Below are 72,089 nucleotides of genomic sequence, written 5' to 3' on the forward strand. Positions count from 1 at the left end.
GGAGGTTGAGTGCTACCGACTAGATATGGTCGGCCTCACCTCCACACATAGCGTCGGCTCAGGAACCCAAGTCCTTGAGGGTGGTTGGACACTCTTCTACGCTGGAGTTGCTCAGGGTGAGAGACGGAGAGCGGGGGTGGGCTTTTTGCTTGCCCCCAGACTCTCTAGTTCGACGTTGGGGTTCTCGCAGTCGAGCGAAAGGGTTGCTTCCCTGCGCCTTCGGGTCGGGGAACGGGTTCTGACGGTTGTTTTTGCGTATGCACCAAACAATAGTTCAGAGTACCCGCCCTTTTTGGAGGATCTAGGACGGATGCTGGACAGATGGCGGAAGATCTCGTCGCTGCTTTTTGCGGATGACGTGGTTCTTCTGGCGCCATCGAACAGGGACCTCCAACAAATGCTGGGACGGTTCGCGACCGACTGTGAAGCGGATCAGCACCTCCAAGTCAGAGTCCATGGTCCTCGCTCGGAAAAAGGTAGAGTGCCTTCTCCGGGTTGGGGAGGAGGTCCTGCCCCAGGTGGGGGAGTTTAAGTATCTCGGGATCTTGTTCACGAGTGAGGGTAGGATGAAACGTGAGATCGACAGGCGGATCGGAGCGGCATCAGCAGTGGTGCGGGCGCTTAACCGATCCGCCGTGGTGAAGAGAGAGCTGAGCCAGAAGGCAAGGCTTTACCGGTCGATCTACGTCCCAGTCCTCACCTATGGCCATCAACGTTGGGTGATGACCGAAAGAACGATACAAGCAGCTGAAATGAGTTTCCTCCGCAGGGTGGCCGGGCTCAGCCTTAGAGATAGGGTGACTAGCTCGGACATCCGGGAGGAGCTCAGAGCTGCTTCTCTACATCGAGAGGAGTCAGCTGGGGTGGCTCGGGCATCTGGCTAGGATGCCTTCTGGACGCCTCCCTTTAGAGGTGTTCCGGACATGTCCCACCGGGAGGCGGCCCCGTGGCCGGCCCAGGACTAGGTCGAGAGACTATATCTCTCGCCTGGCTTGGGAGCGGCTCGGGGTCCCCCTGGAGGAGCTGATGGAAGTGGCTGGGGAGAGGGCTGTCTGGGCATCCCTCCTGAAGCTGCTGCCCCCGCGACCCGGATCCGGATAAGCGGGAGAAAACGGAACGGAACGGTAACATTGTGTCTTGAATGGCACGTCTGAGGTTTTACCACCATTTTATGCTGTCCTTTAAAAAAAACCAATACTCACTTGTTTACTTTTCTGAAGTGAAGCTAGTTAAAGTTTTGAAAGTGTGCCTCTCATCCAGGCTCATCTTCAGATATCTGAAGAACCGCATTAAATCATCACTGCAGAGAGAAAACTATTTGAAAAAAACCCTTCCAATCCACTCCTCCAATGTTGGAGGAGTGGATTGGAAGGGTTTTTTTTTAGGAGGAGTGTGGAGTGGCCTTGGAGCGCTTTGTGTCCACGCCATTGCCCGAGACGTTGAGCAAGCGGGCAAAACGCGCTCCAACAAATTTCTGCTCTGATCGAGCAGTTTGATCGAGCACTTTTGGAAAATCTTCCTCGATATTGGCCAAAGATCAGCCTCCAATCTGAAGGTTCTCCAGCGCCACGTTCAAGTGCTCACGCTCCTCTTTCTGTGAGGACAGCCCTCAGGCATATTCTCAGATCTTGACAACCATAAATACTCATGCTCATTCGAACCAGACATGATGGACAGCAATAAGTTCTTCCTTCTGGTGGATCACCAGGTTGCCCAGAAGATGAATGAAGAACAAATCCAATCAAATAATGTGCGACAAGTGATTGGAGCAGGCGCTGACTGGAGAATATGACTATCTCGCCCCCTTCAAATGGGAGCGGATTGCGGCAGATATGGCGCGGAACCTCTGGGAGGACGTTACTGTAGATGAGATCACCATCTTCCCCTTGTGTCCGACTGCAGCTCGTCTCATGTCTCACCAGGCTGGGGAGGATGCGGGGTCAGTGATTTGAGGGCTGTTTTAATATGACTCATGTGCTACTGCTCGGAAAGATGAGCAGAAGACGGCACGGGAATAATGCAACAAAAACATCATTGTGTTTTCTTTGTTTTTCAGCCCAGACAATAGCGCTGAAATCCTCTAATCTCAAATAATTTAGCATTACGAGCCAATACAAATACAAGTGCTGTTCAACATGATTAAATATGTACAGTCATCAATGCATCCTTTCAAAGAATTATTAATCCATCGGATAATGAGGGGATCTTGAGATTTATGACATCTATAGTATGCTGCATAGGTTTCCATTGTCAGTGTTTCATCCCTGCAATGCTGTTGTGTGGTGTTCAAGAGTGTGTGTGTTTGTGTGTGTGTGTGTTAAAGGTCAACACATCAGCAAATGTAGATCATTTAGTTTCACAAAGCTAATGTGACTCCACAAAACTCTAAAAAAAAGAAAAAATGCTTCATTTTTATTGTATCCCAGATACATGACTGATGTTTTCTATTGAGACATTAATTAAAGCTGTCAAAGGATCAAAGACTATGAATTAATTACATCCATCTGTTAATTATTCTAATTTAATCACATTTAATGACACTATAATTTTAGTTAATAAGCTTTTAAAATAACAACAGCAAATGTCAGTAAATCAATGGAATGTTGCCAACTGTGCAGACTGTAATATTCTTCGCCTTTTAGCCCCCCCCCCCATTTTTCATGTTAAACACTAAACACTCCAACGTACCATTCAAATGAATAATAACACAAAGAACCTTGCTACTCAGTTTGTCATTTTAATTTTAATTATGGTCAAAACATTTAACAGGATTCCTGTCAATGCTTCAAGTTTTGACTCATTCGTAGAACTCATCTTTTTCACTCTTGAAGGTTTTCTTAACTTAAAAGGTGTGACACTCTGTAGGCGACGTTTCCTTGCCAAAATGTATGTGAGTCCTGCTTTTTCAGTTTTTAATTCCAAGAGTAATCTGATTACATGGTGTATTTAGATTACTAGTTGCGACAATACAATACAAAAACAATTTTGAATCAATAAGCCATCAGACCAACCCCACCGTCAGTCCTCATAACAGGTGTATAGCTTTATTCTATCTATCGATCAATCGACCGACCGACCTACCTACCGACCGACCCACCCACCCACCCACCCATCTATGTGGAACAAGATTTAACAGATACTTTGGTAAGTGCAGGTTCATGAGTTGACCATACAATTCTTCATTACATGCTTCAAGGCCTCTCACCCTTTTCAAATTACCCCATGGGGCGTCTGATTTTCTCTCTCTTGTTCAGTTGCAGGAATCGGAGGCCCTCAGGATATTGATTATGCTCAGCTTAATTCTGTCAGACTGACAGGAGACATGTGATTCATAGGCGAGAGCTTGGCCTTGGTACACTCAGCCTCTAACCACAGACCCACACACACACACACACACACATACACAGGGTAGTACATGCATTCACATTCACTAGCTATGCGAGCAACAAAAATACATACCCATCATGGGTGCAGACATCATGCACTCATGCACAAAGGCAAATATGTGTAAGCACACTTAAATGGAAACCATACACATGCATCGGAGTGCACACTGACTCACATACACCCTGGGGAGCCCCTCCTGACACCCTCAATCTGTCACCGCAAAAACCCAGAGGACCTCTTCTCCAAGTCAGGGAGTCCAGCAAAGTTCATGGCAGAATTTGAGCTACCGGTAATCAAGGCTGGCAATGACGGTGTGCCTAAAATGCCACTATTTTATTCTTGCATATTTAGATATTTCACATACGTGGATCTGTGGTTTCTGTGGTTGGAGGCTTTAAAAGAATAAGGATATCTGCCTGGAAAATAGGCCTTGTCTTTAATCAGCCACTGTGGGATCGTGCAGGGAGGAGACACCTTATTATCCCAGCAGGTCTATAATGTGAGCTCCACAATATACGTGAAGTCATGAACTTGCATGACAGTGTGCACAATTTGTCATTGGAAATTAGCCTTCTTACATCTCTGAGTGGTTTTTAGGTTAATTTTTTCTGATATATATATATATTTTTTTTAGATGTAGGAATTGTGGCTGCCATTTCAGCCTAAATTTGCACTGGGAAGCTGGAAAAGTATCATAAAGCCGGACTTGCAAGAAGCTGCTGTGTTGGACCGCAAAGGAGAGTGTACATCTCCCCTCACCTGTCTTAACTTTTGAACAGTTCCTGCTTTTATGACTGAAAATTCAAATTTAAACTGAACATTTGAAGCTGGATGTAGGAGTAGAAAAGTGTGGTAAAATAAGGTATAAGGCCTGCAGCAAGTCTAAATGAGGAAAGCAGACAATCACATTTTGATGTTGCAAGTCATTTGCGACCGGCGCCGGTATCAGAATGAAAATGACGACGTGGAAACTGTCTTTTGCCTGTTTGAACGGGTCGCTGATTCAAGAGCCCTGGCCCGATGGAGATGGAACTTTAATGTTACAGTGCGTCTTCAAAAGTGAAAGCAGGAAACTTCCTCTGCTTTGTCATCAGGAGCCGGCGAAGATTATGATTTGGTGAAATCAGCAGTCTTGGAGGCTTACAGGGTAGTTCTTTAAGCTTATCGGTAATGTTGCAGAAGCTGGAGAAAGACGGGTAAACAAACGCACGGGGAGTTCGTATGTGAGTTGGCAGCACATTTGAATTGATGGCGTGTCTCCTCAGGGGTTAATGCCTTTGAGGAGCCATGCGTGGAACAGAATGAACACTTTTTCCAAGAGCGCATAGCAACATATATCATTGATGCTGCTGTGTTAGCTGAGCCATGCGTCAAAGCGTGAGTACTTTTTCCTGAATGCTGGAAGAACAAATTTTAGAAAACAAAATGGGCTGATGGAATGTCACTTCACTGAAAAAGGCAAGAAAAATTTAATATAGCTGTAATCAGAAATGCTCGTTATGTTCCAGGAACCATTAGAGCTACAGCAGTTTCTTTTGGCCATGTCAAGGCAGCTTCTTTGTATCTGACACCTACAGAGAGTCAAGGGATTGGTTTCTGCATCTGGAAGCCCCCAAACAACCCAGAATGATGGAGAATGCTCTAACATTACAAACTTTACATCTGTCAGGAGCTTCACGATCAGCAAAGCAGGGCTTCCGACTGTCACGACTAAAGCCAGGGTGCATTTAAATGCTTTCATCAGCACATCACTATTACATAATGTGTTAGTCCATGGTCTGTTATCTGTAGTACAGGATCAGTGGAAATCATTTGAAACCCCTAAGAACTTGGGTTGTTATGTTAACGGGTTTAGGAAGAGACTCTACAAGGCAGAAGTTACAACTCTGTGAGAGAAAAATGAATATACAGGTTGGTTCATGTTGTTTTAAAAAAGAATACATATGGTAATTTACAAGGGCATTGCAGATTCTTCTTCTCTTCCTGTCCTCTCGCTGCTCAGTCACACCTTCTCTTCCTCCTTTTCCCAGCCAGCCAGCCGGCCAGTTGGAGGGTTCTACTGAAGGTTTCTTCCAGTGAAAGGGTAGTTTTTCCTTGCCACCGTTGCTTTTAGGAGGTCAAAGGCTTTGGGTTCCTTTAAAGCCACCAAGAGACATTTGTGGTTGGAAGAGGCCCTAAAGATAAACTGAATTGAATCCTGATCCTCTCCACAGGCACCACAGCATGAGCTAACATCTGAGCTAAACACTAAAGACAGTGATAATGGGAGGAGAACCAGAAACAGTCTGAATGGTAGTGTAGTCTAGGTGTGCAAATCTGTGGCAAAAACAGCGCAGGTGCTGTATCCTAAAACCAGAAAATGCATAGGGGTTAAACCTCACCCCCCCCGGCAGAATTATGATTACATTGTCAGTCAAATTAAAGATGGGACAGCCCCTCAGCCACCTGGAGGCTTTCCTGGTTCCTGTTTTAAAGTGTTTGGGGGCATGGAGCAATGCTTTCACCTGTCCAGTGTGACAGTCTAGTCCATACTGTCTAAAGAACTGGACTTGGGTTTAGGTTAATTTTTTGTTTTTCTTCAATTTACACGACCAAACATCATTAAGTTCATTTTAAACATAGAGTGCGTTGATCCTTTGAGTCAGGTCATGACAAGATTAACACAAACAATATCAGAACTAAATAGATTATAATAATGTGTTGATTGTTATTTGAGTTCTTTCATGGAATCTGTGGAACACTTCAAGTGTTGCCAGCATTGTACTTGTCTGCTTGGGCCATTGGAAACTGCAGGTGAGCTCCAGTGTGTCTCCAGTGCTAATTAGTACTTCATTATACACCTATTGTGTTTCACTTCACAGTACCCGACTGAATTGGGAGGAGGACAGACTGTGCTACTGCTTGTCGCTAATGAAGCCTTGAGGACTTTTCAGCCCGTTACACCTCCCTCTTGTTGCTTTACAGTCGTCTTTTTTTACATAATAGAATCACTTGCCAGCATCTGGATGTTATTTTTGTGTGAGCATCGGAGGCCCTCTGTTACGTCCGGAGCCTCCAAATGTTCAAGTAAACAACAGTGATTCCTCAGCAGCAGGCCAGTTAATTGTGTGCATGGGATCAGTGAGACAGATGTGGCAGGAAGCAATCATGTGATGAATTGACCCCCGTGTTAAATGGTGCCACTCAACCCTTTAAAATCCGATAAACAAGTCAGCAGGTGTGTGCGTGGATCCATACCCTCATCACGGAGAATTTCCTGCTGCGTAAAGAGGTCAATGGCCAAATGCAACCCTGGACTTTTTGTAAGGGTATTCGGAGGCAATGAAGCCTGCACAGGCACCCCTACAGCATCACTTTTATAGGGACTTTTCCTTAAATTACCAAGGCAGATGTGGGCTAGCCTGTGCAGTTAGGGTTACAGCTTAGCTTGAAGCACTAAAACTTAATTTAAACATCAGAGTTGTGTTGAGTAAATCAAGAAATGGACTGGATTGTGTGATGCTACAGGAGGGCCATTGAGGAGTTCAGTCTTTGGCCTTTAATGCAAACTTCCAACAAGTATATAAGCAGTATCTCTCTCTTTACTTTTGTAGCAGCACTTGTTTAATCCTCACTTTCTAAAATGCACGAAAAAAAAAAAAGCCCACATCATTTAACAGGCTGAAGCTGGCAGCCACTGAGCTGCCTGTTAAAGACAACCTGACAGCTACTGAAATGAGTCATTGTAGTTGGCTGGAGTTCAATATAAGCATAGTTATGATAAAAACACATGACACAATCACATATGCACACAGTCTTTCTATTCACAACTCTCAGTCAAACGGCATTTTACTGCACCACAAACACAACACCGTAAGAGGTATTGGTTCTCAAATTTTGATTAAAACGTTTTCCCAAAGCAATATTTGTAGTTGTCTTCAAAGATTTGTTGACTGACTCATGGAAGGAATAAATAATGAATATGTATGTGTTCCTTTGTCTTTCATCTACCCATTGGCTAGTTTTTTTTTCTTGTTTTCCCCCAATAACCCCTATAGCTTTTGTTAACTAATATAATATAATATAATATAATATAATATAATATAATATAATATAATATAATATAATATAATATAATATAATATAATATAATATAAGGAGGTAGCTCCATTTGTTGGGGAATGGGCTGAGAAGTAGAGGGTTTTTGGTTTAAATCATGGAAGGTGTTCTGGTAGGGGAATGTGCCAGAACCCCTTTGGAGTAATACCGAGGTACCCTTGAGCAAGGTACTGAACTACACAACTGGAATAGACTCCAGCACCCCGCCGTGACCCCAAAAAGGATAAAGTGCTCAAGAAAATGAAACAATATCAATATAAGATAATATAATAAAAAAATAACCACACACTACATGCACCTCATGCCCTGACTATGAGATCAGTTTAGAATGAGGGAAAAATAGATTTACACTTCTATCAGAATGTGGTGCTGGTTGATTGGCTGTGTGCCAATCCATGCATGAAGTCACTGTGCATGTGTTGCAGATAGAATTACAGCATCACCACAGACACCCCGAGGTGGTAATGCAAACAGGATCAGAGTTTGCTAGTTCGGAGGTGTGCTGTGCATTCCTGAGCAGAACGGTGCAGCTTGGCGGGAAAGCAGTTTCAACGTGTTTATTCTAATGTGTTTTAATGACTTCACAGGTCTTTGGTATGGATCCAAAGTACAAGTCACCTGGCAACAAGTTTCTTTCTCCTCCAGTTGAATTTTAATGGCCTGAGTCGATAAGTAACGCCAATTTAGTCTTTCCATCATGTTTGTCTGATGAAAAAAGAAGTGCAGAGTCAAACATTTAGTAGGAATTTTTCTAATGTAGATTATTATGAGTACTCAAAGGATGATCTTCAAAATATGGCGTTAAAAGGAGAGGTATCTGGATATAAAGGTAGCTTTTATACCACCATGGATGCCTCAACAATTCCTTTTTCATGAATTTCATTATAATTAGATTAGACTGCCTCCCAACAAGGATGACCTCGTACCTCACTTACAAGCAGCTCATGGTGTCCTAAAAGCTGAATTTGGAGACTTCATAATCTCTCTTCCTAGACAACAGCTACATTTACATCTCATTTCTTGTATAGCATAATGTCATGTGCGCTCCAGATGTGTGAAACTTGCTCTATAAAACTGGAACACTGGAAACATGATGACCTCAGTCAGGGGAGAAACCATCTCCTTGGTCATATCAGAACATCTACCTTTTACTACTTTATCGGTTTAACGGAGTTGCGAGCATGCTGCCCAATATCCCAGCTACCATCAGGTGGGGGACACCATGGCTGGTAGCTGACCAAACATATTTAGACAAGTTGAGAGTGGTTGCCCCCAGGAAGCTGGACCACCTGCAGAGACAAATGGAGAACAAGCATAGTCCACACAGACTCTACCCCTGGCCCCAGGCAGGTTTGAACCCAGAATCTTCTTGCTTTGGTTCGACCGGGGTGGACATTTTGGATTAAGGATACTGTAGTGTAGTCTAAACAATATCTCTGCCCAATAACACAATAAGGTCAAAACTGGACTAACAATCACTCTTGATCACCTTACCTGGACAATGAACACTGTTCTACCTGTAGCTTCTCATCTTACTTCTTTGGTTCTACTGCACAGAACTGACAAAAATTCTCTAACTGGGTCGGTCCTGCTGTGAGCATTTAGTTTCTCTCCTGGATTAATAAAGTTGTGTATCTATCTGTCTTGGATATCATAATGGTACTATGTACTTTTTTCTTTGAAAAAAGGTCTGAAAAACGGATGTTATGTGGTGGTTCTACTCAAATATCTGAGAATGATATGACAACCTTTGATGTAATAAAAGTGATAGATAGATAGATAGATAGATAGATAGATAGATAGATAGATAGATAGATAGATAGATAGATAGATAGATAGATAGATAGATAGATAGATAGATAGATAGATAGATAGATAGATAGATAGATAGATAGATAGATAGATAGATAGATAGATAGATAGATAGATAGATAGATAGATAGATAGATAGATAGATAGATAGATAGATAGATAGATAGATAGATAGATAGATAGATAGATAGATAGATAGATAGATAGATAGATAGATAGATAGATAGATAGATAAATAGATAGATAGATAGATACATTTGGCTCCCTCCACTTGACTCCCTAAACGAGCCAAGTGAAAGATGCTGCACTCTTTTGCATAAACGCTCCCAGCGAAATAGGGTTTATTAGGACCATAAAAAACAACATTAAAATTCACAGCTAAAGGAGCGTTTGCCTGACCCCTGGAGAATGATGAATTAGACCATGATGCTTTGGCAAAAACGACATTTTAAACTTTCATCTGAAGTCCCCCTTCCTTCCTGGTAGGACCAGTACGACCTAGGGGGCGATTCCTGGATAGTGACAGAACATCCGCTCTGCCTGCTTCCAGCCTTCACAGGAAATCACTCACCAGTGGTGAATGGCATTTCATTTAGCGTCATATTTGCATTTCATATTCACTGGTGTCAAGTGGTTATGGCATGATGTGACGGCACTCACGGCTTCACGTAAACGGGTCTGATATGTCTGTTAGAATAATGGAAACTGGGAGCCTTATAGTCAGCCGTCTATGATGGAATTCTTGCTCTAACTTACAGTTTTTATCTGCATCCAGGCTCTAACCTGCTTATCTAAGACAGGCAGCGACGTCTTTGTTGCAGACAGCAGCCCCCAAACCAAACACGCAGGTGTCTGGGGAGCACCTCCAAGCTTTACATATGAAGCTGTTGCTGTTGTCTATTCAAGTGTCATATTGCAACCAAAAGGTCCCTTGCAAATCATGACAGTAGCATTATGCTAAGCTAAAGGATAAAATAATGAATTTTTATGTGGGCATAAATGTTACCCAGCGCATGTTTTTTGTGGTGTTATTGTGGGCTGGGGATCTATCGTGGGTGTGTACAGTATAGTCACTGATAGAGCTATCCCAGGCTTTAAGGTTTTATTGTGAACTACAGGCACAAATGGAAAATCAAGAGCAAGTGTCTTATCAAGTTTGTGCGATCTTAGGTTGCATTCCATTTGCTGCCATCCCGGCTCAACACTCAGGGCATTTGATCACCATTTGAACCCTAAAAAACTGCAAAGTGAAACCTCTACAGCTCCCGCGTGGAGTCTGATCCCAGCAAAGAACAATCCCTCAGAATGTGCGGGACAGTTTACTTCTTCCCTGATATTTGTGAACGCACAGAAGATAATGCGCATGGTCGCGTTAATTATATTCATAATCATTGTTATTTACTGCAACAGCAGCTCCCGCTGGGACGGAGACTCAAAGCAAATTTGCAATTTGTTCACAAGCGCAAACCAAAGGACAAATAAATACAGCCAGAAATCCAAGTTCGGGATCAGGTGGGAATTGGCACAGAGTATAAACATTTTCACATTTCAGAACACTACTGCCCTGGAAAACACGTGCACATACACACACACTGAGGCCACAAAGAGAAAAAACTCTATATTTTTTAAATGCATACATTACATTAACTTGGAGATGTAGAGGATTTTTTTTTTAGTAGAAACAATTGAGAAAAAAAACAGCATATAGACACATTAACAGGAACAGCTGTACAATATAATTCTATATATTTCAATCACCCCATAATATTCTGTTCTCTTCCAGGATTTAAATTGTTTTCAACATCATATCTTTAAATATTTACAGATGTTCATGTTATTGTGTCTGCTTCTTCCACCTGTGTAACATCCATGTGCCCCCTGCTCTTTATTTTCTGCTGGAATGAAGCACAGAGAACATAAAATACATTAATTGAATATATTTATATATGTATATATACACATGCACGCACAAACGCGCGTACACAACAAATCAGTTCAAATATAGCAGTTATTCATCGGCAAATAACACTTCTGCTGGCCAAAACAATTCTCTCAAAATATAGTGTGTGTAACCAGTTTGATAAATCTCACTTTTGTGAAATCTACAGACAGTAAATAAAGACGGACCAACCTGCTGACATTGAGGCTACAGTTCAGAGGAAACAAATCTTTTTTTTTGCCCGTTACAAGCGGTCAGGATCTGGCTGCGTATCCTGACGGGAGGTAACGGTCACGATTGGGCCACGTCAGTGTTCCAAACCACAGCTGGTCTGATCTGATTGGGTCCCAATAATATTGAATGATGACTTATTTCACAGTGTTACTCTGAATATGTAGGCGCGTACACACACACACTCTTTCCGTCCTTTACACTCACAAATGAACAACCATCATTATAAGCCAGGCGGTCCTCATCAGCTAAATGCTCCTGGTGATCTTTACAACACATGTGAGGCTCACTGATAGACAAAAACTACTCTTCTAGTCTAGGCTGGCACCACGTAAAAGAACATAAATTAACAGCGTCCCCCTTCACGGCCTTCACCTCTTCTCGGTCGTCCTGTCTGCCACGTTCTCATTTCCCTCTCTCCCCCACAGTCTGCTCTGTGTCCTAGAGAATTCAGGGGCTTTACAGCCTTGTAAAGTTTCACCCAATTTAATGAGAAAGACCGACAAAAAAAAAAAAAAACATCCAATGTGGCCTTGCTCGCAATGATGAATCTTTAGCAGCGAGCTGTCATTAAAGAGACTTGACTGGAGAATAGCCCTGGACAGGCTTTAGAGCGGAGACAGTAAAGAAGATTATGGGAGCGACTTCTGAAACACCCGGCCAAATGTCTACATAAATGCCACAAAGGTGTGTGTGTGTGTGTGTGTGGGGGGGGGGGGTTCCTCAAGGATCTGTCAGACAATCCCTCGTTTGTTGGAGACTGTATGAAATGAAAAAGGACTTGAATGAATATTCCACTGGCCGTTTGATATCTGGCCTGCGCAGGGAGTTTCTTCTATGATGAGTCCATGAATTTGGCATGCTGCTTAAACGACACGTCCCCAAAGTTCACAGTGACTTTCACAGAGGGGATGGGGGAGTTGATTCACTTCTATTTTTTTTTTTTTTTGACTGAAAGTCAATCCTGGTGAAGAAAAAGAACCTCAGTGTGGAATGGACGCACTGTTGTGGTGTGGTGAAAATCCTCAGGTTGTTTTGTAGCGCGGTGCCAACAAACCTGCAAAGGGACGAAAGACAGAAAAAGATTAAAGGACTGGTTCAAACACACACACACACACACGCAAACACACACAGACATTTTCACCTCAAGGTCATAGCAAGGTTACCTATCTAATATTCTGCCAGGACGTAATGGTTCTGACATGAGTCACTTTCTATTGCAGCACACAGTCCTCTCTTCTTTGTGCACCATATCTGTACAGGAAAGGCAACTGGGGGGGGTTTACCGTAGTTCCACCCAGGCCTGGCTTTAAAACAAAATAACTTCTGGTGCATTTGGAGATTAAAAAACTGTGTCGGCTCACTGAGTGTCAACATTCATTTTAATCTCCAATAACAGTATGAACTCTTCCTAAGCATTGGTTTTTATGATGAGCCTCACACTGGCTCCTTTAATGATATCCCAACTGAGTCCATGCTAAAATCCCTGTAATCCCCAAACAAAGCTAACCACTCACATTCTGTTCTGAATGAGCAGCATGGAAGGCAGCAACAGATTCCCCCAAACCTGACAGTCAATTGGAGTTTTCCTCAGACAAACAAGCTAGCAAGAATTTTGCAGTCTCCATATCAAGTGTATGCTGGTAGTCGAGATAATAGCAGATACAGATAAAGAGGGTTAGAATTACAGCTTGAACGCAATCGTGGATTAGATCTCCAACAGATATTTACATTGGAGTCCCCCCACAGAACAGAACAGTGTGATTCTCTCAATATCTGAGAGAAAAAGAACAGTGACATCACAAAAACTTGACATTTGATGGTTTTCACTATAGCCTGTGGTCACGTTGACTCTCTCGTTCCAGGATCTGAGACTGGCCAATCAGTCGGGTGCTGATTTATGCCACTCATTAGGAACCAGAAGGAGAGCCAGGCACTGTGGATGCGCACTATTAGTTTGCAGGACTTTTAAAATCAAAGGAATGCACGTCTATGTCAGAAGAATTCACGCAGTGCTGTATGTATAATTTGGGCTAATGAGATTTCAAGGACAAGTCTGCCATGCTGACGTAGCTTCGGACGGATCCATTTTGACTTCTGAAAGATTTCTCTTTAAGAAGCTTGGAGAACCATGGGACATCCTGGACAGGTACCCGTTTTAATGGTTGGAAAAGTGTGCCCTGCTTTGTCTTTCCTCAATAATTCAGCAAGAAGATTGGGGTCATGGATTAAATGTACCCGTAACCAGATAAGACAGAACTGTCATAAATAATGCCAACCAAAATAATAATGTCATAAAAGTCAAAGCGGCTCCCATCTGTGTGTTCAATTTCCATCAGTGCCACTTCTGATAAAACACGTACGACGTCACGGCGTTGAGCATATGAGCTAATTAAGGATTAAATGAGATCCCCAAATTAGGTGCTTGTCAATCCCTATTTGTGATCAGGAGAAATATGGACACTATAAAGCACATTTAGCCAGGTTGTTTAGATCAGTGTCTGAACAACAGTAACTATTTAAAGAGCGTATTAGATCATATACCTGACAAATGAATGAATTATGCCCTTATTTGCAATTTCAGATCTAACTGAGGCTGCACTTAGAGTCAGCGTTCTTTCCCTTTTGGATAACTATGACCTGGATGATTGAGAAGCTACACAGACCTCCCTTTTGAACAAACTTTAGAAGTGGGTTACTACGATGCACCTTTTAAATACATTTCAGATCCAGAGACGTTCAGCTAATGTATTAATTTTGATCAAGAAGCCTATTTCAATGATAATACAACTTGAATATGCCATGAATGTCTTATATGGGTAAATGATAAATGTTAATACATAAATGATCCTGGGTTGACAGTTGACAAATGTGGCAGCCGGTTCTGCCTATATAAATCATTCAGACACTTCATATGACTTTTGAAATCCACAAAGAATTGCACAAATTCCCCCGGCCAGCAAATAAATATTTATGACAATCCCTCCCCATGCGTCCTCTCCCCCCTGTCCTTGGTAATTGCGCTTGATTCATTTTGTTTTCTCGGTGGAAGAGGGAAAATCAATCTTGGAATTGGCTAGCAGACAAAAAGAGTGCGGGTGCCAAATACTTTTGCAAAATATAAAAGCGTCAAAGATGCTCCCTCAGTGTTCTTGAGGAGGGGAGTTGCTTTAATCTTTAATAGGCTTCCTTTGTGTTTTGGAGGGGAAAGTGTTTGTGGGAGGGAAATTAACTTGGGATGGCGTCTAGTCGACATTGGAAACCACCAAGAAAGGTTAAGCAAGTTTCTAATAATATGTTAGCGCCAATGTTTAGCACAGTTCCAATTGTTTTTGAATCGTGGTGAGTCTGATCCAGGAAATAAGTGGCTAAACGCAGAAGAAAAGTTTCCCACACTCTCCTCTTTGCTTCAGTTGTCGAGCTGCCTGTAGGTGCGAGTAAAGCTTAGATGAGTGGAGCATAAAGAATGGGGAAGAGGAAAATCAGCAGCAGCAGTAAGGCCACAGGAGCTCCTTCGCTGGGACAGAGAATGGAAACAACCGGTGTTGAGAACAAAACCTGATCAAATATATATTTTGTTGATTGCTGGGGCACAAAAAGAAACCCAAAAACACCCAGATGTTGCTGCTCTTCTGTAAAAATATGCTTAATGTTGAATCAAATTATGCACCTTGGAGCATAAAACTTGGAAAAACAATAACTAAAGCTCAGAAAATAATAAAGTCCTTGTCTCGTTCCTTGTCACGAGTTTATTTGGCATCCTTATAAGGTAGCTGATAAACCCTAAGACTCTTCTAAAATAGGATTAAATATGGACTGGACGATTGACACAAAGAAATAGACTAGAGTTGCATGATGACTTAGAGGGAGTTTAAAAAGAAAACTGTGATAGTTGGTCAAATTTGAGGTTAAATCATAGGTGAAGTGGGGGGGTGGAAATTGTAAGGACACCCCAAATTTGTGGGGATTTGTTCATTCTGTCTTGTTGCAATTGAGGCACCGTGGCTTCTTAAGGGGGCTGATTATGGATTGGTAAGAGAAACGTGAATCATTGGTGTGTGAGCAAGTTTTAAAAAAGCGCATTGCAAACGTACCTTTGCTGCGCCCCATCTTCAGCCTACGACGGCTCCTTCGGCAAAGGCTGCAATAGAAAAGCAGAAGGTCAGCGGAGTTGGGGAACTCGAGGCAGCATTCACCCATGTATCTTATATTCCCTCTGTGTATCGTCGGCGGACCCAGCGCAGCATATGTCCGCTTAAAAGAGCAGATGGCACGTTTTCCAATTATAGGCATCTAATTGAAGACGATGGAAGGTAAAGGTTAGATTATTGCCTCACAGCTTTGATGATCTCTGAGGATGTCGCCTTTTCTCGCAAAGACCAAGAGTCCTCATCTCGCCATCACACGGCTAGCAAAGCATCTGGGGTGGGGTGACGTTACAAAGTGTTGACACAGTTCTGGCCTCCTGGATTCAAGTGAAACACGTGAAAATGTGTTTCTTGTCTGGCCGGAGGAGGAAAACACCCCTCTCGCCTTTTGAATACTGGCGAATGAGCCACTTTTCTGTAGATAATGACTCGGCTAATCATAATCAGGAAACTAATGGTCTGTTTAGCCAATTGGAGGAGCCAGGGCAAGATGGTTCCCATTGGCATTCCTTGCAGCCTCTGCTCCCCCCCACCCCCCCACCCTCATGCAGTGCCAGGCTATCTGAGGCTTTGAGGCAGACTTGGTATTCCGATGCCCACCCGTCCTGTCGTCCCGTGCTCTGTTGCTCTGCCTGTCGAACCAGCAGACCTGCCCAGGCACTGTCAAAGAAATTCAGTCCTCTGAAAAGGCGCTGATCCATCACACCTCTTGCTGCAGCATGTCATCTAAATGCTAAGTACTTCCACTGCATCTTTAAATCAAAACAAGAAAAGAAATGAGCGCGGCGGACGAGCCGTTGGAAGGGATAAAAGCTTATAAGGGCACAATAGAATCTGCCGCGCAAACCCTTAGCTTTTTGATTACATTCATTTGGGAGGGGGAGAAAATGTGGCGGAGAAACTGGGTGACGGGAATGCGTATGAGGGACCGAGAGACCTTGTTATCCCTTCAAATCCAGAAAAAGAGAGAAAGAATAGGGTTGATGCACCTTACTCAAGTTTTTTTTTCTTACTTAGGAAAATAGCACATTGTCTGAATTTTTTCCAAAAGCCAATAAGAAGGTACCTTGACTGCTTCTTTCTCACCCCACCAAACTCCACACCCACACCCCCACACTCACCGTGGCTCCGTGCAAAGTCTTTGCTATCGATTGGAGGGATTCTTGCAGCTGGAGCAGACTGCTGAGATGGCAGAAGGGGCCGACACTATTAACTGCTCTTACTAATTAAAAGGGTAATAAGGTGAGTTTGGCCCCACGGGATGTGCCGTACGATAGACAGGGCCAGCTGCTTGCCCTCCACGCACACCGGTAAACAGTGCTCGCCGCCTGTGGTGTTTACAAGACAGGAATCCAAGGACATCAAAGACAAATTTGTCTCCTGCTAGCATGTGCCGAGGGAGATTCTCAGATAAAGGGTGAGAAACACAGAGAGAAAGCAGGACGCACACTAATAAGGGCTTTGCTGATTGCCCATGCTGAAATTGAATCATTTGGACCTGGTCTTTAAGTTCAGGCTGTCCTCATTTCAGCATCGCTGTTAAAAGAGTGGGGTGCACAGAGGGCGGCATAATGTGGTCAAAGTTATTAAGGTATTGAAATGACTTCTTTATCATAACCGCAATGTACAGGGGTCACAAATTTTTCTCAGGGCGCAGCATGTGCCACCGTGGCAGCGCTAATGGTTTGCAAACAACACTTTAAGAAGGGTGGTGATGCGGCTACAGTAGACATCTTGTTTGCACAGTGTTCAGAGGGAAACAAAGCAGGGAATGGCACCACACCGGCAGCAGGCCCAGCTATTATGGAGACCGGCGCTGTGCCACCACTGCAGAAACTAAAAAATCGCCTCTAACAAGTGGACACCTGCGCAGGATTTAGTGGCTTTCACCAACTGGAGACTCACAGAGGTCCCGGTGATTACCAGCCAGTGCTGCTGTCATTAGGCTAACAAGCACAGCTGTATCCCACCGACGAGCAGCTGCTTCATGGCCAGCGTACGAGCCACACCATACACAACACAACCAGAGCACCAGAGTTCCAGCAGAGGCACCACCCATTAATCAAAAAAGCTTCTTGCACTTTCGGGTTTTATTTTTGGTGCTACGGCGATATAAATAGTCAGCGTGCATATGTATATTGAGCAGATCACTCTTTCTGTCCCTATTGTCACTGTTGACTGTTGCATTCCTTTCTGTGTGGTTGCCAACTGCCATTGTGACTCTAGTGCAAGGTACAAGGACGCTCTTTGCTAGCAGTGTGCAAGTTTTTCTGAGAGGCTGAAAGAAATTTCAGGCTAATTACCACCAGCCACCGCTTTACCTGTTGTTTTTAAACTAGAATATTGCAAGTCTTAATATTCAAACCTAAATCACATCTTGCTAACAATTATTTCTACACATTGACGGTAGGTTTGCATAGATTTCTATACAGTATTAGAATCAATGAGCGAGACTGAGTTGTATAATCATTTCCCTGAACAAGTCTGCATAATAACGCAGGTTGAGCACAGATTCATTTGAAGAGTCAGCAGTGCAAAACGATAATGTGGCTGCAAAAATGGAGGCTGTTTAATGTGATGGATAACACAAATCATGAAGGTTTCAGGAGCCTGCGTATTGATTTGCACACTGAGGAAAATTAATGGAAGGCAAAGGATTCCTGGCATGCAAAACAAAAATATGTTGAACAGTAGCGTGGATGGCATGTAGTCATAGTGAGTCAGGCGAAATGAACAAAATCCCACTGGAATTAGGGTCATCAAATGTAAGATTTACTGAATTGAAAGACAGGTTCAAAAACAAAACAAACAAATGAATAACTACAGGTGACTTAAGAAAATATCTGAAAGGTGAAAAATATGGTATTTACATCCCAATGACAAAATCTAACAAAAAAAACTGACAGTCTTGTGTTCTACTCGACATGTAATCATGCAAATAGCAATTTTGGTTATAGATACCTGGGTGCAAATAACGGATGTTTATAAACCTGTGGTTTATAAACCTGTGGTTTATAAACCTGTGGTTTATAAACCTGTGGTTTATAAACCTGTGGTTTATAAACCTGTGGTTTATAAACCTGTGGTTTATACACTTGGCTATAACCCTGTGGGGACAGAGATGCCTGGTTGCCCATAGCAACTGAATTCTTGAAACAATCATGCAGTGATTACACCATCAAAATCATCCACCCATCCTCTCATTTTATCCCTTAAAGGAGTCTCTTTTTTTTGCAGCCAATACCCCAAGAACTCGGAGAGAACTCAAGCAGTCACAAGGATAACATACAAACTCCAGACATCCCTGGTGTCAGTGTGTGACAACGTTGTCACCAGAAAGGGAAAGGTTTTATCTTTGCTTTTGCAAAGGTGCTCCGACGGATAACGACAGGTTGGGAGAGGTAAGCTTGGAGTGAAACAACGGCGTTCCACACAAACATTTTCGGCCATAGCTGTGTGTAATGTCCAGAGAGTTTGTCCTTTTACCTATATTTAGTGCTACAACATAGTTGTCGAGTACCTTACACTGTATCAGGCAGTAGACTTTCTTGGGTTGCTCACCTTAAAATCAATAAAGAAGGACACACTCAAAAAAAGGGAAAAAAAGAGAAAACATGGGCCACTGACCACAAAGAATGAATCTCAGACAGACCCTGATGCACCACAACCCTTTCAACATCAGTCCTGTTGGAGTTATTGGTGATCATGTCTATATTTGATGCACAGTGCCTGCGGTAAAAGACCTGTAATTTTAGCCGGCAGGATGTTGATCACAGAACCTTGACAGGTTTCAATCATGTCATTATGTGAGGCTCACGCTGGCCCACCACCACTTCTATTACCTGGCAATTTGGAAACAGAAGCACATATAGCATACACTAGTATATTGCCTTTACAGTCCATTATTATACAGACATTACCACCACACAAAAACACCAGTGTGTCTTTGTCTTGTGTGTTCCGTGTAGTGTTTACGCGTTGGGTTGAAGACTAGTAAGACATGGAAACGAGCCTCTCCGTGAAACTGGTGCAACCATTTTAAAAAATTCATCAACTGATCAATGCCAGGGCACAATCGATGTCCTTTGACAGATTAAAACAATGGCACAGGAGCCACAGACCGAGGCTTCATTTGTTCTAATAAGGACTATATACAGCGCTCAACAATAGATCAAAGGGTGCTGCTGGGCGAGCATGAAAGTGTCCTTTGTCCACATGCGCTGTCTGATTTAGAAAAACGGCACTGCATTGTGGCCTCTGACGATTTCACACCGCACGGAGTTCTGGAGACGAGCATTGTTCAGGCTTAAGCACAAATGGCAGTTCAAAGCTCGGCAAAGACTTAACTTCAAATGGCGGAGTGGTGTAAAATGTGCTGAAAGTGACAGCAGAATGGACCTCATCCACTGCTGAACCCCGACTGAGAGTGCAGAAGGACGCAAGTGAACAATATCCGAAAAAATAGTTCCTAATAAATGAAAAACCTACAAAGGTACAATGTGATGGGTTCAGATGATCCAGCACCAAAACTGACACCAGAATCTATCTATCTATCTATCTATCTATCTATCTATCTATCTATCTATCTATCTATCTATCTATCTATCTATCTATCTATCTATCTATCTATCTATCTATCTATCCATCCATCCATCCATCCATCCATCCATCCATCCATCCATCCATCCATCCATCCATCCATCCATCCATCCATCTACACCCTTATATATGTCTATATATGTATGTGTGTGTGTGTGTGTGTGTGTGTGTGTGTATGGGTATATCAAATAACAGGGCACTTTGCTTTCCGCTTGACGTGGTGAAGCAAAGTGTATAAGGCTGAACTATAAAGAGCTCTATTTATACACACTGCTTATGCTCTACATGTTTCCCCAATGCCATTTCATTTAGAAATGAACATGCACGTCATCTTAGAAATGCGCACCCAAAAAGGCGCCTCGGCAACAGCCCCCATTCCCGAGACGGGCTGTCAGATACAATATGACAGGACTACTTTAAGTTGGAGGTAAGCCAGTTAAGCATTAAAACTACAGTCTATTTCATCTGTGTGAGATGCTGGTGCGTGTCAATCATGTATTAACAATGAATAAAAGCCATAGCCGGAGAGGATTGTAGATCTTTCCGCATCTTTCCTGACAGTGTAAAAGAGTTTTTTTCCCCTTTGAACCACACAGCTGGAGTTTGTTGTAAAGTTGAGCAAAAAATTGATGTAATTTGTTGTGTTGAGGCGCAGATTTTAATAATTTTGCCAGCAAATGAGACTGAAAATCAGCCGAGCGTTGGGTGGCATCGTGAGCTGCTTGTAATCCCCCCCGACTGCATATTGATCAGAACAAATGACTTCCTCGTTTAGACTAAATAACACAATGACAGTGTTCTTTCATCCGGTATATTGTTCAGGAATTGTTAAAGATGGACTTTATGTCTCTCATTTTTATTTTATGATGGAAAAATAAATTTTTTTGGTCGTGGTGCTATGGTGTAGATCATACATGCAGACGGACCATAATACTGCACTACACAGCAAATATTTGTTGATCAAATGTGTGTCTGTGTGTGTCTGTATGTGAATTCAATATCCTGTTGCAGGTAGCCACTGTCACAGCGTTGCACACTTCCTAAAGATTGCAGATATGCAGAGAGGATGGCAGACCATAGGAAGACCAGGGTAGCCATGATTGGTTCGCCAAACTACGCAATTTCCTGATGTCGTTTCTTTTAACGTAACTTCCTATTTTGTCATTTTGAACAAGATGGTATAATTGTTTGCACTATCAATGTAAAATAAGTAAAGATGCTGGTCACATTGCCTCATATGGAATATTTTGTGTGTTTTTTTCTTATCGTGTGGGCTCTGGATGATTTTACGATGAGCAATGGCTTGTCGTGCGTGCTGTTTGCTAATAAAACTCCTTCGAATTAAATCAAAAGCGACTGACTGTAAATGTTAGCAAAGAGCGTTGCCTCTCTTCACTCATTGGGATTTAAACTCAGAAGTCCTTGAAGCACAAATGACGAACCCTGTCTATGTAGGAGACCCATACACGTTGCCAATAGGCTATACGCATAAGTGCAACGATGCCTTAATTGGAGAGTAGCCAAAATGACTCTAAAAGCACAATAAAATGTCCACAGTCATGGATCTAATGTGTCATTAACCGCTGCAAACAGTTTCTAAAGCTGCGTTCTGACGATATTTTCTTCATAATTAATGAATATATTACTTTAATCAACAGTTACCACAAATCAATGACAATTTATATGTGTAAAATGTGGAAAAAGAGGCTTTTTCTTGGCACAAGTGCACAGTTTAAGTGTTTATATCTGATAAATGGGGCAACCGATGGAAGGGAACACTCATATGTTATTGCTGGCTGACCAACTGCTGGGTTAAGTGGCTTCAAACATATGCTGGGGTCTAGAGTAAGTGGTGAAATATTTCTTATGCTGTTTCTTTCACTATTTTCCAACTTATCATTATTTGAGGAAATTTGCTAAAAACGGCTCAGACAATTCTACTAGTTTGTTTGCTTTAAGTACTAATTGCTTTAAGTACTAATTTCCTAGCATTTCAAGTGACAAATAAACCTTCAGGTGCAGTTCTTCTTGTATGTTTGTTATTTGAAAAATTAAAACAATCCAAAACAGTAGTTACTGCATAGCCTATCTTCAAAAATTGGACAATGCTATGCTGACCATCTCTGCATTACCTTGTTAATCCCTACGTGACCGCGCGCCTGTCACATGATGTTTGATGTTTGCGTTCAGGAATCATGTCACTAATCACCAGTTTCGTTCAGCAAGCCACAGGAAGCCTCATCTGCAGCTTCCCGTTTGTGTTACCTGGGAACGTATCACATAGCCTTTCCGAGAAGAGCTCATTAGATGTCTGCTCAGATGCCTGCTTACTCTCAGACTCAGAAGGTCTCTGACTAAGGTTCTAGCAACGTAACACATGTTACATCACCACAGTGCACACTGACCATGTTTGTGAAAGAGGTGAGAACATCAGGACGAGACAGGAACGTTTGCGCCGAAGCTCTCGCCTTTCTCCCTTTTGCGACTAGCTAATCCCAGAGGCGTCTCTTTGGTGTCACATTTTTTCGTTTCGTAAAGCACCCAACAAAATAAAAGTTCCTCTGTGCTTCCCGGCAGCAGGCAGGAACAGACACACTCCGGCAGCTTTTTCACTTCGGCTGATGTCGGAACATAGATGCGCGTACTGTCACTGGAGAAGCGCTAAAAAACTGCATCTGTTCACTTTTTCTCCACATTACAGTAGCGGTATCATTTGTTTTTTTATATTTTTTTTTTACTGTCCACCTCTCTGATGAAGCAAGAACACACTAAAAGCAACCAAAGTTTCAAATACTTGAATTTCTTTACAATTTATGCTACCTCCAGCCCGTGACACCAGCCCATTGGAACACCACAGGACTGTCTGAATTCCTGGTGCTATAATGCCTCCTAATGCAGCTCATTAGTGCTCTGAGCAGAGCCGTCACCCAGACCCCCGTGACCCTCTCGCCGGGCCTAAAAGAGAAATATCAATTTTCTCTTCTGAATTCCAAACACCTCACCCTCATCAATTTTCCACCTGACGGCCGCCGCCGCCGTTTCCAGCGGCCCCAAACACTCAAGCGCATGAAACCGACCGCACAGCGCTGGGACCCGCCCTCCAGAGCCGAGGCTTTCCGCCTCTGAGAATATCACATGTGGACCTTTCAGCAGCTCACAAGTGAAGACAAATTGCTGGCTTGTTTTGGATGGGGTGGGGGGGGTGGGGGGGGCTCTAGAGAGTGATTCATATTAATGGCTAGTTGGCAGGCAAAAGTGTGCTGCATATACAAACTCCATTAGTGGGTCAGGTGGAGTGTGTGACCTGGCAGTGCCACCGTGAGCCGTGCACAGGAGGGCAGTCTGCAGAGAAGGTGTCTGTTGTAAAACATTTATTATAAAACTGTGCTGTAAAATTTATTGTATCACTGATGGTCTCTAAACTGAACCGACAAATATTTTCCCCTCGTGTTGTTATAAAAGCGAATCGCTTGAAACCTTTCAAAGTCTTCATTGTGGAGGATTAATCCATTACCTGTCTGCCAGAGTTTTTGTTTGAAATTTGGAAACACGTTCCTCTAAGGTTTCAAAGCTCTCCAGTTTACTGTTATGACAATAAGATGAAAGTCAAAACCCACTTAAAGCGATGTGCGTTTGTAACAACGTCGATCTGTGAAAGTGAAATCATGCAGTAAAGTCAGAGCAATGAATGACAAAAACTAGAGAATATATTTAGTACATTGGCCGGTGCGTGGGCAGCTAGCAGCTAATGGACACATAGCTGCAAGTGCTGGACTAATTAAAAAACCTCCATATATTTTGCTTTAATGCGTGTTGACCTGTAAATCCCGTGACGTCATAGGGCTGTTAAAATTAGATGGCTTGATGGGAGTGGTGTCATTCAGTACACGCTTTATGATCACACCAAATGAATTAAATAAATAAAATAAGAGCAGAAATAGTACTATTGGATAGCTTTCTTGGAGCAATGTGATGCCGATGCTGTTGTTCAGATACTTGCAGCCTCATGATATGCACATTAGGTTGACGGACTTTAACTTGTCTCCAGATGTGAGCGTGTGATTAAATGGTGCGTGTGTGCTCTGAGATAGACCTGAGGAAATTATCAGGGTCCCGCTTTACGGAAGTTACTGAAATTAAACAGCGGTACAATAAAAAGCAACACCAGCACAGATAACTTACGTTGTTATCTGTAATGGATACTTCGCACTCTGCCCATCTGTGCTTGATCTATTTCCAAAGTTATTAATAACACAGGGCGCGTAGCATACGGACCATAAACACAATGTGCTTGGGAAAGCTTTGTGTTTATGGTCCGTATGTGATATTTTCGAGATTATGACAATTAACTCTTCTTCCACAACCTTCCGCCCAAAAAAGTGCTGAGTCAGAAGCGTGAAAACAGCAAAGCTAATCACCATCAAGGAGATGGTGTCAGACGGTTTACAGTGGTGGGTCACACTTGGTTTGGTGCTGTTTAGTGTGGTGCGCCCCCACAATGTATCAAAGAGACGGTTCCCCCCGAAGGGGGTGAATGTCAAGTCTGCATAGGCTAGTAGGTGAATATGCATGCAGAATATAATCATGTTGCATTCAGGTGAATTTCTTCTTATCTCAGGAGCTCAAATGCATCGTCTTTGGGTGAACTATGCCATTGACCTTTGGACATCTGTGATCTGACTGGTTCCAGTACGCACATAATTATACATTGAAACAGGTCACGTGAGAGATACAATATTATTCGTATCAACAAGGACTCAGTGGAAACACAACTGTATAAAAGGTGATCACAGCAAACATTTCTATTGGGTTTGTTTAAATCACAGTCTGATGATTGAGAACACTTCTTTGGATATGAGGTTTTCAAAACACAAGGGTGCACTACCCATCGACCTTTGACCACTTCCTCCCTTAGGTGGCAAATCTGGTGAAAGTCCTTTAAAGTGTTTAGAACACGGGTACGGTGACCTTTGACCCGACCTTTAAACCCAAATCCCTTACCCTTGAGTCATTAAAGTCTTGCAACAATAAATAAATTAGATATCCTGGTTTGTAAAACACGCAGGATGGATGAAGTAAATTTGCAAACAACGTAACACATCCAACACGGCCAAGAGCAAGCAGGTGCTACGGAGAAATATGCATTTCAGTAAATCAAAAGTGAAGAAGGTACGTTTAAGCGTTTACTCTGGTAAGTACGTCAATAAACCTAATAAAATGAGTTTAAAAACTTGTGTTTGCAGAGTCTTATTGAGACTGAAAGGGTGTATTAGAGTAGAATAACTTTAATATTCAGTCTGGTTGGGGGAGCAGTTAAAAGGTTTTGTACAGCCTGAAATCATATCATCTGGTGCCAGACCATAAATAATAAATATACTAAGATTTCTTCACAAAAAAAAGAAAAACTGATGAAATGGTGCCATGGATGAAATGGTGTTGCAAATGAGTTTCCTTTATAAGCTAAAATAAATGAGATATACTTTTACTTTTTTACAATCTAATTATCTTGGCTGTAAAAATCAAATAATTGTTACACTTTTTGATCAAACGTACTTCTAAGTATCTATGTACTTGCATCACAACCTTGGGTCAAAGGAAGGTTACATTAAACCCTTTGACTGTCCGTAAAAGTAAATATATTAGGGCTGGTTTATTAGGGCTTCAGGATGGAGGATGAAGAGGAGCCCTGTTAGATCCTTCAGCATAACTCAGAGTCCAAAGTTCCTGAACCTCTGGAAAAGGTTCCTGCATTTGAAAAGAACAGCGTCCACAAAATATTCATGGCAAAAGCTGATGCTGCTCAGGAAGCAGCTTTGTCGAACTCTACCTACATCCAGCTTACTACATGAGGAATAAAGAACCATTATCAGTTTTCAAGTTTACATTGTCAGGCTGAATGCTAATGGGATTATTGAAGCTCCCTCTCTGCACTCTTTCTCTGATATGTTTGGATGGAGCCTGGACAGCGACCAGGCTCTTCATCCTGTCCCCTCTCTGTCCTGCTTTCTGCACTCCTGCCAGATCAGGCCTCCTTATAGATGTCTCACCTCTCCCCCCCCCCCCGAATGTGTTTTCCTCCAAATATAGGGGTTCCAACAGCTGCCCTTGGGTACCTCCGTTTCCTCCTGCTCAGATAAACACCAGCCTAACTCGTCATAAACCTCCGCCATAAAACCGTCCGCAGCAGCTAATTCACTTTAATAGTGAGGAACATGAAATTTGATTATTTCTTTTAAAAAAATACACAGTGAACGCAAAACACTAACCTAAGTGTGCTGTCAGGTCGGATTACAGCACGATGGGAATGCGTGCGTAAACTGTGACGCAGCTGCCTCGGGCTGCGGGATGGAGTGAGGGGGTGGAGGATGAAGAGGAGGGAGAGAAAAATGAGGGAAAATCAACAGAGCCAGTCACCACTTGACCTTTGGCCTCGTGCACCTGACAGGGATCAGTGATCTCGCCCGTCCTATCAGCACTCTGTATTGTGCCGTTTCCTTTTCTCCATCTCCACAGCTTACATCGCTCTCCTTCCCTCCCTAATCATCCCTTTATTTTAGCATCTTCCCACCCTAGGCAAACATCTGGTAGCACTGCTGTTGGAACAGATTTGTGCACTTTATTGTCACCCAGGTATCCATTTACGATTGAGATGGTCTTGTTTTGCATAGGAATGGTGACTGAAGTGATACATCACTGCATATTATCCAAACAAGTTCAAATGTATTAAGATTTATTAGTGCTTTAAGCTATGCTATATGTAAGTAGAATTTTTTGGAAAACATCAATTAAAAATGGTAAGGTGAGGTCCCGAAGAAGTACTCATAGGAGAAAATTGAAATATAAAAGGAAATATTTCAAAATTATTATTCTTTCAGTTTCGAAAGGCCTTCCCTTTAGAGAGTGGCCTCTTATAGGGAGGCTATATGTTACGCAACAGAGCTGAAGAGCTACTCCAAAGTTCTCCAAGGACTACATCTCGAAGTGGATTTAGTGAGACGTAGAAGGTGTTTTGCAACTTCAATTGGCTCCCGTTTCACTTCAGTTGGCTGAGCTCCTATAAACTCTGACATCTCCTCTTTCTTTTTTTAAAAGGCTCTGAAAATTCTGTTTCTTGTACCTTTAAGAAGCAGTTTCTAACCAACAGTAAAGTGGAGCGAAACCTCAACAAACGGACTATTGCTGAACATAGAATTCAGGTTTAGTGCTCTTTTACATTGTAAGATAAATGCACGTACTCACTTTATTTCACCAGTACATCCCTTTCAGGGTGAGCGGGAGGGTGTTGGAGCCAGTCCCACCTGTATATGGGTGAAGGTAGAGGAACACCACTGATGGGGTCGCCAGCTCATTCAGGAGGGTTTGATACCTGGTGCAGTGCTCTGAAGGTGTCCAGGCACCTCCTCCTACTACCAGAACAACTTCCCTGCTTGGCCCACATCTGGATTTGAACCGACAGCCTTTCGCTTATCAGCCCTCTACAGAGTGAGCTACCCTTGATTTTACTGTGTGTACAAGAAAATAAGTCTGGGGTAACGAGCCGAGGTGGTTAATTCCTATAAACCCCCAATAATGATGCGATCTTACTAGGATTATGGCTGTACTTTCCAGTTGACAGCTACAGTGATAACTGTCGTCGTGACCAGTAAGAAACCAGTAAATATTGCCATGACTTAGCTGAAATGGTTCTATTTGCTTCAGATGATACTGCTTGATGCTCAGGATGCTCTCATGACAAATAGGAGATGGTGTCCCCTTTAAGATTGACATTACCCCCTTATAGTGTGTGTTTGTGTACATTTTGGATATATTTTTAAAGCATAAAAAAGAGCTCTTTCTGGCAAACTAGCACGAAGATAGTTGTTGGAAGATGACACTGAAGTGAAAGGAAAAGCGTTTTGAAGCATTTTGGCAGGGAGCAATTCAGCTGGACTTTGAGTTGGTGGCTCGAAATAGCCAAGTCTATGGAAGATTAGCTCCCAAGCTGGGGGAGCTAAATGGAGGACCAAAAAAATGAAACCGATTCGTGAAAAGTTGAAGAATTTAAGCAAGATAATAAGACGCTGAAGGACCACAACGGTGACCACCGTGACATATCCTGAGTTCAGTCGAGTTTCAGGAACTTTAAGGTGCAGTGGAAACATAAAGCATAGGGATTAACAGGATTGTTTTTTTTTTTAGCTAGGTAAATGAATTCTCAGTGAAGATGTTGCTGAAAAGGTGCTGATGGTACATAGATGACACGGGGGAACATCACAGATAAAATCTAGTGAAAGGTACAACACACACCACATAAGAATGATCTTCCGGGAGGAGGAAATATTTCCGAGCCAAAACTGTTCAGCTGTCCTCATATTGCTGCAGTATCTGTATCTCACAGATTTAGCCTGTCGCCAGGGTCGTGGCCTGTCTGCGGGCAACTAACTGGAAAAAGTCCCACCTGTACTGACTGGGATAACGACATTTCCTCCACTGGTTTATAGAAGCTTGCACACACCAGGCCATATATCTTCGAATTGAGGTGGCTCATTTTCCAACTGCTGGTTTGAAACTAACTGCAACCAGCCGTCTCTCACCAGAGGCAACACACAGGTGTGTGTTTCCACTGGTGGAACAGCAGATTCCATCAAGAGATCCCACTTCTGGACACATTTAGAGGGACCATAAAGACCTTGATGCCTCTGCACTTGGACTTTAAGGGTTTTATCCTTCCTGCTTTCACATTCTCCTCTGTAGCGTCGGTGCTTGTGTTATCTCAACCAAGACTGTCATTTTGCTCTATTACTACACTAAAATGACACTTTGGTTTGATTCACTGTACTTCCAAAGGCATACAGTGCGATAATTTTGAACAGTGAAACCTGTATCCATGGCGACTCCACTGCTGACAAGGCAAATGCTATCTCTTTTACTCCTGGCCATCGAGCGCTTTCATGGTGGCGTGGCTTTTATAATTAATGTGTTAATAATTAAACTAAGAGACGATCTCTCACTCCAGCTGATGTTTTTGTCCTTTAATCACAGCACAAAGCCGACGGCACTGTAGCACCAAAGGCTCTGAAGCAAAGGATGCCTGAGCCGACCACGTAACCCCGTGTTAAAAGTTTAAAAAGGTTGTATCGCTCCTTTTTTTTTAACATCGTCTGTACAAGAGTAAGGTCATGTATTAGCTTGTGGTTTGGCTAACCTTTTTTTTTCCCAATATTAGAAATTCTTGTGCATCTTCCCGTTGTTACAAGAGAACGATGTCAAAATAACAGACCCAATATTAATAGTTTCCTTGAGGAATGCATCAGATCTCATTGATTAATCGTTTTCTGTTGCCAAATTTCCAAAGGGATAAATCAAAAATGTGGCATGTAAAAAAAAAGAGGCTCCTGTTAAATTTTACCTGTGGCTCTGGGAGTTTTTCCTTAAATCAACTTTTAAAGCCTTCTTAATGGCAGAAGGGAAAAACAACAGGTGTGTAGGAAATGGCGCCTTAAAGACACACTCATAATATCCTTTACAGCATCCTTCCTCTGATTGGTGCTTTCAATTCCAACAGTTGAACCCTCTGAAACAGCCCCGGCGCTGTCACGCTTAAATGCTCTTTGAAACCTGGGAGCTGCGTCCTGCTGCGTGACTGCCTCTTCCTCCGGGTTCACACAAACCCCATCAGGCACCGGCGGCTGATCCGTTCCGAGAAAGCAGGCGTGATGTTCTTGAGTGCATATGGCGTGCATTAATGTCGCGTCTCGTGAATTACCGTGACGGTCTTGATGCGACCGCTGCCCCTGGTGCAGGTCCAGCCGGATCGGTTGAACAGGAGGCTGCAGACTTCCCCCTCCAGGCAAGGAGCCATCTCACACCACTGACGGCTCCGCACAATCCGTGCTAGGGGAGAGTGACAGCAGGGGGATTAGACACAGTTGCACATGATGAGAGGGTCATCAATCTGTCAACTTTTTGTTTTGAAACGGCTAACTTTTGTGCTCAGACGAGCGATACCATCTTTGTAGGTTAATGTGTCTGCAAGACTGATATATTATTCATGACTGAGTGTTTTGTTGGACTACTACATCTGGGTTGCCTGTGGTAGTAACCTTTTCACACCAGCTGGCGGTCCATAAATTACTCTCCTGCTAATGTTAGCATACACTGCTGCAACACAGAAAACCTGCTTTTGACCTTTCGCTTTGCCTCAAACTCAATTCTCTGTATTAAAGGCAATCCTTCTGTTAAAATGTTCTATATAAGATTTTATCTATAAAGCTGACGTAGCTGTGGCGATGTCGGTCCGATTTTATTTCCTCCCTTAGAGCTAGCTTGTTCCTATTTTTTCTTCCAACTTGTACAGAATGGACATTCATTAGTGTCCTTGACTGTGTGATTCCTCCAGTCCTTTCAGGAACAAGACTAAACATGGTGTATATCATACCGCAGGAATCAATAACTCCACAGTATCTGGAAAGAATGAGTCAAGCTCCATTGTTGGTTGAAAATTGTTTGATGGGGGGGATAAATAGGCCACTTCATCCAAAACCAGAATGACTGCAAAGACGTGAGGATCAGAATGCTAAGAAAAAGAACAATCATGCTTGTCTTGGTGACTGCGCTGGGTTTGCAGAGCTATTACAATGGAAGAAATTCTTTGTTGAGTTCTGAATTCCCGGACAATCGTGCACAAATATTTTCACTGGAATTTGAAGAGTAAAAACGAGTATAGCATTTTTAGCGCGGGCTAATGTCATGTGCCACAGTTCGGTTCAAGTGTGTCAATAGACCTGGATTTTTAACAGATTTAAAACACATTTAATTGGCAGGAAGTTTTAAAAGTAGGGCGAGAGTCTAAAAAGTGGCCACTGTCTTCATTTGCATCAGTATTTTAACCCATGAGACACTACGATGACACCAGTCTCACAAATACTTTCAATGCCCTAAATTCAGCCTTATCTCACCTATTGTTTGACCTTAGTCTCTAAGCAACATGCAGTATACTGGCTATCCTGGTGTGACCAGCAGGTGACAGTCATGTGACAGGAAGTAACTGCTCCAAAATAAGAGGATATCCTGCATACAAAAGTGACTGAAGGGGTTCATTTCAAAAAGCTTGTTTTTCAATAACAAAGGTTTAGTCACATTTTACAGTTCCATAAATTGAATTACATTTCTGATATCACAGTAATTTAAAATATGGTTTAAAGTATTAAAGAACTTAAAGTTCAAACTAAAACTGCACACATACATACGTTTCGACAAAGCTTACTGGCACTGTTGCCTCACAACAAGGTTGTAGGTTTGATCCCCGGCTACATAATCCTAACCTATGGGTTGGATACATCTGACACCTTTGATTCATCTGGGTTGTTAAAACCTAATATGTTAGTTTTGAGTCATGTTTGCACCCGGATGTACAATAGTACACTATTGTATTATATCCACAGACGCACCACAGTGAAATAGGGCCTTAATGCAGAAATAAAAATGAATCTGCCAAATTTCTGTTTAAAGATTATACAGAGTAGAGATTAGAGTTATAATAATATTAAAAACACAACCTTCTTTCAGACACCCGGCTGTCACACGACAAGCGAGCGCCGCTCTGTCCCTGTGCAGACTGTCTGTATGACATTGAATTAGCATTCGCCTGGAGTCGATGCTGATAAGCGCTGATTGTTCTTTACACAGGGCGCTAAAGCAACACTGAAAGGTTATCAGCTCTCTGAGGACCTGGCCGGGGCTGCTGCTCCTGCCTACCTGTAACCCCCTGGGCGCCACATTGTGAAAAGGGGGTAAATTGAAAGAGAGGGAGCACAGTTCGCTGTATGTCTGTGGGAGGGTGAGGGACGGAAGTGTGGGAAGTGAGGCCTGCTGACATTTTGCTGTATGGCGTTCCTGGGCCTTGTTAACTGTCTGAAATTTGCCTTTACACCGTCGGACTCTTGCCGCTGCTTTGTCATCGAGTTGTGTTTATCAAGCTGGCTGGAGAGCTCCCTCACGTACTGTATGTACCCACACACTCTTACACAATTACCATTCTGTAGATAAAAAAGCCATTCTCTCTCAGCAAATAGCATATATTGTTGACACATCTGGCCTCAGTGTTTCCAGACAGCGGAGGTAGGACGGCTCTCTCAAGAAATCAATCAGCTCATTGACCCAAACAAGCTTAAGAATATACTATAGCTGCGCGGCTTCAATCTGAAACAATAAGTTCATTTCGCGTTCGCTCGGCGCGGAGATTCCCCAACGAGCAGGGAAAAATCAAAAGTGACCTTCTCCCTGACACAGCAGTGTGCCGTGGTGAATTTTCATTTCAGCAGCCGTCCGTCAGGCGCAACAACACGTAGATTTATCAGTCGGCTGCAGATGCACTGTGGAGTACATTACGGGGGCCGGCGAAACTCAATTTCCAGGGCGTTGAATAAACGCCGAGTCGGCAGAGTCAGCGGGAGTGCTGACTAACCACGGGGTGGTGTCAGCCCAGCCGGGCCAGATTCACCTCGTTTACTTAGAAAGAATGCATCGGTGCTTGCCCTTGTTGCTATTCTTCTTAATGCCACGCACGAGACTGTGACTTGATCTGCGATGACATCTTGTTGTTCCCCAGTGCCACAAGCTGTGGACGTTACTGCCGCGCGGCACTGCCTGGAATTAGAACGCCATTGTGATCATTTTATCTGCGGCCACATGCCAGGAAAATGACTGCTGCAGTTTGACTTCATATCTTCTGCATCTATCAAGCACGCCTGCATAACACTCAAACGCACACACACAACTGCAGGCATTAAAAATGATTATGTGACAGAGCCGCCTACGCGCACGTCGACGGCAGATTTGAAGCTGGGGCTCTCTGAAAGTGGCGGAATGCGCTCCGTTTCAGCCCGATAAGCAGAGAAGCTTCTAATTGGCTCATAAAACGGGTGCAAATATCTGGGACGTCTTCATTCATTTTCTTATCGTGTATCCGTTTCAGGTTGAAGCAGCAGATTCCGTCCACGCCGGCGACGCATTTGAAGACGTGACGTGGACGCACTCGGCTGCAGCGCCTCACTGGGGGGTTTGCTTTCTGCTGCCATCGCCGCGACTACGCTCCGCCTGGGGGACAGTGGACATTAGGCCTGGCTTGACAGTTGCCAGGGACCCTGCTGCGGTACAGCTCTGGACCTCCAACTGGATCAAACGTGAGGCCATCTGTCCCCCCTCTCCCCACGCCCTACCCAGCAAAGCGGAGCGCGGCCAGACCAGGATCAGAAACAAGCAGATACGCGGCCGTCCTGACCCAGACCCACTGTTATTCTGATGAAATTAGGCTTCTTTGGATGCAAAAGATAACATGGAATTTTTACTCCAGCCCCCAGGCAGCTCATTTAAAATGTAGTTAGATGAGACAAAAAAAAAAAAAAGATTTCAGTGACAGTTTTGAAATGCCGAAAAACAGTGAAGGCGAACGAAGACTTGTGATTCATCCCACACATTCAAGTGCGTCTCTTCTGATCCCAAATAAATAAAGATTAACTAATGAGCTCAGCACATCACAATAACACAGCAAAAAAAAGAAAAAAGAAAAAAGAAGATAGAGAGCATAGCTTTAATTATAACAGGTTTCATTTTGGTCTTCTCAGTTGTGATAATGGAAAAATTAATCATCGTTTTCACTGAATGATGTCTTTTGTCGTGAGATTACTTTTAAAATAGGATTTTGATCCTTTTTTCCCCGTGTTTATGCTGGCAGCAGCGTTGATTCTATGAAATGGATCCTCTGCAGCCACAGCTCGATTATCTCACTGTGCTTATGCTAAAAAAAATAAAAAAAAATAAAAAAGACCCTCTGCTTTTTTAGGCATCCTAAACTGCTGGACGCTGGTGCGCTCAGGCCTTTAGCCTAAGTTTTGGTACCTGCCACCTGACTACATTACAAACTCAGTATCTAAATTTTACTGGCTCTTTAAGGTTTAGCACCCCTGACATTATTGCTTTAGAATATAAAGAAAATATAACAGAACGACTCACACGGGTGGAACAGAAGCAATCTGACCCCAACGCACGTGTCAGCGAATGTGTCCTGCAGGTGAGTTGGATGTAGCTCGTGTGCACAAGTGTCTGAAGGCAACTTGAGAGGCTGCAGGCCACGGGAGACAGTGCAGGTGTTTGGCAGCTGGATGACAGCACGCGTCCGCTGCAGACAGGAGAACCAGGCCGAGCGTTTATTTCGCCACGCTGGTGGAGAGAGTCTGTTTGGTGTCGTTGTGCTTTCAGCTGCTTTGGAAAATGTATGTCTTCGATTTATGTGTATCCTAAAATTCATTATGTGATATTGGCAGCTGGATGTAGGGAGGTGATTTGGATTAAATGGACATACTGGGACATTAAGGCCAACATGAATGGTTATTATGGAACATTGGAGCTTTGTAGATTGATTTGAGTTGGACAGTGAGACGTTTTGGGCTGGTTTTAATGGGACAGGGAGGTAAAATACACCACTTTAGTGGGACTGACAGACTAAATGGACTGGTGATAATGGGAGGGTAGGGCCCAGTGTACTGGTTAGAGCCAGGCTGCTAGACTAAATAGACCTTTTGGACAGTGTGGATCAGAAATTGGTGTTCAGCTGCTCAAGTCTTGACTTTAAAACTGTTTAATTAGACAAAAAGTCTTCCATTTAATTGTTTTACTGCTACACTTGATTGGGCCACGATCCATGAAACTGTGTGTATTTTCCCTATTCTTGCAATTTAACTGTCTCTATCGCTGCAGTGAAAAGGGTTGATGAGGAGGATCGGAGATAATTAAAGAACAACAGGATGTGACTGAAACAGAGCCATCACATAAGCTTATTTCAAATAGAGAATCGACTTTCTCCCTCCGTGGTTGAGCTAAATATACAGTATAATAACCCAGCTCAATTGTGTATCTACATTATTTGCATTTTTCGGCTCATTTAGAGTCAATAATCCTTTCACCCAGTGTGAAAACAGCAGTTTGCAGATGGCATATAAACAGTCTCCCTTCAGCCTACAGACTCTTATCGCAGTGGCCATCGAGCTTCATACAATAACAGTGTGATGTGGTGGCATGGCAACGACAGGCCAGGCAGAGAGGGGGAGCAGGAGGGAGCTGGGTCGGGGGGGGGGGGGTGCGGAGATTAGCGTGAGAGGAGGGAGACAAGCAAGGAAAAAGCAAATAATCCTCCTCTGTACAGTATGCAGGCTAAACCTTCGCAGCAGTGACACAAGGCAAATGGAAAAGGGTATAAATGCTGTGAAATAAGTCTCTGAAAACGACTTAACAAATAAAACACAGCACATTTGTGACGTTCGTGTACACCAGTGGATTCAGACAAATCTGAACAGATGTACACCACTGTTACTATATGGACCACTCAGCCAATTCGGAGGGAGCTTACGGATAATGAACTTAAACACCAGTAAAGAAAAACAGAGATTAAAAAAAAGATGGACCAATTGTTTATTGTAAGCTACCAGCTGAATTTGAATCTCCCAGTGGGTCTCACAGATAAGCCTGGGATTTTAGTGTTTATTCCTTCCACGGAACCGCCGAAGGAAGCTCAAATCCGCTAGTGGTGGCGGGTGATTAGAACTCTGCAGATGAGTTTCTACATCTCTGCAAGTCTTGCATGGACACTTTCAGCAGCCGAGATGGTCGAAGATCAAACAACAGTTTGCCAGAGATGGGGCTGAAGACTATCGGCAGGGTTCAGCTCGCGGAAAATAAAGCTGCTGCTGGAAGCAGAGAAAAAAGATAGGAGGGAAAACAAACAAACAAACACACACGCACACACAACACACACAAAGAAGATTGGCATACAATACAGTGTAAACCTGCGGGCCTGGAAAGGGTGTTTATTAAAGTTCCATCGCTGACTTGCAATCTTCACGTTCATCAACATGCCAATCACTGCACGTGGCGGTGGGGAAATCTCGATATGAGAAGTGTCAGGTCTGTTTCATTAAAACTCCGAGCAGCGGCTCCGGAGGCGCCGCGTGTGACAGATGAACAAACAGACAAATGTGCAGACAGATCAACACGCACTTATTTCGTTTAGAGCTTGAAAAGGTCGGATAGATTCTGTGGCGGATCCCTGAATAAACGCTTAACACCCGTGTCAATCAATCAAACAAACCCTACTGCGCTGTTAGATTTGAAGACTTGTCCTCCCAAAAACCTTTACGGCCCCACGGTGAGTCAACTCTGAGGGGAATATTGAATGCATTCTCACCTCTTCTTACCATCCAGTCACAAGCCTGCAGCTGGAGTTTACCTGCTTTGGGCCAAGAGCATCTTTTTAGCTTTTAGATTACCCTGGAAACTGCAGAATCCTACCCAGAGGTGTTTAAACCCGACGTGCACCTCACCAGAAACGTAACCGCCCGTCTCTTTTAAGGCTGCTGCAGTCACTTGTGTTGTCTTCCCTCCCCACATTGTTTCATTTCCCGCTGATGTGAATCAATTAGAGGCAGCGTGACTTAATGTGCAAAAGCAAAATGGTTTTGCTTCTCTAAAGCAACATGACTACCCCTGAATGCACCGAGTGGCGCGGAGCGGCCCCAAAACACCAGCATATGAGCAGAGTAATAATAAGAACAACCCTGCCTTCGGCATTTACCGACTCTTTTGATTGCTCCCTTGACCTTCAGCACAAAGGACTTTGTGCTCCGTTTGTTATCCTGTTATGTATTGCAACATGACCTAGATTAAAAAACGTGGTTTTCTTTAAATTAGCACAGTTTAAAAAATAAAACAAACCCTTGCATAATTTATCAATTTGCCTTTTCAGATGCTTGTCCTCTTCTCTTTATGTGCTTCCACTGCTGCCTTCCATTCTTCCAGAGCCGCTTCGGCGCCATTACAGTTTGTAGCAAATGTTTTGAAGCTGCGTTACGGAACGAGGACAGACAGCGGTACTCTCCCAGTATGCTTAATGGGTTGCTTTTTAGCACACAGTGCATAAATAAAGTTGAAATGATGCCGAAGGTATGTATGCACTAGGTAGGAATAAAACAGCAAGGACGCATCACAAATCATTCCAAGAAGAATGAATTTACTTAACAAATATCTATTTTCCACGTGTGTGATGGCCAATAGGCTCTGTTGACAGAGCAGCATCATAAATCTTATTAAGATCTTGGCTGCCCAGAATTGGAAATGCCATGCCAAGTCAGCCCTGTCCCATTTAGAAAGGTGAATTATTTAGTACAAGTTGGGTTGCCTAATATAGGCGGCAGGTCCAGTTATTTATTTATGCCCACTCTGGCAGATGCCCCTTGTTTTTGCTCCACTTCTGTGATTTTTTTTAAGTCCTGTTTGCTGTCGTCACAGCACCCCTCGCCTGTTTCACATCCCAGAAAAAGACCCGATTGTAGTTCACCGCCTTTGCTGAGCATAAATATGGAAAACAGAAAACATTTTTTTGGTCTGTCATATGGCTCCACCTGTGCATCACCACTTTAGAAAAGCACGATTGATCATTCCCCCAAAAAGGCATGAGTTTCCAAGATAACGCTCCCATCACATCTTTTTCATGCAAATGCAGACTCCAAACTTAGCAAACAACCCGTCGCACGGAGGACTTTGTAGATTCTCCTTGGCATTTTTCTCTAATTAGACAGTCAGAGTGCAGCTAAATCCTAAAATAGGAAGCAGAAAATATCTTGCAAAATAAATGAGTGAATGAATTAATGAACTGCAGATGAAACAAAAGCTTCACAAATAACTACAACTGCTGTTTGGGTTTTCTTTTTTTTTTTTTGCTCTTCTTTAAAAATGACTTTTCATTATATTTGTGAGTTATTCTCAGGCTCCAGGGTGCCAGCAACGCTGCTCTTTGCAGACTTTTGTTTCCATACTGACGACAGTCTAAACCCTCTTTTTCTTGACGTTTCTGAACTTGGATCGTGTTGTTATTGGCTCCCCAGATTCATCCAGTAATGAGTCCTGTTTTTCTCTGCAGGTTTTGAAGCCTATTGAAGCAGGCAAGCGAATATATTACTATATTATGTTGGGGTCCAGGGTTCCAGGTGGTGTGTTGTTGTGGTCCTGTGTGTTTCTTCCTGCAGGGGGCGTGGAGGAGCCCATATTTGCTACAGCTGGCGATGCAGGTAGGCGCACCTGTCGGCAATCTACATCAGGCCACCTATTTAAGGACGGAGTGCCTGTCTACTAGTGTTGGAGAGTTTTGGTGTTTCCCATGGTAGAGCTGGCTCCTGTTTCCTCATCATTGGTTGTTTGCGCCTCGTTGATACGCTTCTCGCTGCTCGTTCGATTTCTTCACGCCGCCCTGCTGGACTGGAGCTCTCTGTGCACCGAGGAAGACTGGAGGAGCGCTTCCCTGTGGTCCAGGAGGACTACCAAATTGATTTCTGAATAAAGTATTTGGTATTTGGACTTTTTACCACTGCGTTTTGCCTGCTTTCGGGTCCTGGAAAAAACCCAAACCTAACATATTATAGTACATTAGTTTGTTGTGTACAGAGTGCCAATGTAGTCCCAAACATCTTGGATTTTATTACGCTAATGAGGATGATTTAGAGTTTTGAAGTATTGGAGTATAGAAGCATATTAGAGATAAACTGCTCACGATGAACCCAGAGGAGAGCTGAACCTCCACCACTTAATAACAGTGAGGTGAAAATTCCAAAACCTCTGTGAAATGTAAGAAAAGCGCGAAGAGGGGTCAGTAAATATGTCGATGTGCTCACAAGGAGAGGTCACGTGAAAAGTCCATATAATTGCATCTCCTCTAGGTGAGATTTCTGCCTGGAGGTCAGCGCTGAAGACTCATTAGACACATTTTAATGGAACGTGCAGCGTGATCCCTTTAACTCCTGCAATCTGGACGCTCGTCCGACTGAACGCGCAAAAGCTCAAATAAACAACAGGTCACACTTAATGTGATGACCATTGTCGCGGCATTTGGCCGTGGTGCGGCAGGAAGCCAGTAATAATCAATTTCCGACTGCTGTAATCATAGCTCTCTGGAAGTTAACTAGCATCAATTGAATGTTGCGGCAATACGCGGGCAGTTAAAACCAAAGTGCTTGCGTGACACAGAATGCGGAAACGAGCGCTTGGGTCAAGGCTAAATATCCCGAGGCTAGCACGAGACGTTGCATGACAGAAGTAATGGTGCATCTGATGCGTGTATTACAATATCATGAGTGATATTAAAGACTGCAGATGGACTGCGCCGACCTGAGTCTCTCCATTTTATCATGCCCTCGTCTGGATGATGTCCAATAACAGAGAGTACAGAAGCTCATCTCTAAAGTGGATGAACAACATCGTGTCCCTCAAAAGTTCATTTTATGCAACTTGGTTTGTTTCAGAAGCAGCAGAGCGTAAGAATACATCTCAATAGAATAGATAAATACCCATTTGGCAAAGTGTGTAAGATTCAGAATGGGAGAAATTGATCACCGGGTGTTTGAGGGTTACACAGTGACCTCTGCAGCTGCTCCAAAGCTCCATTCTTTTTTCCACTTAAAATAAAAATTACCCAAGGACAACTGAGACATATTTCTGGCTGTTACGGTGTCACTGTGATGATGTCATCCCAAACAGTCTTTCACGGCATCAGTCGTGATACCTGATGGTCGCCCGCTGAACTCTTGTGAAGCATCAAATGCGGTAAGAACAGTCTAGCATCACGCAGGCGCTGCGCTGGAGTCAGTTAGGCATCATTCAGTGGGAAATGGGCATGAATAGAGATAAATGTACCTTCCTGTGAGGGAGCGCATCTCTATGCACCTGACTTTGGACGCAACTGGCTACAAAATCTAATGAACGGAACGCTTGGTGGGTGGGTGTTGTCCCAATGTGGAGTAAAAGAAAGGTTATGTGTGAGGTCATTTTTCATGTTCATCAGGGTTGTAAAAAACACATTAATTTTGATGAATTTCGCTTATGAAAAAAAAAACCCACATTGTTACCTTAACTTTGATTAATGGTGTTGCTAAGCGACCTTTGACTCACAGTTGCAGTGGTTACAGTCACCCGCTCTGCGGGCAGAATCAGGGCTGATGTAGCCTGAAGTGCACCTTGTAAAACTGGACTGAGGTGGTTTGAGGGATCATTTGAACAGCCTAGCTAATATTAACATTTGCATAATTTCTCCTTATTAAAGACTTCAACAAACTATAGAATGGAAATACCTTAAAAAAAAACTTGCAATGCAAAAATGTAAAAGGGGAGGAGCACTAAGAACCACTTCATTATATTTAGATTTTTTTTTAAAAATCTGAACTATAAGGATTAATTAAATTAATTAGAACAAAGCAAGACATGAAGCAAGGGACTGACAGCCAATAACTGATGTATTAATCAGAGTATGGATGACATGTTGTCATTTACTACAGCCCTATAATATATCAGACATGCTTGTATAAACTCGCGCCATGCACGCTGACACCTCGTGTCACGCAACAACAACAAATCAGACAGGAAAAAAAAGGTGGGTGCAGTCAGGAAGGACCAGGCAGAGCAGCCGAGTCCCAACTGCTAAGACCAGGATGCTCCGGCGCCCTTTGGGCAGCACGCTGCTCCGAATGGTTTCATGCTGAAGCCTCCATTAAACACTTGTTTGTCTGTCTGAAATAATGAGGAGCACTCGCGCCGCTGCAGCGAGCACGCTAGTTGACTGGAGTGAGACTTGAAACAGACCTATCATTACACTTATTTGCTGGTTTGATTTGTCACGATGCTCCGGTTGTGTCAGAAATGCAAAGTTAATGATTATGCATGCCATTACTTTCTATTGTCGGGGTTTATTTTTAGGTACTGCTTTATCCTCCTTTCTACGTTCATTTCTCTGTTATTTTTGTTGACTTCCTTTTCAAGCCTTATTCCCACCGGGACTGTTCCAAAGCCTTCTGCCTGGAGATTAATGTAGCAAGCCAGCAGCTTACAACATCCTGGTCTGTGTGTAAATATTTGCACTAATATGACTGATAAAAAGCCGTTATATTTGCATTTTTGCAAGCTAAAAATATTGGAACAGTTTTGATGAGATCTATAATCTTGGCTGTCATATTACTTGGCAGCCTTTAAAAATGATATTTCATATTCCTACTGATCAAATCTGGTGGGACGCTTTCAGAGAGATCGTCTTGGTTAGGAAAAAAAAGCTCTTTGCACATGACTGAAGAGCCTTCAATTCAACTGTAACGGTGGGAAATCGTTAAAAACCACGGGTAGATTCTTCATGAGTCTAAATTGCTTTTTTGTGCTTGCTGCAAAATTTAGTTGTGAAACTAAAGGAAAAGAACTGATAAGAATCGACATATGTTTGTAGAACAGAGTGCTGGTTTTGTGGGATGCACTGAAGAGACAAACAGTAAGTAATGACAATTCTACCTCCTTCCAAGAACCAGTGCATTTTGGGAAAATCGCCTGATTTTCAAGCCAAGAATTCAGAAGACAGACAGCAGCCTAAGATTAATGGTAGTGACTGCAGACACTTAGCTTAATGTAGTACGACAAGTGAAACCAGTTAACAGAGCTGTTACAACCTTTTGTTACGTTAAGACCTTATTTACAGAAACCCTTTCTTTAACTTATTCTCCGCTCCTTGGACAGAGGGGGGCAATTACTAGATTGGTGTTTCAACATCACTGCAGTATGACATCAGGACCAAATAGCAATTTAAAAAATAAAATCATCCATTCTTTAACAGTATAAATGCTCAGATGGAGTTGTTTTTGACCTTTTTTCCTCGCTGTATGTATAGTCTATCCTGGCGTGTAAACCGAGTGACGCCCACCTAAAAGCCTGTATTAGATTAGCTGTAGTGGAGACACTGTACAATAGATTAAATGTACTTAACGTCTACAAATCCATACGAGCTTTAAAGCTTCACGTTAAATAGTAAGGGTCCTGGGGCTCTAAGTAATAAGAAGCAATAAAAATCTGGCCATGACATCCTCAGTGTTGACCAGCTCTCACCAAGAGATTAGAAACCCCCCCATCCCCCCACCTCTGTAGCCTCTCTAACGCCCATGTCCTTTTCATCCCAGCTGACTCCGCTCCGTGTCACATCACTGTTAAGACAAGACGAGCTAACACGTGCAGCTCAGGGCTCAGAGGAAAGGAACTGTTCTCGTAACCGGAGGATCTGTGTGTGTGTGTGTGTGTGTGTCACTGTGCACATATACGTATGTGGGAGGGACTGTGTTTATTGTATTTCTTTGTTTTTACCCTCTGTGAGGCATTTGGTGCTACTCTATGTATGAACAGTGGCATACAAATAAAGGCTGGCTGAAAGTGCTGCTCTATTAAATGCAACTTCACCATCACTAATTGGTGCAAGCGCAACAATTTCGGTGGTAGCTTAGTTTCACACAGTGCCTTCTGCCAATGATAGTCCTGTCGTTATCGGCAACAAGCAAATCAGTTTGACATTTGACGAAATGCCAAATCAATCAGTCGCAACTATGTAACATAAATGTTGGGACCATACCTTTGTAGCCTGATAACAACCTCATTAACTGTAATTAATTTGCTGTTCGGAGAGTAATTCACCTTTAAACACAACGCTGCGGTGTGCAAATCATTAGGAAGCCTAATGATTCAAAAGATTAATGTGGAAACTATTTCTGACCCTCAGCCAGAACTTTGCCTTTCAATTCGCGATAAATTACAGGATGAGGAGGACGCGGGAGGCTGGGCCCAGTTCTGGGAAATGGAATGAGACTTTTCGAAATAAGCGGTCTCACAGTGCTCATCAGATTGTTTTTTCCTCTTCCTTTAAATACTGATGTTTGCTTTTTCGCCGTCTTTTTTGCGAACCTGGAAATCTGCCCCAAGCTCTTACCGTCAACACATGCGGGCCTGGCCCGGGTGGTTCCGGCGATCTGGCCCCTCCTGCAGGCGCAGCGGGCTGTCTGCCTAGCAATGGTCCGCCTGGGAATGCTGCTGTCTCTGTTGAGCATCACTATCTCGCAGGTTCCCACTGCCAGCTGGCCTGCCAGAACACAGCAGCGGAGAACAAAGTACATCGCATTAGCATAACGAGGCCGTAATGAACACATCACTTTCACCGACGACCAACCGGCATTCACAGGGCCGAGAAATCTGCGCACGAGCCGGACGTCACCGCGCCCGAACTGAGATTTAATACCGGTCATTTGGAAAAAAAATGTTATCGCCATGAATGCAGCATTTCAGAAGGGTTCGGATGTGACAAAGAATGATCAGAGGCTGAATTGAATTGCACCTTTAAATGAACAACCACTCGAATTTTGTTATTCTCCATCTCAATTGAACTAAATGGATTTGAAATAAAAAAGGTTTTGATGGAAGCGCAGCTTGTAGGGGGAGGAAAAAAAAGGACAGCTTGAAATTGGGATGTTTACACAACTAGAACCATTTATTTTTGTTAATTTTCAGGGATCAAAAGTATTTGGACAGAGTGTCACAAGCACAACAGTGTTATAACAGCATTAGTGAGTGTGTTTTTGGTTCATTATCCATCTGTGGTGTGTGTGTGTGGGGGGGGGGTGAGCACAATCATAGTGGCTGACAGTGAGCTGATTATAGATGGTTGCACTTTAGAATCCATCGGGCTACATCTGTCGACAATCCTATTATCAGTCTATTCCATCTGCGGCCATACGTACGTGTCCATCCGTGTCATGTTTGACAGACGATGATGCCTAAAGAGTTGGATTCTTTCCTTCTCCGTGTGTTTCGCCTTCACCGGTGTGAAACAAGTTGTTCAGACTTCAGCGGTTTTTATTTAGATGGTAATCGGACCTTCTTATTTCCAGTGATCCTCTTGACATTTTCCAGTGATGCTCTTATTTTCTGCAGGACCTTTTGGATGTTGTGAAGAGGTTTGATTTCAATCGGTTTTATTTTGTCGCCATCCACTTCAGTTTACATTTTCAAGGAATTTAAACTCAAGTACCTTCGTCTACTGTGAGGGCTAAGGCATTTTAAACCAATGTAAAATGATCACTTTATTAGAAAGATAATCAAAACCTTAAAGTACATTCTTCGATACATGATTGAAAGAAGACCTCTGAAGTCTCATTTTATAAACGAGGAAACATTCGAGACTGCTCTTCTCTCCAAAAATCCTAAGAATCCTTATTTATGCGCTTAAAAGAAAGAGGACCGAGCTGATACCGGCCCGATTTTTCACCCTGGGGTTTAGCAAACATGCGCTGGTATCCAGGGAACAGTAATTGATTATTCCAGCCAGTCAGCAGTTGAAGCGTTAGATCTCTGGACCAGCCTGCCTTCAATCTAGAGTCATACTAGAGATGTACGGTTATCAAGTTCCCCTGCGGTGAAGCCAAAAACCTGATTTATTTCTGATACAGAATTGGCATAAATAATGACTGAGCAGAAGCGTCTTTGGGGAGTGTCAATATTACACCAACTGTCCAAGCAAGCAGTTTAGACAAATGGAGTCAGTGTGTTTGAAGGAACAACTTCAAGACAGGAGAACATAAAAGATGTGTCAATAAACGGTATCCTGCCTGGAACTGGTGTCATGAGTTTGAAGGTGAGCGTAGAAATCCCAGAGCTCTTAGGAAAGACGATATAAATGCCTCAACTTATCTGATCGAACAGGTGAGCTCAGAAAAGATGTTCCTTATTTTACCTTGAAACGGTTCTTATTCTACGTCTTCACTTTGTAGAATGGAAAGCAGCCAAAAGGAGACGCCATCGAAAAAAGCCCTGCCTCGGCAACAGCGGCCGGCAGAAGTCAGAGCTGCTTTATCTGAAGGGTCAGGGATGAAACGGCAAAGCTCTGATCTGCTTTCAACTCCCAGGAACAATGGGCCAGACACGCAACTGCCCCAATGTTACCGTCTGATTTCCCTCCTCCAGAGCTGCCATCGCTCCGTCAAATCAAAATCACGTCAAGTCAAATCACCCTTGATTATATATACTCTCTGTTAAAATCAAAAATGTCTCTAGGCGCTTTACAGAAACCGTCCCGTATTCCTACAGGATTCATCTAGAGCTGATCGAAACAACGAGCTCAGGGTTGTTTCTGTCACACCTGTGGCTTAAGTTGGCTCTTTTTTGTCCCGTCTCCATGTTGGTTTGGTGACTTCCTGTTTTATTTTGAAACTAACTCTTGCTCTTCCTTATGTGTCACCTGTCCAATTGTCTTCCCTGATTCCTGATTGTTTCCAGCTGTTCCCCCATTACCCCCCATGTGCTTATAGTCTGTGTCTCCCTCAGTCCTGTGCCAGTGTATCGCGTCCCTCGTCATGATCACCAGCTTGTCCTTCATTGTCATGAGAATCTTTGAGACTATCACAATCTTTGTTTGTCTGATCCTCGTAAGAGAGTGTCTTTTTTTGGATTTCTTTAGTTTAGTTGGTTTTTTTGTTTCATCCCTCCTTGGAGGCGTTTTGAGTCTGAATAAACACTGCCACTTCCTGAAAGCTCTGCGCTGAAGTCCTCTGAGTGAGTATTGTCAGTTTATGTGAAATGGCTCCTACACCCCCCCCCCCCCCCCCCTCCTCACATTTGGTGCCTCCAGAAGCACAATATTAATCTTACAAAGCTCTATTAGCAACAGAGTACCACTTAGTCGTTTGAAGCAAAGACTTAAAACAAAATCTTCCTCCAGTTTATTTTTGTGCTGCCAGACAGACAGTTTGCTTATTCATCAGGCTTTTCATTGAAAAGCTGAGTTTTGAAGAGGCAGGAACCCTCAAAGGTCCAATATTCAGCACAACCGGGTGACGCAAGAAAGAAACACATATTATGAAGCACAGCAGGGCTGAGTGGGCTGGGGCCCTGCACAAAAGACTGAGGATTATATCCTGCACCACAGGTTCTGTTTTTCATTTCATCTGTAATGATTTGATATTGCAAGCCACATTTTTGCTTCTTTTATCACAACAGCAGTGGAAAATCCTTACAAATCATTTGCTTATTGTCAGGAAAACACTGTTGGGAATAAATATAAAAACCTCTCCTGTCATGGAGGCTAACCTTAGCCATCCGTTTCAGTGTTGAATATAGCTCTAAATTTGATTGCTTGTCATTGATTGTGTGGTTTAATTCCTGATTTACCTTAGTGTTAAATTTATGGTATCGTCCCCGGGTAACTCTAGAATGTGTCGCATTTTCAATCTAGCTTCTTTGGCTACTTTTTCATGAAACAATTGAATCTCTTTTCAAACCCTGCTGCGGTATTTGTCCAGCTGTTGATCCAAAGCCATTTTTTTCTTCTGAGCTTCCCTCCAGCTCCTTTAGTCAGAAAGGCACCCACACACATACGCTCCATGCCTCCAATATAGCTTTCCTAACGCTACCGTGCATATCATTTTATGGATTCATGGAAGGGGAACTCACTTGTGATGCTGAAATGATTGTTGCGTTTTAACCAGGCATTATTGCTCGGACACTTTGTGATAGTTAGGAGGCGCAATCACTGCTGCTAACAACTGCAGCACGCAATCTACCTCGGAGCCCTTGCAGCCGACCCTCCCACACGCGTTACCCTTTCCTCAGGCCACCCTTCACTGTATTAAGCTGATGTGAGCTACTGTATGCATGGTGGATGCTCGGAGGACAGCGGTGCCGTCACTTATCAGTGCGCTCTGCCATGTTTAAACACTGAGCAGATGAATGGGCTACATGCAATAAGCCTGAAGGAGGAAGATAGCGCTGCGTGCGAGGGGGTGGGGGTGTGTTGTATGAGCGCCTGTGGTGGTGGGCGGTGTGCCTTGAGCTCCACAGACAGAGCTCCATCATATGTGGAGGACCTAATTCATGTGACAGGGGGTTGCTGCCACTCAGCGGCACGCAGACACTTGACCCGGTGTCAGTTTCAAGTGATTAAACGCCCATACGGCCGGTGCACGGAGTGAAGGACGCCACCACCGTGTCTTCCAGGCTCTGGACTATGTCAGGAATTATGTGTTGGGCGGGGGGGGGGGGGGGACCAGAGAGACCGACTTATTATTGCCGAATCAAAACACCACAAGTGCTCAAAGAGGTCGGCACGCAAAGGCAGGGACGCACGCGGCTGCAGTGAAGAGGCAGGCCAGCGCTCTTCATCAGGGCTCTGATCCAACAGGAAACTAGCGCAGGAGCCCAACATCTGCCTGTTTGGTTTTACAGCTAATTCAGCTCACACCATTTCACACCGCTCTGACTTTGGCAACACCCAGTGAATGAGCCCAATAATAACCTTTACCAATAAAGTGCAGCAATCTCGCTGCTCATTCCTATTTATATACATGGAATTTCACTTATCTTCCCTTTCAATGCTCTCTTTATATCAGAAACTTTGAAATAAGTACCTAAAAAATCAAACGAGGATTTGTCTTCTACAATTAAAAAAATCATCACTCATAAACTTTAACAATTCTGCCAAAAGCTACCCTTAAAAAAAAAGTCATTTGAATTAATAAACCATAGTGCCTGTATTTCAGAATATTCTTTATTGCACTAGATTAATTGGTCCAATTAATTCAGACAAAAATGACATTTACAAGTCCCAATATCAGCCGACTCAATAATTGGAAAACAATTTTATTAAAATAGGCTGTCGTTGATTTAACAAGCCTTCCCATTCCACCACTGTAGGTGGCGCAATAACATCTGGCATTGAAAAAAGATGGGAAGAAGTCTCGGCCGATGCTGGCTTGAGTGGAGGCTCTTTAAGGGACTTCATGCTACATGCAGGGTCCATTACTCATGTTCAAGGGAAGATCCCAGGCCTTGAATCCACCCGATTCTCTCAAAGAGAGACAGACTCAGGTCCTAACCACAGCAGCACCATGCAATAACAAATCAGTAATTTTTTTCTCTCTGTTGTATCACCCTGCCTTGATAAAAGTGCCATTCACATGGATGGAAATAAGGCTGCTGACTAGAGACACTTGTTGAGAGAGCATGACAATCACATTAACATGCATCAGTTCAGACATGAATTCAGCTCATCTCTTATGGAAGCGCTCAAATATTGTGTGAGACTTTATAAATATTAATGGTGCAGGTAATCAGTCAGAATCGATTTGCGGGGAGGGGGGGCTGAAGATATCAAATATGGATGTGACAAGCTCCCAGTCTATCAGCGCACATTCGCGATTCTTCTTGGTACAGTTACATCCCAACGCTTTTCTTTTCAGATCCTGTTTGAGGCCGCGACTGATGCCGATCGTTACCAATCAGATTGCTGAAATGAACAGTCTGAGGGAAAAAACAGCTTGTAATGCTTCAAATGGGCTACGGTGAACTAAAGATCTCCCCCGCCCCCTTTGAACCAGCCAAAATTTTAGTCTGTTAAACCGAAAAGAAGGTTACATTTCAATTCACTATGTAAAAAAACCGGTCCAAAACCACACCACTGAGCTCAGCTGACCTTCTAAGTGCTCATCGTTCAGTAGCGTGCTTGAGTTCTCAGCGCTTTCCAAAGAAAATACTTCACTGTTTTATAGAAATCTAGCAACCTTTTCTTGGTAGGAACAATTTTAGAGAGAGCTGAGTCAACTCCAGGGATGGGAAGTACCAGATGACATAAATAAGCATCGGTTGCGTGACTGAATGCTGCGTGCAAATACATTAACGCCGAATGAGTTGAGGGAACCAGGCAAAACAGGAAAAAAGAGTAATTATTATGTCGCTTTGATACGATGTCACACTTCTAATGCAGCCAATGAAGCAACTCCCCTCTGTACCTTCATAGGACAGGTATAGAGTTACTGTAGGTCACCAGGAAACATCCTTATTTTACAAAATACCTTTAAAAAAATAAATAACGTGATTTATTGAACGAGACACAAATGTCTTTTTAACTGCTTCTTTGCATAATATTTGAATAATGAACCCACAAATCAGTATGAATAAACACAAGCTTTATGTTTAAGCTACGTTTGGGCTAATTTAATTGAGTCTGACACTGATTTAATGTATTCACATTGACTCAAGGTGGTAGAGAGACCTATTATATAACCCTTAACTTGCAAAAAAAAAAAACCCAAAGAATGCCAGATATTAAATAGATATAAAAAATCTGGATTTCTAACGCCACATAGCTCTAGCACGCCGGTAGACTGCTTTCATCGATGGACTCACACCAAAATAGAACTGATGATTTACATTTTTTCTAAATATGATACTTGTGAGGATTGGGTGGAACAATTTGGACATGGCTGAATTTATATCGCAAATTAGGAGCTTCTCGTGTCACAATTGGCATGTTTGGATCTGCCAGATTTTGCTTGATTGATGATTGCACCTCATCTTGATTTCTTGACTGCTTAATGGGTTTAATGAGTTTAACAGCCATTTAACAGCCCCGTTTAACGCTTTCTCCCACTGGTTTGATTGGGGTTACTGGTCCAATGGAGACTTTGCTAACGGTTACAGACGTGCTGATAGTTTCACCTCAACAAACTCGATCGGTCCGCTCAAACCATGAAACAAGATGATAATCTGTGATTTTTTTTTTTCTTCGTGCCAGGATTTTGCATCTCCTGCTGCTCTGGTTGTGAGTGCAGCGCTGAGGTTTAATCTTCCCTTCATGCCCATGCTGATCTCACACTTCGGTTTGTTATTAACAACTCAGCGATTGTATGCGAGCGAGCATATGCCGGCGAAGGCGGCCGCGGCCAAGTGCATCTCATTAACTTAACAGTGTTTGACGTGTTCCGAGCAGTATGTGGCATGTAAGGGGACGTCAGGTGAGCGTGAGACAGATGTTTGAGTGGCCTCATGCTACACACCTCCTGACACCACCATGGTCTTCTGGTGTAAACAAGCAGGAGGTGCTTTATATGAATGCGTTAGCTTAAATAGAACCCCGTTGCGCCGTGGATGCTCATCAGCATTCCGATCAATACCTTTGCGAGTGATGGCCTCTCTACAGTAGTCGGGGGGCCTGTATAATGATAGCTAAACTATGCAATTTACTGTGAGGCTGCTGCGAATGAATCGCGCATGATGGTAAACAGGAGCGGCCCAGGTGGAACCGGGTGAGACTCCCCATCCCCACCGAGGTGCGCCTTGTACTTATTCACATGTGGAGACGTTTAAAACCTTATCAAGCGTGACATTTGTGCAATCAAGAGCACTCAGCGGGGACGCAGGAGGAGCCGGGGGAAGGGCGGGGGGGGCGGCACAGCGGGTCTGCTTGCCGATGAATCAAAGATGTGCTCCATTTGCCCAAATCTTACTCCTGTGTCAGGTGTGTGGCGAGCATCCGCTCCACCCAAGGGGAATGAAGAATTGAAAGTTCTCACAAGCAGCCACAGCGGGGGGTGTGTGTGTGTGTGTGTGTGTTTGGTGGCGTGTGTGTATGTGGTGGGGGGGGCATTCCCATGAGAGAGAAGCGGTCTTTATGGTATTAGACTGTTTCCATTCTTGCCGGAAAGCCACGGATGCAGCAGACTTCACTTCACAGGACGGCGCTGGAGTTAGCGGCCTCTCGCGTTCTGGTTGACATTGCCGACGGCGGCTTTGAAATAGAATATATTCTCCTGACGCAGAGTCCGGCCCCACTCTGGTCTCCGACGTGTCACACAGATGATGGAGGTGGCTTACCACGGATGTCTTGCGGAGTTGCCGTGACGCAGCCCGGGCTGGACTGCGGCGATATCCGAATGTGGAGTACACTCAGACAATTGGTCGAGACAAATAAAGACTAGGGGCAAAAACAATGTATAATAAGCCCTGTGAACGCAGCTCCGCTGACTCACTTCAGATTTCATTCTGATGAACATTTAGAGCCGAGGTTGTAACGTCCCAACGAGGCCCCCTCGGAAACGCACGATGATGACATCAAGGGGGAGAATGGAGGAAGACGGGCGACTGAAGGAACAAATCATTTACAACACTCTGCCAGCGAAGAAGTCCATTCAAACCCGCAGCTTTCCACGGAGAAAATCACAATGCCGGAATGCTCCGAGCGGCGCGCTACACTCAACCACAAGGGAGGTCAGAGCTGAAGGATAGAAAGAATTCATCTTCAGAGCGCTATGAAATATGAGCTTTGTGTGCTGCCAAATTGATTTAGCTGTAAAGAATCTTTTCATTTGCTTTCATAAAGATGCTCATTTGCAGCTCGGCCGCCTACAGTAACAGGGCCTTGATAATTTGCTTGGAATTTACAACCAAGGTCACAATCAAAGCGAGTCTTCCTCCCCGAGCTTAATGCTGCTTGAAGGCGACCGGGCTGGCAATCATCGCTTTTCACTTCAAAACATGGGTAATTCTCTGCTACACCATTAGTTTTATACTTGGACGGACAAACCGTGCTCCCTGACATAAAAGGAAACACCAGCCAACGAATTTCATACCCATCTGCTTTGTTGTTCGTCACAACTCCCGTGTTGCCGACGCAGGAATTGATTTGTCAAAGATAGCTTCAGGATTGATCAGCGCTGATAAAATCACAGCGGCTCGCTAATTCTTTTAGGCAGGAACCAGCAGACACGTCAGACTCGCCGGCACAAAGAGAGGGCTGACTGTGTGGGTCCACCATCAATGGCGCTCTGTGCCGAGTGGAAAGTCGCAGGGGAATAGCATCGGAGGCGCAGCTCGTAGGGGTGTCTCCTCAAATGTGTGGCGTCACTCCCGTCGACCGGCTGCGCCACGCAGCACGGTGACGTCATGCACTGTCTGCTGCACCGGCTGAGCGGTCCAACCCCAAGCCCGTCCGTTTTGTCCCGCCGTCACGGCTCGGGCTGGCTTCAGCGGGATCCGAACGCAGCGGCTGCCAAGTGACCTATTCGTTTTATATTTATAATCCCAGGAAATCGCTGCTTTAAGTGCCCGTACAGCAGACGTAATTCTTGTGCGTCCCTTTTTTCCCCGGTCACAACAAAGCCAAATGAAGCGTGAGCGTCTGCAGCTTCAGATGTCTCCAGAACGGAGACGTCACAAACACTTGGGGTCATTGGTGGGAAAGAGAATGCAAATTCGAATTTCCTTATCAGTAAAGAAATATCTCCATCCAATTGGAGCCACTTTTTGAGGCAGTTTACTAATCTAAGTCCAACAGTCACACTTCTCTGGGAATTTAAATTGATACATGATTCAGTGGATGTTTGCTGCCCGAAATGATTAAGAATTTGAGAGGGCGGTTTGAGCTTCCTCTAATGTGTTGGTTCAGAATTTGGTTCAATTTTTTAGTTAGTCGAAAGTGTCTCGACTGTAGATGCTTTACAAAAATCCGCAGTCCGACCTTTAAGCACTCAAAATAGCAGGAAAAAAAAAAAACAAACTCCCATTTTGAGTTTTAATCAGGAAGTTCAAGCTTTGTTGAACAGTGATTCAAAGTTTGTGCTACTGTTCTAAGACTCAAAGGCAAATTAAATCCAATTTAGAGATGCACAAAAGCTTCGTCGCTGCACGCCGCAGGAGGATTGGTGGCCTCCTTCATTCATGCTGAAAGGAATTCTTTATTCAGAGTTTTTCTGGAGTCAGTTAAGCAAATGCTAACTGTCCTTCGATTTCATGTTTGCAATGAAGGGTCAAAAGGCTCCATCGTGCAAAATGTCTTCACACCCATGTGCACAGCGGCCTCAGCCTTCGCCAGTGACAGTGGGGGGGCACTGTTCTTTAACTGCACCACTGAGCCGCACTACGGTCCGCTGAGGAAATCCAGACGTTTCCAAATTTATCGTTGAATAAACTGGCATGTTGGAGAGCAGCTGACAGGCCATTCATCGTGGCAGGCGCTGGCCCAATGGCATCCGTGGACAGGGCTGCCTTGCTTTGATTTCCTGTCCGATCCGCGGTGATAAATGAGATACGGAGAGGGCGGAGGCAAAGACCGCCTCTCCCCACAAGTCCTCACCTCTCTGGCCACCAGTTAAACCACACATCCACCTTCATGGTCCCAGAGGACGGCGGGGAAGCTATAAAACGGGACGTGCGTTGCTAAATGTGAGCGGTACAAGCCAATGAAATGACCTCTGAGCTACTCTGATCTCATTTTTCAACAGTACTGATGGGTCAAAGTGGCCATTTCAGACTTGATTACTAACGGGGATTAAAAAGAAATCCGAACAAAAGCTGGAGATCACAGTGACACGTGTCAAAGCTCAGATTACACTTGGAGGGTTTGATCATCAGGCCAGGCCCAGAAGAATCTATTTTTCTCTCCACAAATGTAAAAGGGAGGCAAAGGTTACCAATGATTGATTGAACAATTTTCTACAATAACACACTAATGAGATCATTTCCAGATGAAAACGAGTCAATAACAAATGGCTGAGGGGAAGGAGAGGGTGGCGGCAACTCCGGATAATACACGGGGTTGTGAGGAAGGGTTCCGAGGTAGCAGTAAGAGGCTGCATTCAGGGAGAAAATGCTGGAAATTTGAGGCAAAGAGAGCAACATTTCAGTGCAGGGGGAGTTCGTTTTTCACATCAGTCTTCTTTTTGTTCCCGGCAAGCTGCCAAAGCCCATTGAAGTAGACACTATCCCTCCTCCACAGTGGTAATTATGCTGCCGGCCAATGCTTGATTAAAAGATCTAATCTGTAAACTCAGTGTTCAACATCTCCCAACAAGTTCCAGAGCTTTAAGCCTGTTCTTTGGGTCTTTGACAGCACTCGCGTCTGAAATGTTTTGTCAGGGACGGCAGCCAATGGAGTGCAGGCAAGCATCTTTTTGCTTTCTATTCTGTGTCGGAGTGAAGGTGTAATTGCCCCAGCGGATGTTTTATTCAAGACCAAAGCAGCGTAGATGGATACAGCCTAAACCCAGTGAAATGATGAAGCCCCGAAGGCAGCAGGCCATTCTTTTTCCACCAAGAGGAAATGGTTTTTAACTTCAAACTCAATTCAAAGCATTTTAAATTATCAACGGATTTGGGAGGTTTGGTAGTTTGGACACACACAAGTCAACTTTAAAATGAAATCAGCTTATTACTGCACACAGCCAGGGTGGAATTGTCCCACTGCCTCTATCACATCTAATTATATACTGTGTTTTACAGATAGAACTACAAAAATACAACATACCCATACAACAAGGTCACAATGAGCTGAGGCACATGACACATCTCTGCAGAGACGTGCTACAAAGGATTACAGGGTCGTTTCTTCTTCTTCTCTCTCTGGATCACTGACAGCTGAATCCTAAAAACAAACGGAGACCAACTCTGCTGACAAAGTAATAAGCAGACAAGTGTCCTTACCTTCTCGGAGCAGATGGGAGTAGATGAGCCAGAGGAGCAGCAGGCAGCAGAGTGACGCACCTCCACCTGCAGAGAGCGTCTTCACTCCAGACTGCATCTTGCACCTTTCGAGCCTCTGTGGATGATCCAAACTTTGCACGGTGGAGCTGCTCAGATGTCTCGCAGATGGGCGCAAGTGTCGCTAATCCACTGGGGTCTCCACAGCCTGTCGTCGGCATCCATTTTGAGGTTAGAACAGTAGAGGGACTGATAATAAATCCCCCGCCCTTGATTTAATTTTTTTTAAAAATGATTATTATTATTTTAAATCCCTGCGGTGAGACGCATATCCAGGCTGCCGCCGGCACACGCACGCAGGCAGGCTACAATGTCAAACCAGATTTGGCCAAGTTTACGCAGCTGCGGGTTCGGGAGCCGAGGATCGCGGAGAGGGATCAGCTGGGAGGGAAACGCAGGAAGTCCGCCGCAGTTTGGGTCATCGCGGGAGAAAAATGTCAAATTTAGCCCCTCCACTGACCGTCAACGCCGCTCTCACCCGCACAGTTATTAATATTCCCAGCCAAGTTCTGCGCCGAGCACGGCGGATCTGCGGGGCTCTCACTGAGAAAAGCGCAAGTCCCCGTCAGACATGACAAACATACCAATTAGCGCGGAAAACTTGTCAGAAAACGCAGAGGTTCCTGCTTCCCAAAGCATCCGCGTCTGGCAGTCAGTAAAAGGCGCCAATGTGCCATACTTTGGTCATCTACATACGAACGCGCCAGCGAAATGTCACGTCAGAAGAGGCGCTGCGGACGCCGCGCATGCAAAACGCGCTCCGGGCGCGTTAACGAGGGCGGCGCGACCAAGTTAGACGCGCTAGAGTCACCTGTGCGAGCCCTCATGGAGAATCTGAATAATTGTCAGCGGGGAGGCTTTCCATCTGCAGCAGGACAAGCATCCGGTCAAGCGTGTGCTTAACGCAGGCGTGTTGCGCCTCTATCGTGCTCGTTTGCGCGCGGGCAGCGGAGGAGAGGATTTCCCATCTTCAGTCCACGGAGTTGCCTTTAGTTTCCGTTTCAGACTGCTCTCTCTCTTCCCCCCCCCTCTCCCTCTCCCTCACACACACACACACGCACACACACAGTGGCCTAATTTCTTCCCAAAAGAGACAGAGAAAAAAGAAAACAAGTTCTGTGGCTTCAGATCCCAAACTGCATGTTGATGCTGATGCTTGTTTAGAAGTCCTGTCTCATCTCTCAGGAAAACAGGGAATAAACAGTGTCAACCAGTCCAAAACCAGTTAATACCAAGCACTGTGGCATGCTGGGAAAATGTGACAGGGTTGCCCGTGGAGTGCCCCGGTGGTATAAAGTTGGAGACACTTCTTTCAGGGTGTGTGTGTGCGTGTGTGCGTGTGTGTGTGAGAGAGAGAGAGAGAGAGTCTTTGTGTGAAAGAGATAAAACCCTGCAGATGTCAGTCTATCTTCTGAAAGATCACCATTTAAGACTCCCTCGCCACTTGAGGACCATTACTGTAACTCTTTTCCACACACACGTGCACACACGTACACACGCACGCGCGTGCACACACGCAGGCACATACACAGACACACGCACTGATTCCATGAGGAGCGAATGGAGTGAATGTGCACATTATTGGCAGATGGAGGGGTCCCTCCAGTGTGCTGCTGTGCTATCAGCCTTTCACTCGGTGGCTTTTACGATGACGTATCGGCACCAGCCAGGTCCTGTCTCGTCATCGGTGTAATATACTGTATGAAAAATATTAGTGAGTCACTCAGCAAAGAGCACCGGTTTGTGGATTTGCAGCCTGCTTCACAAGGGGTCTGTGTCCTTTCCGCGTCTACAGCTGTGCCACTAAACCCTTGGAAAGTATGTTTCAAGTTGTCAAAGCGGGCGTTATAGTGCAATTAATCATTCTGGAGCCTGCAATTGGTGCGGAGGAAAAAGCTGCCAGTAGATTTTTATGCATCATATTTATTTACCAGTGATATAGGGACTTATTTTTAATTGCCTTTGGGCATTTGTGTATTGTAACGCCAGCCACACAACACTGCGCGTTTTGTAAAACGGCCAAAACTTTCATTTAAAACGAAGATGGAGATTTTATTCTGAAACATTTCTGCCAGGTGCAGCGTGTTCTGCGCTCCTTGAGTGACTCTGCTTTGCTAAATATCCTTCTGTGCAACTTTGCAATCAAAACAGGCTGCTTTTTATTTGCGGTAACTCCTGCCAGTTTTTCTAAAATACGAATGCCGATCTGCTCAGTTTATGCTGCTTAAATTGCAACTTCTTCAATTCCATCCTGTATTTGTCCGCTTCACTGAATGAATCACTTGCGATCCCCTTTCTGCTGTCAGTGTTAGACATGCTGAGAATGATGGGATTTTTTTTTTCTTAGCAAACACATGAGGAAGATAATAACTAGCTGAAAACAAGAGAGTATTTAGGAGTCAAATCCATCTTTCTGCTGCTGCTGTTCAAAGCATTTAAAGGGGCCTGTGCAGATATTCAGAAGACAGCCAGTCCTATTAAAAATGTTGACCCAATTGTTCTGTGACCCTGCATTACGCAACGTTTGTCGTTGTGATTGTTTGCTTTAGTCGGCTGTCGGCACGCCTCTTTATTTCCAGCAGGTAAAACGAAGCAGGACAGACTAATTGCATAAGCACGTAATGACTTGCTTATTCAATGTAGGAGCTGCAAACTGCTAATTAACTGTCAACATGCTATTTCGGCCTTGTTGTAGGAGGATTTGTGGGCAAAATGTGCGGACGTTGCTCACTGTATGACGTATGGCGCTGCATAAACACACATACACAAAAGTAAGGGTTGGAATCTTGCTAAGAGCGCTCCATTCCACTTTAAAAATGTGTTATTTATCATTAGTATCTGTAAACCCGCTGACACAGCATTTCGTGGCTTCTCTCAAAATCAGACACAAATTCATTTATTTATTTATTTTAATTATCATTCCATCCTCCCCCTCCGTGAAGGCCACCCAAACAGCTGCATATTAAAGTGCACAAATGCAAATGCCGTGATAAAGATTTCATGACAACTTATCAAAGCCAGAGCAAACACAAGTAAACGGCCGAGGAAATCCAACAGTTATTTCCAGCTGCAACAGAAAGAGCCGATGTTTTGCCCAGTGGCCCAGGATGAAGGACTTTATGTGTGGTACACAAGGTGAAAATCTCCCAAGGTAAAATAATAATAACGTTAACAAGTACGGCAACTGCATTCCTGTGTATTTGTGGGTGAAGGCTGTTGTCTGGAGAGAAGTGGGAATGATTGCAGGCTGAGCCCAAGCAGATAAAGGTAAAGTATGGGCAGCGTGACACCCAATGCCTCTGACACAACCTTGTGACTCAAGTGCCAAACGGTTGTAGGTGCATGACGTATCGGTGGAGTGTGTATTGTTCACAGGTCTGAGCTCAGCTGAATGGAGGCTGGGGCTCACGTGGGAACCTCAGAAAAGCCTTCCTGGTCTGCGTCGAGATCCGGATTGTCTGCCAGTGATTGTCCTGCTCTCCCAACAGGGGGATTCGCTGCCTCCTGTTAAAGTTCCCCGTTTCATTGTTGCAGTTGCTAGAATTTTCGGTGACAGGCTCACCGGGCGGCTGCATGTATGTTTAATGATCAAGGGCAGAAATGAGAACTGCAGTATAGCTGTGTGTGTGTGTGTGTGTGTGTGTGTGTGTGTGTGTGTTGGAGCTGTGACTCCAACAGCAGACACTGTAAACATGATGTAAGCCATTATCATTTTCAATTACCTATCCCTTGATAGCCCCATTTCTGACTGCTCATTGGTCCTATTTAACGAACGGGATAACTGGGATGTATTGGAATTGACTTTTTTTGATGTGGGTAATATCCAGATAGGAAACAATTATGCCCTCCCACAGCTCTCTGCAGAACCTCTTTCTTGGCATAGTCACACTACAGAGGCGATGAATGATTAAAGTCACGTGGCGGCCTTTATAGAAATAATAATATAGCTGTGAGCGACTATCAATAGGAATGAATGATACATATTAGTGTGTCAAAGTCAATCTTCCCCCTTCACGTGTGGTTTCTTTTGAAACAGAGGGTAATATCAAGAACTTACCTGACATCAGAGACGATGCTAATGAGGCATGCACACAATACATTAGCCAAGCCCTCCTTTCCTTCAACATTCAGCTCGGCTCTTGTTTCCCAGCTCTGTCCTGGCTTTCTCAACCAAATCGTGTGACTGGTTTTAAAAGTTTTAAAAATCTAGTCAGTCTCAAGTGCAGGCGTTCCCTAAATCTAAAAGGAGAAATGGAGTCAGACTGGAATTGAAAGGGCTACCTTAATCTCATTATTCAGCAACCATGCTTATTATTTTCAGTGTCTGCTTTATAAGATATTTTTTTTAATCTTTTCCAGAGACAACACCTCAGCTGTGAGAGTCCTGCCCACCCTAGTATATCATTTGTAGATTTAAACATCTAGCCGTAGCTGATTTTGAGCGAAAACAACTATTGCTGTTCGTGCTGCATCGGTTAGTAATACAGCTGCAGCATGAATAGTTTTAAAAAGGTCCGGCGTTGGTTCCTATATCCTGATCAAACTTTTAAAAGCAGAGGAGCTCGGCTTCATTTTGCAGGCTTGACGTGTGGTCGGGCACAACTGCCTCTCGGAGTGACTCTCCTTGTTCCACACGGATTTCTGCTCGGATCTTTACAAGTGTAGCTCCCTTTCTGCTTCCCGCATGCAGTCAGGATGAGCGGCGTGCCGGTCACTGGGGACATGGGCGGATGCATTTTTCTGCTCTGCTGGACAAAGAGTCATGTTGACAAGCTGCTCCAGAAAAGCAACGTCGTGTCTGTCCTTTTGAGGTGCAGCCGAGCCTGAAAAAAAAGGCAACACAAACAAATTCAAGCGCGATGGCAAGGTCCCTTGCATAATTACAGGAGAAGGAACATGCGCTTCATCGTGGTTCACAGCCCGGAGCTTTCTTCTTGTGGATCATCTTCAAGAACATCCTAAGACTATCAAAAGACACGGAAATAGAAACATGATCTGCAAGTCTACATGTTGATAGACACTCTGCCCCCCCCCCCCCCCCCCCCCCCCCCCCTCATCTTTTTAGAGAAATCTAAATGGTCTTTCTGGAATTGCACAGTGATCTAATGCACGCATTAGCAAGCGCTTACATTAACGTCCAGCTTTAGCCATCAATTAAACCCTTAAATACCTCCACAATGTTCAAAAGGCCCGCATGTAATTATACACCTTAGCTTTATTTAGCAAATGTAAGCCATTTCAGCACTGCCCCCACTCTGAACCTCAACTACAGCTGGGTTTTAGTACAATATTACCAGTGAACCTGCCTTAGTCTCTACAGAATACTAAATTATAACACTGACATGTCTGCAACTGATATGGATTAGTTTGAATGCTTTCGCCTCACCTTAGCATGCATCTCCACACGTTCCTGTGATCACACGGATACAGATCTTGCTCTGCTGTGAGAGGCGGAGGCACGATGCTTTTTCAGCCAACAGTTTCTATCCTGTTGCTGCAAAAACAGGTTGAGGAGGCTGTTCTGGAAACATCGCGTGAAACGGCTCCTTTGTGTTCACACGCGGCACGTATTGACCAGCTGTGAACAATAAAGGATAAGACTACGCTCTTTTTTTATGGTAGGCAGGTTTCTATTTGTCACAGCAAGGGGTCATATTTTCAGAAATAAACATTTGTAGATAGTGAAACAGCAGCCAATAGTGGGAAACCTAAGCCTTGTTCTAAGAAGTGCAAACTGCAAGAGGGATACGATATGCTAACATTAGCATTACACATTCTTACAAACCTTTTGATGATTATATGGTCCAATATTACAAACCCCAAATGGAACTTTGGCAGCGTTAGAGCATAGCTGAATAATACATTGTAATTTAGTTGGGAGCAATGGCATACTTATCAAAACTCGGTTGGCAGATCTACTTATGTAAATTAGCCCGCTTGCACATTTTTGCAGAAAGAAGAATGTGGTCATAAGTCCAGATGATCTCTAACTTATATCCACATTCTTCTTTCAATCATTAAGGAAGCAATAAGTCCGCTCTCACCTTGTCCTCGGGCTTATCACTCGGGATTGGATTGGTAATAAGAAAAACCAAGCAAACACCAGATAAAGTAATAAGTAAATAACAGAGCCCCTTGATCGATATTGTGTCTGACAACTGTTGAAATAGTATTTACTCATTTACTTTTCAGTCAGTACAAAACAAAACGATCTGGCTCCTGAGGCTTATCAGAGGTCAGGCAGGGTCAGACCCACCAACTTCACACGGCTGGAGTCACATCAATAGCATCAAATCAATGGAAAAGCAATGATTTGCAATGATCGTAGCTGAGTCACCATCAGGATTTGCCGCCCTGTTGGCATGTGTGATAGAGCCTCGGGGAAACTTGCTCTACCAAGGGTTTTCCTTTCTTCTCTGTCCCCTCTGAGCTCTTTGGATAAAAACACTAACTTGGGAAATTCGATATGGTGCCATGGCCGGAGAAATTTTGCCTATTTTCTACCCTGTCAACTTCTGAAATGTCGGCACTGATAACCCAATAGCAGGAAACTAACATCATCCATTGCATTTTTCCTAAGACAAAAACATCCAGCTTGTTTCCATGGCTGTTTCTTTCTTTCTTTTTTTTTTTTGGAGTGTTTGCTTTTGACTCGGGTTGTTTAATGGCCTCAACATCTTCAATTATCACCAGCGTGCTCCGCCAGTCAATCGTCATCCTCACTTTAATGGCCCTGAACTGATGACTGAGAACGGCGAGGAACCGGTGAAACGTTATTTATTCGGAGCACTAATTACATCCTCTTAGGTCCAACTGTGAACGCCGTATAAACCTTTACAGCATGTAACCATTATACTGACAACTTTGCTGTGTAAATATCTTCGCGATACCCTGATGATGAGTCACGCCTTTAATAAGTGGTGGGATTTGCAATTCACATCCGGGCCTTCAGTGACACCCTACTCAGTCCCAAAATAAATTATTGCATTTATAACAGTGGTGGCCATCAGGACCAGCAAGCCTTTCCTGCTGGCTGAGGAATACTCAGAAAAGCAAATTTATTGATTTTTTTGTCAATGAATAACTAAAATTATTCTCCATACTCTCTTCTCTTCAGGTCTTATTATATCCACATGGTTGTTTGGTGTTGTCAGGTTGAATGAAATCTGCCTGATACCTCCCGACTCAACAGAATGGGCTCCTGTGCGTCGTAAGCAAACGGGCAGTTGGCTCAGAATCAGAAGCCGAGTGTGCGACACTGGGGCCAGCTAGGGTCTAACACCGAACGTGACATGCACACATTCTGGGATTGGATAAGCTTTCGTTGGAACCTGAAAGGTGCAATTTCGCAAAATATCTGAGCTAACCCGAGAGATGCGTTTGCCACCAACAGCTTTCGCTGTATTTTTGTCCCAGAGTGGCCGAAGGAGAAGCGATAGATGGCTTCAGATATCCCCGTGTCCACTGCTTCTGTTGAGCGGTCATACTCAGTATTAAAGCGATGATGGAACTGCAACACACAAATAAAGTCTTCAACAGAGCCATTAAAGTTCTTTCATTCTTGAGAAGAGAAACGCAGACAGATTCTATTTTGAAATAAGCAGGTGCTGTGGAGGAGATCCGTGTAGGTGAGTCCAAACAGTTTTTTTTTTTCAATTTTAATAGGTTTTTGTCGTTTCATTTAATTAGCATGTGACTTCAGTCAAGCCCACGCCAACGTGTTCAACTGGTTTGCTGTTGACTCTTAAAAAAACAAATGCAAATGATCTGTTAATTTGTATTTACAATAATCATTATTTCATTGGTTTCGTTGGCAACAACGCAGTTTATTGGACAAACCTGTTTAAGCTCACAAAGCATGCTTTTGGAGACTTATGAACTTGATTAGTTTTCCAAACTCCTAATCATAAATGTGAGCTTAACTACTCCAGAACTAGGAGTTGTTGGACTTGCCTATATTAAAGTGTTGTGATGTATAAGTGTCATTTTGTCTGGATTCTCGGTGTCATGTTGATGGTATAAAGAGGTAACAGCAGGCTGTGCATTGAATGTCTAAGCCTTCAGTGACATCCTACTTAGTCCTCCCTAATTAAATACATATCATAATACCTTTTTTGTGTAGATATCTCCATGATGATGCTTTTTACCTTAAATCCTCCCAGTGTAGGTCTTCCTACAATGTTCAGGCATCTAACAGACTTGCTGTCATGACATTGTATCAATAACACCTGCAACCAAGGGCATTTTCCTACCCTGTCTGATCTGCCTATTAGTGATTGTGCGGGCTGTAGATACGGGTGGGAGTTCAAGGGAAAGATCACGTGAGAGAAAAATGAAAGCTGACACATATTATTATGTCACCTCTGCCTCAGACTGTTCTTTTGAGGTGCAGGACTTTTAGCTTTCCGAATTTCCCCTATTTTCCAGTGTTGTAGAGGTGGAGAGTAGTGAAGGGCATGAACTCCTGTAGGAGGTCAGACAGGTAGGTGGGTGAACGAGGGGAGTGATATAATCTAATGATTTGGTAGATGTGATGATCCATTTAGGTGTGACAAAGTTGTTGAGATAGAGATGGGTTGAGTCTGGAGATATTGCCGAAATGTTTGAAGTGAGTCCCAGTGATGTTTTTGACGTGGGGCTTTAAAGAAATGGTGCTGTCAAGAATAAAACCATGGCTTGTGACTTGTGCCTGGACTGTAATGGAAAATAACAATGAATCTACTGAGGGGTTTATGGGTTTTGTTTATGGCGCTTCTGGAACCAATGAGATTAACCTCAGTTTTGCTGTCATTGAGCTTCATGAAGCTCCTGCTCATCTAGTTCCCGATGTCCTGGAGGCAGCTGGTGAGAGTGGTGGGAGGGACAGTGGATACGAAGACTCAAGTGTCATCGGCATAATGTGTAAAATAAACTTCTACAGAGGCTAAACTCACTCTAACAACAAAAAATTCTATTTATTACTTTTTAAAAGCTGAGTAAGACTCAAATGAACACTAAAGGTCACAAAAGACTATAATTCTTAGAGATTTTAACAGATATTACCAGTCGTGTTCTCACTAATATATGTGATTAGAACAGCATGATGTCTGACAAGGTTGCGTTTTGTAAATTTAGATGCAAAACGATCAAAACAGAATACAATTAAAAATGCTTTTAAACTAGCCTGTAGCCCAACAGATGTACACTATCTAATCTCTGTTACTGACTGTTTTTGTAGCACTAGAAATGAATCTGAACTCAAACTGGATCTGCTTGGTAAAAAACTATGTACAATTAATGGAAAACATTTGCGAAGAAAAACATATGCCTATAATGTCAGTTTGACCTGAATACCCACGGTCAGGGACCACAACTGTAAACATCAGTTTCAGGATCTGTGTTTTTGCCCTTTGTTGTGTTTCATTCTGACTCCCTCTGGACTTCCAAGTCCATTTAGGTTTTATCCTATATTATTTCTCCCCTCTGTATATAAACTCGGCCGTTTCATTCTTTTATGTTCTATATTCCTTCCTAAATGTGTATTTTTTCTTACATGCAACACTTAACTCTGTCAATTTGTCTGTAATCTTTTCGTGTTGTCCCGTGTTTGCCTCCACTTCACTTCCTTTTACTGATCATGTATGTTTATCAGTCCTGTGCTTGTTTGGAATTTGATACTTTCTTCCCCTACATAATCCCTACTGCTTGTGTTGTATAGCACTTTGTTTTATTCCCAAGTTATATTAAACTCCATCAGTCTATCAGTTCTACTATCACCGTGTCCATCAGAAGATGTTAATGCAAGTATTAATCAAACCACAGTGTGACATTCATTTAAGCCATTATTTAGATGTTAAAACATTCCATCATACAAAGTCATTCATATTCTAATGTCTTATTTCCTATGTAAAGGCCTGTGGAGCGTGAACTGTGGATGCACTCTCACGACTACTGTATGTCTAGTGAGGTGGCCAAGAACACATCCATCGCCTGTCACGAAAGAGAGATGCCACTTTGGATTCCCATCACAGCCATTTTAGATGGGTGTTGTAATCACTGCCTGTAGGCCTTTGGCCATTTCGGGTTAATGCTGGTTCCATCTCTCACGGCCACACACCACAAAACTCAACGCAGAGGAATACCTTCAACGTGTTAAAATATGTATGGATGGTCTCTAAAACGGCATCCAAAATGGGCAGTTTGTGCCGGTTGAGTGGCTAACTTGGGTGCCTTGAGTTTTAACTTACCAAAAACAGTACCTACACGCTGTGTTCCACTTCTTCAGCTTCAGCTCCGACAGAAGGGGGAAAAGATGTGTGACAGGGCTTGAAGAGTGCAAAGGTATTACAGCAAAGTATCACAGTCTTGTTTCCCCCCTCTAGATTTCTTGCTTCTGTCTATCTGGCTGCTGCTTTGAAGCGTTTCCATGAGAACAGTGAAGCCGAGCAGGTAGCTGTTGTTGCCCCTGGTGTAGGAACAGCCAAACATGATGAGGATGCAACACAAGAAGGTTTTTTGTTATCTGGGCCTCTGCAGCCTGTAAGCATTGCCAGGCAGTCATTATAAAGACGTGTGTTGCACACATACAAAATGATAAATTTAGCAGTACACCTACAGCCTCACACGTAAACACACATATTGACGCTGGGGTGGACAGTCAGTGTTATTGTCCGCCCTCAAGGCTGTGTCTAAATGATTTCACAATTACGAGAAATGTAAAATGTGCTTGCTATGCTATATCAGTTAGCCATCTCTGGAATATGAGCAATGCATCCAGCAGAATATCTTAAATCTCTTGGGCATGTTTGTGCTGTGCGACTTCAAAGATTCAGGCTAGATTTTTTGAGGGCAAGGTTACACAAGGCTGCAGAGATCCCATTTATGAGAGGCTGAGAGCCTCTCAATGCCATTTAGAGCCTTCTTGGACACCATGACAAAGTAGAGTGGTGCGGCACCATTCATCTTCCAGCTGTGGCCAGAAGCCTCTGACACCCTGGCAGACAGAGGGAAATGAAAAGCGGGTAGCGCAGCCAATGGCACTGTACTTTATCTGCAGAGAGACTTGGCTTATCCTCCAGCTGTGTGGGCACTGCCTTTTGAATGCAAACAATATGGCTGCAAAATGTAGGGCAGGCAAGAAAAGAGGCTTGCACGTCAGAGTTGTGGCTGTAAAGTTAAGAACATCTCTATGGAAGTTGTGGCATGTACGAATGGCAGAGAGTTTACAAGTTTAAGAACTTACGGTTGAGTGTCAGACTGTTATTGGATAGATAAAGTTAAGGACAGCTCGCTTATGAAGTGATTGTTGAGGGATTTTCTAAGGAATGTTACACCTTTTAAAATACTGAGAGATTTCAATTGTTGCACGCATCTACATCTCTTCATTAGAGACGTTCCGTCCACTGGCATGAAAGTCGCCATTTCCTCTTATTGTATAATTATCCAGGACACAGATACTGACATCTGCTGCTGGCAATATTGTTTGCAGCCAGGATCTGTATCGTATCTAAGAGCAGAGCAATTTCACACCCACACCACCCCCTGTCCAATCGCATGTGTGACCTCTCACCGCATTTCAATGGCATTGAATAACTAATTAAGCCAAACTGCTCACACACTGTGCACAGATACATAATGTGACTCCTTTTAATGCAGAGGGATCTAAAATTACCCCTTAAACCAGCTGCACAGGTCTTAAAAAATCAAGTTATAGGTACATAGATTGATGACTCCAGCTTTCCTGGGAGTTTATCAACCTGATGAAATAAATGAATGGATCCTGTATATCCTTGAGGTGTCTCTCTCTGTGTCCCTGTGTCAAACCTATCGACCAATTTTATGGGGAGAAAAATAACACTAAGGGATGCAGCATTGCCCTTCCCTCAGGTGAGGTGAGGTGAGGTGAGGTGGGTGGGCAACGGTGACACATAATAAAGATGGACGACATGTGGAGGCTTGCCTCTGTTATACGAAACTTGAGGCGTCTGTGACACGGGTGTAGGTGACTTCACCTTCTGTTTCACAAGTCACGTTGGAAAAGGTCTGCACAGTAGCACCAGGAAAGAGGAGCCACAGAGTCTACTCCAGTTCCAGTTGTTACGGTTCAAACCCCCATTTTCAGGGCATTATGTAACCAAAAGAGGATGGTTTGAGAGAAGAATTGGACATATGACATGAGAAACCACGTAGGTGTCTGTAATTGTTGTAGGAGACGTAGGGGAAAGCATATTGCAAATAAAACGACAGTGTTCTGCATCACCACAATGTAGCGATGTAACATTTGTAGACAGCTCCAAGGCTGGCTAAAGCAGAGAGGAGTGTGCAACGAGATATGGAGCCCACTCAGAATTACCTCTGCCTCCTTTTATACCCTGTCTTCTCTCCTCTATTCACAGTTTGATGGTTAAAGAAGAGCACTTCATAAAAGCATTCCAAAGACACTGACAGAGCGCAAGACTCGCCGCCCTTTGGCCTCGCGGTTTTTCCGCAAGCAAAAGTAATATCTGCTTTTTCAAACAGCAGAAAGTTTGAAAGTTTACATTCGGCTGTTGGTGAGATGGTGCAAGGTTTGCTGCAAGTGCTGAAACATGTAGTTTGACTCCGTGGAGAAGCAAATAAGACTTCAGCAAAGAACATGATGATAAACTCCTGCCTAAAAGTTACTGGGAAGCCATTATTAATGTCACTACTCTGCTTAATGCCCAAAAGGCTTCTGAGGTAATTCTGAGACATCACACTGTGCATGGCCTTTACAATTATTGGAAACCTGTGATTTAAAAAAAAAAAGTGCCAATGTTGGCAACATGGATCTGCCATTGGATGAACTAGCTGCAACCCCCCAGTCTATAGACTATATATGATGTGATATATGGGGAAAGGTGCCGCTGTAGGCCACCAACAGGCTCCATCAGAAGTCAAATTATGGCCAGCAATCAAACAAACCTCGGGACAAACCTCGACGCAACAGTGGGATAATAGTCACAAGGCAGGGGACAGAGCCAGGCTGAGTTCAGCTAGTCCTGCAGCAGATACCTGTGGGATACACAAAAATTCAATTTTAATGTCCTTCTGCCAAAGACAAGACCATATTTCCTTTGCAGCCGGAGTAGCCAGCAGGCCAGCGTTCCTCGAGATTTCCTGTAGCGAGTCAAATTTATAGGCGACGCCGTCTCATTTTTCAAGCGCAAAACCCCAAGAAATACTTTTGATGATCTTTCTGATTTTCCACAGCAATTTAAAAACGATCCGTCTATGTGAGGGCTGCTGAAATGAGGCAGTAATTTACTCCAAGAGAGACAGAAAAGGAAATGACTTTTAAGGGTGATATAAGTTGGATCAAAGGAGGAAATTCCCAACTGTTACAGTTGGATATTGATGCCTACAGCAAAAACGAGCAAGGAGGAACGCACTCTTTGCCCAAAGCAAACGAGATGCTGTCGCAGGCTTGAGCATCGACCACGGACTCACCTGATTAACTGCAGGAGTGCGAAGCAGGAGGAATCTTTTAAAATGTGGTAAGTTGATGTGAGCGACAGACTTGGCGCTCAAGCCCATTAGATGTTAAATTGTGTTTTGCAGCAAGCGTATCGCTAACTTCTCACTCAATCTCTGTGTTCATTACACTCCTGTTCAAATTTAGATTAGTTTCATATAGGCTACACCTTATTGGCTCATCTTTAATCTGTGAATCCATCCTTTGGTGGATTTATGCATTTTGGAATTATGAGAATAACAGCAAACATTCATGTTCTTCACTAAATAATAAATATAAAATCCTTCACCTCAGCTGTAAAGGAAGAAGTGTGTTATTTACCTGGTAGCTATATATATGCTATACCCGTCAAAATCAGATTTTCCCTTTTGTCTTTTTGAAAGGATGCCGTGCCTCATTTATTATTTCTACTCTCCTGCTCAGCACAGCCGGAGCAGGAAGTTCCTGTCTTGCTTTTAGTTTTTGCCCAGGAACATCGGGTTTGTCTCCACGGTCGCCCTTCATATTACATTCTCGCCTCCGCACGTTCATTTTATACGGGAGGCAGTTAAAGCGTCCCCTCCACTCTATCTCCCACCTTTTAAAAAAGTAATTGTAATTTGTGCAAGAAAATCCTGATCCATTGACATTTATGGCACCCCCCTCTTGGGCCCCTCCGCTCTATTGTTGCCGCATCGGCCACACCGTTCCCTTAGATGTCGCCTTGATTTGCTTTGCATCTTGATTATAATGGCTCATCCTCTTACAGAAGAGCTAATCTTAGCATCCATTTAGCAATGAAGTGTTTCACCATTATGACAAGTGACCTCTATTTCGCTTCATGAATGCGGCTGCTTTCTCCTGGAATCAGGGAATGGCCAACAGGCACATAATTCAAATACTGTCCAGAAAAGTGCTGTGCCAGCAGATTACAAAGGAAGCCTTCAACTGCATGAAATATTTAAGCATTAAGACCACACGAGGAGGATTTCGCCTGTTTCTAGACAAAAATGAGAGGATGGAAGTTTCAAGTCACTGACAATTTTGCAAATGTTTGACAGTTTTCCTGCTTTTTAGAATCCGAAAACGCATTGTTGTCAAGGTAATGCAGATATTTGTGTTGCAATGTAATTTAGTGTTTAATTTAAAAAAGAAAAATACAAGCGCCTATGTGCAGCTAAGCGTAATTTCATCCTAAATTGCAGTAATAAACGTAATCCCAAAGAGAGAAGAGAGAGCTACGTTTGATTTTTCAATTTTTATGTCACACAACCGTGCCGCTGAAAGTAGCGAGAGAACAAGAAAGGAGGCAAACAGGAACATAAATTCACAGAGAAGGAAATGGCAAGAAGAGAAGTAGACAGGGGGAATAAAACGGAGAGCCTAAGGAGGCAAAAAGGGAGAGTGAAAACTCGAATCAGGGATAATCAAGCATGAGGCAGTTGTGTGCAATTTACGGCTGCAATTTGGAATCCTACAGGCCTGGATGAAGAGCGAGGCACAACAGATTCTCAGATGCCAGAAATGGTTTGCTTGGCTGGAGTTTCTGTTGTGCTGCTTCTCTCCCTTCCCCACCCTCCTCCTCCTCCTCCTCCTCCTCTCTGGAGTGCTTCTCCATTCTTCATGGCGCACAAATGAAACATCTGTCACATGACGGGCAGCATATCGGCGTTACACCTGGGCAGCCAGCCTTGAAGACACAACGCTGTGAGGGATCATTCCAACAGGCTAAAAGTGAACTCTGAAATGATCCCACAGACACAGAAGAATGGCGATTCTATTGAGCCTGTTTAGGTCTCTTTTAGCCCCACTGTGTTCTCTCGGATTTTCGCTAAATTAACAGTTTATGGATCTTTACGTTCCCTTTGTGTGCAAATGTCGTCTGAGGATTATTCCCACAGATGTTCCCTGTGGTTGCGTTACAGATAGGCACCAGTGTGGAGCCCCAGGAGAGCAGTTTCCTTGGGGCTCAGACACTGTATACCGGAGAGAGCCAAAGGCAGAGAACAAAAACGTAATTTATTGTCCCGTTTAATTTCCCACAGGAGCACTGCAGGATCTAAAAGAGATAAAGTTCACCAAAAGTGATAAAGTTCACCAAGTTACAACCTTAAGTAGTTAATGAACCACTCCTTTCTTGGGGTTCCAGCTGCCTTTTGGAGTAGGCTTGTGCTCGAGTCACCCACAAGAGTTTGCAGATCGGTTCCGAAATCCACTTGGGCAGATTGTTAATCCAGAATAATTAGACTTTCAAATCCTCTCCTCAAAGAGAGGAGAGGTAAAATAAGAAAGTGACTCTGTGAGCTGTTCGGCATGTCTCTCACACCATGTCCCTTTAGACCACGGCGCCATACGTTAAATGAAAGTCCCCCTCATTCATTTGAAAGAGACAGATGATACTGTGGGGTGGCACAGGCTGAATTGATGGTCTCTGGCAGATGCTCACAGACTATACTGGAGACTGACATATAAAGCCTCACTCTAATGCTAATGATACTTTTGGCTACGCCAGTTCCAGTTCCTATCTAAATAATGCAGAATGATGAAAAGCCACATCAAAAAACTATGTGTAGATATGCAAACAATCCAACCTGCAAGGGCTGCTTACATTTCCTATATTTCAAGTGTTCAAACCCAAGGTTGCATCTTGGGATCTTTTTAGAACTTGTGACCAAATTTGTCATGATTTGTCAAGTCCTCAACCACTGAGATGCTTGGAAATGTTTTTTTTTTGTTTGTTTTTATTAATACATATAAACACTATTTGCAAATGAACAGTTCTTCAGGTAGACCCTGACAGCCCATGTCCTTCAGAATCAGTCACTGAACAGTTTATGGATCTTACCAGGTGTTTATCTGCTTTGACACTTTTGTAAATGAAACTTTGCTCCCACATTGCGCCAAACAGAACCTTTCATTCATTCATTTATCCACCCATCCAGCCAGCCATACTGTGTTAACCTCTTTACTCATTAGGGTCACACAGGGTGCTGGATCTGCCACAACAGGCAACAGACAAGAGGCAGGAGTGCAGCCTGGACAGGCTGTCAGTCCATGAGAGGACAAACACACCATTCACTCCCAGGAAAGGTCAATTTGGACTCTCCAGTCCAGCTATGTGTGCTTGTTTTTGAAGTGTTGGAGACCATGCAATGTCCACATGCTCCAAAAGCTATTAGGTGACTGTGCTAACTAGCTAGCTACTACAACTTTTAGTACACATGCATTAGTGTTCCTGACGATAAATGCACATGCAATCATCAAGGGAGCCTAGTCAGAGTGATTGCTACCAGTCCAAGTTCCAAGTGTTGGTCCACAACTGGGACTCGACGCCTAGCCCAGTTTATGTTTGTAGGTCTGAACACATAAGAAAAGGACTCCAACAACCTGCTCATCAGTTTTTGGTGCAAAAATACAGACAAAAGGCACACGGCGTGAAGCTGAGCTGATGGTTTCTAAGGACACCGGAGGAGTCACACTATAGTGAGAGGAATTAAAGTCCTTGTGCATGCCTCAGTCCTTTTTACAGGGCACACACAAAGACAGGAATTTCTAAAAATACAGCACAGCACCAGAAATTTGGCATAAAACAACTGGGAGAGTTGGAGGTGAAACACAGCACCAAACGTGTTTGTCGTATAGGATCATTTGCATTTGAAATACAAGGCCCTCTTTTGTTTCAGGACAGGTTGACTTGTGAGTCAGAGCGCCGCAGCCGAACAGAAAAACAAAAATCAATCGCAACAGCTTCTTTAACTCTGCCAGTCACAGCTGAGCGTCAAAGGACCCGAGCGAGGCAAAGTCGAGTCGAGAAACTTTCCGCCGTACCTGACAACAGCCCCGTTTCCCGTTGAGCGCATTTCTGTATCGGAAAATATCGAGATCTCTCGGTTCTAAGGCGCGCAATCGTTTGATCAAGGCCCATTACTTCACAGACATTCTTAGCCTTGTACTTCATGAATATAACAGCAAGGTAATTTGTAAAGTACAACAACGATCTACTTTGCTGTCGATACCATTTAAAGAAGGTGAAACTAGCGGAAGGCTTCAGCCACGCTCAGTGATATTCATTTGAATTCATGAGAAGTGCATGGTTGCATCACAGCTTGCAAGGCCTGGTTGCTCATAAGAAAGGCCTGCAGTTTAATTAGAAAGCCCCTCGCTCTGTTGTGTGTGTGTTTCTTGGGGGGGGGGGGGGGTCCAGTCTGTCTTTGAGAAAATCTATTTGGTCAGAAGGTTAGGAACATGA

General features: G+C 43.6%; 1 protein-coding gene across 1 annotated transcript; it reads right to left on the reverse strand.

The window, feature by feature from the left end:
- Positions 1-12,394: 12,394 nt before the first annotated feature.
- On the reverse strand, positions 12,395-54,466 carry tafa5l (TAFA chemokine like family member 5, like). Its single transcript, XM_029834271.1, has 5 exons — positions 54,334-54,466; positions 43,022-43,171; positions 29,960-30,087; positions 15,562-15,608; positions 12,395-12,524 (listed from the first exon to the last, which is right to left on the reverse strand). The coding sequence occupies exons 1-4, from the start codon at positions 54,428-54,430 to the stop codon at positions 15,585-15,587; spliced, it is 399 nt and encodes a 132-aa protein (XP_029690131.1). The 5' UTR covers positions 54,431-54,466; the 3' UTR covers positions 12,395-12,524; positions 15,562-15,584.
- Between the last annotated feature and the right edge of the window lie 17,623 nt (positions 54,467-72,089).

Source organism: Takifugu rubripes, chromosome 3 (genome assembly GCF_901000725.2).
Source record: "Takifugu rubripes chromosome 3, fTakRub1.2, whole genome shotgun sequence".
Lineage (NCBI taxonomy): Eukaryota > Metazoa > Chordata > Actinopteri > Tetraodontiformes > Tetraodontidae > Takifugu > Takifugu rubripes.

Coding starts and splice junctions, on each gene's coding strand:
- tafa5l (XM_029834271.1), bottom strand. CDS start 54,430: ATGCAGTCTGGAGTGAAGACGCTCTCTGCAGGTGGAGGTGCGTCACTC. Junction 43,172..54,333: donor CTCCCATCTGCTCCGAGAAG/GTAAGGACACTT, acceptor GTGTTCTGGCAG/GCCAGCTGGCAGTGGGAACC. Junction 15,609..29,959: donor GTCGCATCAAGACCGTCACG/GTAATTCACGAG, acceptor TTTCTATTGCAG/CCTTTGCCGAAGGAGCCGTC.